We start from the raw sequence: 61,659 nt of genomic DNA on the forward strand, positions 1-61,659 counted from the left end.
AGCGACTTACATTGCAATCAGGCTAACAATTTTTTCCTAACATGTGTCCCCTGGGATACGAACCCCCAACATTGCGCTTGTTAACGCAATGCTCTACCACTTGAGCTACAGGAACACTTAAAATAAAAAATGTTTATCCTAGAACTATACATAGCAAATCAAAACTAATAATAATTAAAATATAAACTAAATATACAATGTCATTAAAATGTCAGTAAATAAATTATTTAAATAAATACTTTCATTAAAGAAGGACACATTAAGTTGATAAAAAGTGACAGTATTTTTTGTAACATATTTTCTACTTCAAATTAATGCTGTTCTTTTGAACTTTCTATTTCATCAAATAAATGTATCACGCTTTACACAAAAATATTAAGCAGCACAACTGTTTTCAACACTGACAATAATCATAAAGGTTTCTTGATCATCATATTAGAATGATTCCGAAGGATCATGTGACACTGAAGACTAGAGTAATGATGCTGAAAATTCAGTTTTTTACATTACATTATTCATTTAGCTGATGCTTTTATCCAAAGCGACTTACAATTGCTATATATGTCAGAGGTCACACGCCTCTGGAGCAAATAGAGGTTAAGTTTCTTGCTCAGGGACACATTGGTGTGTCAGAGTGGATTCGAAGCCGGGTCTCTCACACCAAAGGCATGTGTCTTATCCACTGCGGCATCACCACGCCATCAACACACCAAGCTTTGATCACAGGACTTATATTTTGAAATATATTAAAAATATATTAATACTTGGGTCAAGCAAGTAGTTGTAAGGCATGAAGATGACATCAGCGTGTTGTTTGAGTGACCGTGACAGGTAGTATGGACAAACTCTGTGGGAAGCTATTTCTCGTAGAGTCGTACATTAACAAACTAAAACCATTATAATTGAAAAAATTGTCTCTAATACAATCACAAATCTCTATTGACAGGCCACCAATGTTAGTCTCATAGTCTCATTTGCCCTGTACATGTGGACCTTGAACTAAGACAAAATGCCTTCATTAATTTGGTGTTGAGATACAGCCTCTGGTATTTTAACTGTCTGTCGTCACACATACTCACAGTGAGGTACTGATCAGCATACCTTAAAGTGGTTACTCTCTTGACGCATCACTTCCTGGTCTATGCACAGCTGTTCTCTAGATCCCAAAACACAAATATTTGGCCTATAATAAAGAACAGTACCATCTGTTAATAATATTTTTAAAGAAATTAATACTTTTAATCAGCAAGGATGAATGCTCAAAAATGACAGTCAAGACATTTTTATAATTTATTTTTTCATTTCAAATGAATATGCTGTTCTTTTTTCTATTGATTAAATAATCCTGGAGAAAAAAAAAAAAAGATCACAATTTAGACAAATATTAACATTATGATATTAAAACGAAATGTTTCCTGAGCACCAAACTTTTTTTTAAACCTTTATTTAACCAGGAAGAGACTCTTTTAATTGAGATTGAAAATCTCTTTTTCAAGAGTGTCCTGGCAAATCAGCATATTAGAAGAATTTCTTTGTTTGTGGTCAACTGTTTTTACACACACACACACAAAAAGGACACTTACAAACATAATAATTTATGAATGCAGAGAACATAATAATTATTTATAGAAATCAGTTATAACTTTTATGATAACCAGACAGTTGACAGCACCCATTGACTTTCCTCTACTATGGAAGTCGATAGATGTTGTCAACTGTTTGGTTACCAACATTCTTCAAAATATCTTCATTTGTGCTCAGCAGAGGAAAGAAACTTGAACAGGTTTGGAACAACTTGAGGGTGAGTAAATACTTACAGAATTTTCATCTTTCTGTGAACTATCCCTTTAAATATGTGATGTTAACTCAGATAGCTGACCTGTAGGATGTGTTCTTGAGCTCATTTATGACCTGTGCTAGCTGGGAATGGGTCCTGGAAGCATATATGATCTTAGGGATGTCCGTGTCATAAGCTAAAGTAAAAAATCAAAGACAAGACAAAACTCATGATATTGAAACTTGGTTCTTAAAATATAATTCATATGGTTGTCCGTAATGTCAACTGTCACTATGATTTGGTTTATAATTTCGACAACAATGTAAAACACAAGCAATGTTTAGAAATGTTAATGAAAATAAATCGTATCAATTTTGAATCAATAAATGAAGGACAGTACTTGGAGTGTCTTTGTTGGTGACTGCTGTTCCCCTCGATGACATTGGTTTGTCAGGGAACAGCTCCACACCGTCCATTCTCTCGGCTATCTTGCGGTCAGAGATTTTGTCTTTTAAGTTCTCTCTCCAGCCCAGCGCTGAACACAGCAGACAGATCGTTTTACCAGTGCCAGTGGGACTTTCAAGAACACCATTGACTTTCTGGTAGAGTACAAGTGCATGTCATTCTTATTAATAGAAAAATAATAGAACATGTGTGACCTTACAGGAAGACTTTCAAATATTTATTGCATTAGATTAAAGCACTACAGCCTTCATATTATACACCAAACAAAGGGCAAGTAAAACAAAATGTAATTCTACCTTCAATAGAATGTCATTCTGCCATTACATTTTATCTCTGATGGAAAAAGTGATTTAACTTTTTGGAAACAACAAAAAGTGGCAGACTTTTGTCTTTTTTGGCTATAACCTTAGTAGTAAATGTAGTTTTTTTTTTTTTTTTGAGGGTGAATCTTTTAAAGTTTTTGAGGGTATTTATTTTCAATTAAATTAAATTCAAATGTATTTGCATAGTGCTTTTCACAATACATATCGTTTTAAAGGAGCTCTGCAGAAAATGCATGCAATTCAGTTATCAGTTATGCATTTCAGAAATGTACATATACACATTTACAGTTACCTAATAATGTATTAATTTAAGGCAGAACATTTAACAGGCATTGAGTATTTCAAAGACTATCAATAAATGTTGCTTGCAGTGCAGTGCATGCAGGGTTGCACACAGTGTGGTGACTGAGATTCTTACATTCTGCAGGCACTCGATTACTTTTCTCATGTACTCCTCCTGGCACGAGTATGGAGTGAAGGGAAAGTCCACGTTGACTCCTCTGAGCTTAATAAGAGTCATTATCAACCAAAACACACTGATCACTCACATGTAAACAGCAGCACCAAAACACTCTTAAAGGTGCTCTAATTGACGTCACTTCTTGTTTACGTTCGAAGTATTGTGTAAAAAAAAAAAAAAAAACAGAGAGGCTAGCTAGCCCTTGTGCATCCTTGAGGACATTTTTGGCTTTTTCAGTTTTGTTTTTTTGATAACTTTGCCTGTGTTAATGCTAACTGCATAAAATTTGCCACAGGTGTGTATTTTTATTGGAATTTTAATATTTCACCTTCATTTCCAAAAATCTATTTTCTACTAGGTACACAAAATACTTCCCCTCAGGACCTTTTGGACAAAAATGTCCCCATTGAAACCCATTAAAATGGCAATTTTTAATCCCGGTGACATTCAACTATAAAATGATGCAATCTTTGTCAACAGGCTTTCATTCTGTTGGCAGGGCTTCAAAATTTACATTTTTACTATATTTTACCAGATGGTGCCATTTTTTCAGTTTTGGCATATAAAGCAAATTATCGCTTTATTGTTGTTTTCTGCTGTTTTCGGATTATGCATATTATAGAGCCAATTAGATATATTATGAAGCTATAATTGTGTGTGCCTGTTGGTTATGGATGTCAGAGTGTGGTTTGTGTGTACTGAAAATCTTATGTGTGTGTGTGAACAGTTTGAATGAAAAAAATATATATTGTACTGGAAATCACAAATCCCACCCCATGTAAATTAGTCATACAGAGTTACAGACCCTGTCATGTGGAAACTGAATAAGGTGAAAAAGTTACTGAGCTTTGAAGATTTTTTTCAGTCAAACACATTTCTTATTACTTGTTTGCACTTTTTCATTTGTTATTGTTTTTGTTCAAAGAAAAAATGTGAGCTTGATTTTGATGTAGTAGTTCAGAAGCCCCTCAAAACCTTGTTTTTGTTTTCACCTCGAGAAAATGGCGATTGTTTTGTCTGGTAGATTTTAGTTGAGACAGGTGCTTTCACAGCCAAACCTATAAATATCAGTGGCTTGAGTGCCTTGTCATTTCATAGTTTGCAAGATGAAGAGAGGTTTCACAGCAAGGGAAGCTCTGGATCTAGTTGTGGCCACCAACAGTGAGCACCCAGCTACATGTGTAAGTGAGGATGAATAATTGACTTCAGAGGATGAAGTCGAGTTTGCATTAGAGTCTGACTCTGATATCTCTTGTTCCTCTGATGACAGCACTGAGAGTGAGGACACAGAAGAGACTGCAGATCTTCAGTGGAATTCAAAAAATGGGCAGATTCTCTGGTCTTCCACTCACACTTAGACGCTGCGCTACAATCCTGCCAAGGGTATGACCCCGGGTCCCACACACTATGCAACTGCCCGCATCACAACTTTGCAGTCCTGCTTCGACCTCTTCATCATCGAAGAAATCATTCAGCTTCTTCTGGAGAACACTAATTTACACGGGATGCGTTTTGTGATGGATTGGATTGATTTCGATTCCACTGACATTCAGGCATACATCGGGCTGCTGATTCTGGCCGGCGTGTACAAGTTCCGAAATGAATCAACAAGAAGCCTGTGGGATGTGGAAAACGGCCGTTCCATTTTGCGAGACACCATGTCCCACTATAAATTCAAGCTCTTGAGCTCCACCCTGAGGTTCGATTTCAAAGGCTGATGCAGATTTCGCCAGTACATGCTCAGCAAGCCTGCCAAGTATGGCATAAAAATTTGGGTCACCTGTGATGTCACCACATCCTATGCATGGAAGTTGCAAATTTACACAGGGAAGTCTCCTGGAAGTCCTGCGGAGGTGAACCAAGGAAAAAGGGTCATTCTGGAAATGACGGAGGGGCTCCAGGGGAACACTGTGACCTGTGACGATTTTTTCACCTCCTATGGACTGGCGGAGGAGCTTCTAAAGAGGAAGATCGCCCTAGTTGGCACAATTCGCAGGAACAAGCCAGAGCTTCCCCCAAAGCTGCTGCAAATAAAGCATAGAGCACTTCTGTCCTCCCTCTTTTGCTTTTACTAAGACGCACACAGCTGTGTCTTACATACCCACGTTTTTGTCCTTTTGGACCTGAGTGGTAGTTTTTATTTTAAATCTGATACTGCATAAAAATATGAAAGCATAAAAATGAATGTCGTAGTTAACCATTTACATATCCAAGGATGTAATATTTAAAGAAAAAAAAAACTGCTTAAAATTTAGTATATGGAAATGTTTTATTATTATTATATTTTTTATAAAAATCAACAGTGGCATTATGTAAAGAAACCGACGTTTAAGGTGTTAAATTTCTGAAAATTAATGAACGTTTGGTTATTATGATTAGAACTGATGCTGGAAAAAAAATCTAAGTCAGTGAAAATGGAAAAAAATATTAATCTATAATATTTTTATGACACTTTTTTGAAAAGGACATTTTTGTCCTTTATGGGCCTGAGTGGTAGTTTTATTTTTAAGCTGACACTGCAAAAATAATATAAATGCATCCAAATTAATATTGTTGTTAATAATTAACACATCAAAGACTGTAATAGTCAAAGAAAAAAAAATCTGCTTAGAATTCACTATATGGAAAATAATAATAATAATTATTATTTTTATTTAAAACAAAAGTGGCATTATGTAGAGAAACCAGCATTTAAAGGGTTAAAATTCTGAAAATTAATGAATGTTTGGTAATTATGAATAGAACTGGCACTAGTAAAAAATCTAAGTCAATGAAAGTGGAGACAAATATTAATCTATAATATTTTTATGACACTTTTTTGACATGGACATTTTTGTCCTTTATGGACCTGAGAGGTACTTTTATTTTTTATCTGATACTGCATAAAAAATATGAATGCATAAAAATGTATGTTGTTGTTAATCATTGACATATCCAAGGCTGTAATAATCAAAGAAAAAATAATCTGTTTAGAATTGAGTAAATTTAAAATAATTAAAATTTGTATTTTTTTCATAAAAAAACAACAGTGGCATTGTGTAAACAAACCAGCATTTAAAGGGTTAAAATCCTGAAAATTAATGAATGTTTGGCTATTATGATTAGAGCTTATTCTGGTTAAAAAAATGGCATCAGTGAAAGTGGAAAAAAATATTAATCTATAATATTTTTATGACACTTTTTGGACATGGACATTTTTGTCCCCTATGAACCTATGTGTAACTTTTTTTAATTGATGCACAAGGGCTAGACCCTCCCTCCTCCTCTTCCGCACACTAACCACACCCCCAAATCCTTCTTGTGGTTATTGGCTGTAACAATTTGTTATGTTTCAAACTGCCTGTTAGCCCAGTTTGTTTTTTGGGCCGACAGAGACTGCGTCTTTTAACAGTGTGTTCCGGGGAAAGGTAAGTTAGCTAGTGGACAGTGAGGAGCTGCATGTGACAATAAATGTTTTAAAAAACGCTTTGAGCAACTTTAAGCAAAACAAAAATAAATGTATACTTTAAAAATAAACCTTAATGAACTAGAAATTGTTATCAGAAACGAATGTAAACAAAATAATCTGGCCTTGGTGTGCGACATGAAAACAAGAATAAGAGTCAAATGATGATACAAACTTTCACAAATAATGCGTAAAGCCTTTACATCTGAAAACATTAACTTACCTGTGACAAATATGGCGCTGTCCAACCGAATAGGCAGGTAAAACTATCTTCGTCCCGGGAGGAAACAATTCAAAAAGTAAACAAAAATCTCCACCATTCCGAGCAGCACTGAACTCGTTCGAACCGTAGAGATGAACACTCTCCCCGCTGTATATTCCAGACGTTTTCGTTGATTTTTCGCAGAGAAGTGAGCCAAAATCCACCAGCCGCTATTAGAAAAGATGGCCGCCATTGACTCGCTCAAAGTAAATGAGTGCGGCCATGTTTGTTTGTTTATAGAGGTTTTCACGACACGTCATCGGCCATTTTGGAGGCACTGAACGGACTCGCAAATTTGGCTGATTGTTGCTTCTGAAAAACATTTCTAGTTCTATAGACTGCCGAAATTAAAGAGAAGAGTGCAAAAAACTGATGAAAGATGGCGTTTGGGGTTGAGAGAGGCACAGCATCAGCCACATGTGTAAATGAAGCGTTAACTGTGACGTTAAGCTAGTGATCCAGGGGCTGCAGAAGTTGAACCAGGAGGCAATAGTTACCTATTCTATGTAGTGTCTGTTCAGACGTGTATTTTTAGTTCAATGATATATTTTCAATAAGAGAATGTATTGTTTGTGTTTAATAGTATTATTGTGGTCTCTCATCCTCCTAGCATAGAGTCCAATGAGTGTAATGCTCCATTTATTCTAAAGATGAGATGTACATCCCTCATGTTCGTGGCAAAGAACGTTTCAAAATGTAAGGCCGGTGACATGTGAGGCCAAAATTTGTGTACAAAATGACATAAAAACACATTTTCCTATTATATTTTGCCTGGAAACGCTTCCAACATGCGCGCGCGTGTCGCGGTAAAAATAGGCGTCGGTTCTATTTCTAGCATGCATGCGTTTTCCGCGCGGCTCGAGCCGCGCCTGAGACGCGCGTCTCACGCAGGCGGTCTGTAAGCTCTAACCTGTTAACATGGGAGCCGAATTAAAAACCGACACGCCACGCATCCAGTGTGTCGCCGGCCTAACCCAATTATTTCTATGGTCCTGACTGAAGCTATTAGGGGGACACATAAAGGGGAGTGAGTTTCATACTTATTCAGTCATGTCCTTTTGTAGTTCCCCTGTATTTTCCAGGTACAGGTGTAACATTGTCGGTAGGGTGTGGCCGTATGATGGAGAATAGACAACACTCCTGCCTGCCTGATGAATACAGCGACGTGAACCACAGATGAAACAAGTTGACGAAAGCGTTTATGGCAAGTATTCCAGACCCACATGGCACTGAAATGTCTCCTGCTATGCCACATCAATAGATAATCAGTTCAAAGGCTGACCCATCATTCGAGGTTGTGGCATGTCACGATGCACATCTATGGTCTGGCCTGTGGTAGCAAAGAGTATAGAAGTAACAAGAGGCGAAACTCAATAGAACGTTCCATAGCAACAAACGCACCCATGCGCAGAGCTGCAGCTCCGCCATCTTTGACTGAACACAACACAGCTGTCATAGAATTGAATGATACCGGTCCCATTTCAAAAGCGGTTGAGGGAATTAAATAGTAGTTTATTGTTTTTAATATCTCTATAGTAGACATCCCATGTCTCTAAAATGTGAAACACAACTTGTTCAGATTTTTTGCTTTCATTTTCTTGCAGTTATAGAGTAAAATATATTTTGTAATATATATATATATATATATATATATATATATATATATATATATATATATATATATATATATATATATATATATATATATATATATATATATTATATAGAATATAAATAATTATATTTTTTTAATTTGTACATTTTAATAAACTTAAACTTATATAACTTCATAATTTATTTCACTTCAAGAATAACCTAGCAAATGTCTTCTTTAAAACTAGACCAACCATACAGTAAGTCTATATTCCAAAGCATTCTTGAATTACAACCATTTAAATCGCATATTTTCAGAGATATATGAACACCTGACCTGGCAAATGACCGCTTTATTAATTCATTGTTATCACTAAATTAACCCTTTAACTGTCACCCTTTTTTCGCATAAACATGAAAATCACTATCCAAACTTAAAGACCATTTCGAGTCTTGACCCAATTTTGACCAAATGCATAACGTTAGCAAACTGTTACTGCGGTCATGGGATAGCTTACATTAACGTTACAGCACCTGTAGTTACTATGCTGCCCGCAGTTGCAATCAGGTTCCAGAAGAGATCAGATGTGTTAAAACACTATAGTCACATTTAAATCTAGACCCAAAACTCATCTGTTTAGCTGTGCATTTATTGAATGAGCACTGTGCAATGTCCGAATTGATTGCACTATATTTTCACAGTTTATTTTTTTTTATTTTTTATGTAAAATCATTTTCTAACTGTTTTTAAATGTTTTAATCATTTTAAAAGTTTTAAAATTGCTTGTTTTATTTTTGTTATTATTTTTCTTCATGATTATTTTACTTTCTTTTATGTAAAGCACTTTGAATTACCATTGTGTACGAAATGTGCTATATAAATAAACTTGCCTTGCCTTACAGACATAATTGTTAATGCTGCAGTGTATAGACCCTTTTACAGTTGGTAAACAAGGTGAAGTATTTGTGTGGGCGGGGCTTAGCTGGAGGCAGAAAGATTCCCTTCAACACAGTGGCCTGACATCTACACTTACCTGATAGAGAAACCGAGCGTGTATAGTAAAGAGAAACTGAGGGCGTATAAATCCTTAGATTAAATAAAGAGTGACATTACAGTAAAATTATTATTAAGATGTAAATAGTTTCTAGAAATAAAAATTCTGAAGACTGCAAATTAATTATAAACTTTCTGTATTTATTCTTTCTTACCATGTTCTTAAATTCCGGTCACAATTAATCACAACAATGTATATAAAATGTTCTCCGTCAATTCTGGCAACCAACAACACAACAAGACGACATTTTAAGCTCCTTGAGTAGCCGACCCTGTGTTGGTTTGTATTAGCCGCCTCCAGTTTTCCGTTTGTTTTGCCTCCAGCTAGCGCCGTGACGTACCTGTGACGTCCGCGCAAAAGGGGTCTATACGGTAGTTCTGCCAACGGTAAAGCCGTTGGTTCAGTCCAAAATGGCGCCAGCGCGATAGCAGCGCCATCTAGCGATTGTTGTCAAAACTGCAATGGAGTTTCACCTCTTGTTACTTCTATACTCTTTGGTGGTAGTTTCTGGGATGGAGGGAGTTTACAGGAATAACATCGATGATGTTGAGAGATATCTCAATTCTACATGCACAAGCAGAAGCGACTGGTGCAGGCACTGACGAACACAGCGACGTGAAGCCCGTGAGCCAGTGGCTGAACCGGGTCGAACCAGGCGTTTAAGGCAAGTACGAAAACCCCCATGTGTTTGGTGGATAAAGTTTTTGTATTTGCTGATTTCTCAGTGCAGTCGTGATATTCAGGTCAGAGCCACAGCCCAGAGAGAAGTGCATATATGATCTGAAGCTTGTGAAGATGCTATGACGTTGCGGCCCACGGGGGAATTCCTCTTCACTGGAGCGAGCCGTGGCTAGGATGTGCTCCGCTTTATAAAGACTTCATCAGACAGTACTGCTCGGCTCTGGACGCAGGAAGATGATGTCACAGCCAGGTATGATCACACACTGTATGCCTGTCATCATACCTAATATTGTATATATTTGTAAAAAAGTTTTTGTACAGGCATTTTAGTAAATTTATGTTCATGCATGTCTCCACGCACCATCCAGTCCAAAGTTCTGATCCTGACGTCAGTGTAACATCGACCATCTGTGCTCCATGCTTTGTTCAGTGGTAACGGACCATCAGTGTGTTTTTTAATTCAGCTATGCTGCCAGATCCTGAAGGCAGACTACAGAAAAGCCAGTTGGCCAGGTAAAGCAGGTACGACTTATTATTTTAGTTATTTTTAAACTCACTGGCTCATTATGATGAGATCTACTTTGTACATCTCAAAGAAACAAGGCCAGTTTGACCACCTCTCTTTTACTGCATAAAAAAGATACAGATAAATCTGTAGTAGCTAAATTACAAATACTTACCTTGAATATGAATCAAAAGAAAAAGAAAGCTTGAGATTTGACTGAAAGCAAAGTGGCTTTAAGTTACATTCAAAAGCTAATTTTATCACTTTAAAATTAAGGTTTTTATTTCATTGCATTCACTGTGTAGTTTTTAATTTTAACTCTTATTATGCAAAAACGTTTAAGATGAAGATATATATGTCGTTCAGGTGAAGGGTAAGGAAAGGTATGAAATGTTGAAGAAAATAAACGACAGTTTGGAACTTAGCGACGTTATGCCTCCATGTGACTTGGACAAATGCAGACAGAAACTGAGTCTATCGGCTCAAACAAGTCTGTATTTTCACCTCCCAGTCCAATCAGAACCTGTGGAGGTGTGCGTACAACAGCCAGGCAACTTAAAACTAAGAAACAACAGGAATGGTAAAAGATGGATGTGTCTGCTTTTACTTCCATGTCACAAAGTCTAAAAGACCATGCAGGTTCTGGAGCTTTCTGAGGGACCTTTTTGGGCTAATGAAGCAGATGATGGTGAGATGGATAGCGGCGTGGATTTAAGTCTTGATGAAAATGGCATTTTATGGCTAGAGCCACTCTCAAATGTCAGTCATATAACTGCATTCACAGGACTTTCAGAGGAACACAGTGACGGCGTGCCCTCGGAGACCGTCTAAGCCTAACGCACCGGGTGTAGGACAGACGTTCTGTCTGGCCACACAACCAGGTATGAATATAGTTCTATTGTTTCCAAGGCATCAAATTCTTGAATGGTCACTGCTTACAGGAAATAAGTGATTGGACATGCAAAAATATGCCAATTTTAACCTCAATATAAGGACAAGTCCTGGCCCACGGACCTCAGCCAAACTGCAATGCTTTAGGTAATTATAATTTTATTCATTTGGACTCACAGTTCTGATGATGAAATCTACATTCTGCATGTAAGTGGCAAAGAGCGTTTTAGATTTCTTTCTCTGTGGGTCTCTGTGCATCAGCTCAGCCAGCCACACAGCAGAAAGAGGAGGCGCACCAGCCCATGTGCTTAAAGCACTACTGGTCTCAGGACATAGCAGAGCTTCCTCGACCAATCCAGCATCCAGGTGAGTCTTTAGAAATGAAACAATTCATTCTAACACAATGTCTGGTTCCCTCCCGAGAACGGTCTCTCGACATGGCGTTAACGCCTTGGGGACTCCCTTCCTTCCTAACCTACCTGAAATCCTATTGCACAACGCCAGTGAAGTTGCAACTCTCACTGGCCAATGCCAGTCAAGACGATATATTGTGCCGTGTTGGCGGCATAACCTCAGAATCTTCCTCTTTCAATTATCCTACGAGACAGCTGTTGAGAAGACGCAAGAAGACGGATTTCCCTCTTGGCGTTCCAGCATGTCGAAAGTTTGCACGCTGTGTTCGGGGCCTATCGAGGCCCCGGACACCCAAGAGTTCTGCATCCGTTGCCTGGGTCTCGCCCATGCGGAGGCAGCACTCAACGGGTCAGGCTGCCCACACTGCGAAGAATTCTCAGTGCGGGTGCCTAGTGGTCTAGGCTTAGAGTGGGAATCCCCCGACGAACCAGCTAAGAGCAAGCTGGATTCTTGGTTCTTTTACTCAGGCCGCCGAGCTGCTGCTCCGAGGAAACGAGCCCCATTCCTCCCAGACCTGCATGACGAGGTCGCTAAGGCGTGGGCTGCGCCCCAATCGGCTCGCACTCACGCGGGTGGGTCAGAAATTTTCACCAAAGCCGATGGAGCGGAAACCGTACTTTGTCGTTCCCAAGAAAGGTGGTGGTCTCCGTCCAATATTAGACCTGAGACCCATCAACCGTGCGTTGTACAAATGCGCTTTCAAAATGACAACGCTAAAGCAGATACTGGCACAGATTCGACCCGGAGATTGGTTTGTTTCGGTGGACCTGAAAGACGCATATTTTCATATTCAGATCGCCCCTCGTCACAGGCGCTTTCTGAGATTTGCGTTCGAAGGCATAGCATATCAGTTCATGGTGATGCCGTTCGGGCTAGGGCTTGCGCCTCGTACGTTTACGAAATGTGTGGATGCAGCATTTTCCCCTCTGAGAGCGAGCGGAATGCGCATACTGAACTATTTGGACGATTGGCTGATCTTGGCACATTCAGAGGATGTGCTCAACAGCCACAAACACACTCTGTTACGTCACCTGGAGAGTTTGGGTCTCTGTGTGAATGTACAAAAAAGCGTGTTACGCCCCAGCCAAACAATCATGTATCTAGGGGTGCAATTGGACTCGATAACAATGAGAGCGCGTCTGAGTCAGGAGGGCATACAAGATTTAGTGTCCGCTCTGAACGCATTCAGACTGGGCCGTCCCATAGCACTGAAGGAATTTCAGAGGCTCTTGGGGCGGATGGCGGCGGCCGCGACGGTCTGTCACCTTGGTCTACTCTATATGCGCCCACTCCAGTTATGGCTGAAAACACAAGTACCGAGAAGGGCGTGGAAATTGGGCCGTGCCCGCATTGTGGTCACTCGCAGGTGCTTAAGCGCACTGAAACCATGGCAGAACCCCGACTTGTACCAGCGCGGCGTCCAGATGGGTCTGGTCACGCGGCGGAAAGTGGTCACGACAGACGCGTCGACGACGGGCTGGGGAGCTCACTGCGATGGCTTACCGGCTTCGGGCCACTGGACCGAGTCGGAGAGAACGTGGCACATAAATCGCCTCGAGCTGAGAGCGGTTTCTTTAGCCCTTCAGAGTTTTATGACGCAAATCAGGGGGCACCACGTGTTGATTCGCACAGACAACATGACGGTGGTATCGTACATAAACCGCCAGGGCGGAGTACACTCGAAAGCCCTGTACAGTCAGGCAGCACGCCTTTTGCTGTGGGCCGATCATTATCTGCCCTCCATTCGAGCAGCGCACGTTCCGGGATGCCTGAACAGTGGCGCGGATATGCTGTCAAGGAACGGGATTCCTCACGGAGAATGGAGACTGAACCCTGGGACAGTGAGGCTGATCTGGGAACAGTTTGGGAAAGCGGAGGTGGACCTGTTCGCGACAGAGGAGAACACGCATTGCCCTCTGTTCTTCTCGCTGTAGCGCTCTCCCCTGGGCGGGGATGCACTCACAATGCCGTGGCCGAATGCCCGTCTGTATGCATTCCCCCCGCTAAAGATTTTGTCACAAGTGCTGCACAAAATCAGAGAGGAGAAAGCGTCAGTGTTATTAGTTGCTCCGTACTGGCCGAACAGGCCTTGGTTTCCCGATCTTCTAGAAATACTAACAGCTCCCCCGTGGCCAATCCCGCTGAGACAAAATCTCTTGTCTCAGGCAGACGGCTCGATATGGCACCCCAACCCAGAATGGTGGAAACTTCATGTGTGGATGGTGTGCGGGAACCGGTAAACCCGGGTTCGTTGTCTCACCGCGTGATGTACACGATTGCGGAGGCGTGAGCCCCTTCTACGAGATGCCTGTATGCTTGTAAATGGGCAGTCTTTGAGAGGTGGTGTGAATCGAATGGTCGGGACCCGGAAAGCTGCCCCGTCATTCTGGATTTTCTGCAACAACTAATGGACGGCGGCAGTATGCCCTCTACGCTTAAGGTTTACGTTGCAGCTATCTCAGCTTTTCACGCTGCTATTGACGGGCGCTCAGTTGGGAAACACGATCTAGTGATCAGATTTTTGATAGGCGCGAGAAGACTAAAACCCTCCCGCCCCCCTACAATGCCATCATGGGATCTGGCTATGGTGCTGGGAGCGCTAGCCCTCCCACCATTCGAGCCACTTCAGTCTGTCGGCTTGAAGGAGCTCACGCTTAAAACCGCGCTGCTGCTCGCCCTTGCTTCGTGCAAGCACGTGGGGGATTTGCAAGCGCTCTCTGTGAATGTGGACTGTATGCAGTTTGGACCAGGTGATTGTAACGTCACGCTCAAGCCAAAGTTTGGCTATGTGCCCAAATCGCTCTCAACACCATTTAGAGCGCAAGTGGTGGCTCTTTCTGCCTTCTCTCCGGAATCGGAGACTTCATTGGACAGCACCCCGAGTCAGGTGTTGTGTCCGGTAAGAGGTTTACGACTTTATGTCAACCGCACGGCTGCGTTTCGGCAATCCGAGCAGCTGTTTGTTTGCTTCGGAGGCAGCCCCAGAGGACAGCCTGTCTCTAAACAACGGCTGTCACATTGGGTGGTCGACGCTATTGCTTTGGCATATTCTAGCCGTGGTATGGAATGTCCTATTGGTGTTCGAGCCCATTCGACGAGGGCTGTCTCCTCCTTGTGGGCGTGGACTAAGGGAATTTCTATCAAAGATATTTGTATGGCGGCTGGATGGTCTTCGCAGAATACCTTCGTCAGATTCTACAACTTGGACGTGCAGTCATTAGCCTCACAGGTTCTATCGGTGAGTACAACCTGTGGTTCTTCCTGCAACCACTAGCCGCTCGACGGCGCTGGTGGTTTCGACCAGGTCCTGTAGGGAGAGGTTCAGACTGTAACGCCTCATACGGTCATTCCCTATGTGTGCCCAACATTTCATTCTAATGGTTGTTGCACTGTTTTGCTATACGCTTGTATGTGGGTTCACAGGACTGTGTCATATTTGTATAGCTATAGGGCTGCGTCTCTTTCAGACATGATTTTTAAATAACCTGATTGGTCCCCCTCACGGGAATCTATATCCAATCCCGTCGAGGCATGTCGCAGGGTCGTATCTGATTGGCTGGGGATTAACTTTATCTTTAATGTATACAAGAATTATTTATGATTGCTCCGCCGAGGCTGAGCCTTTTTAATCGCTGTTCCCACGGCGTTGTTTTATACAGTCCCCAAGGCATTAACGCCATGTCGAGAGACCGTTCTCGAGAGGGAACGTCTCCGGTTACTGTCGTAACCTCTGTTCCCTGAGAGACGGGAACGAGACATGGCGTAGGCCGCCGTGTTCACTGCTCGGATCTGCTGTACTGTCAATTCAGTCGGAAAATTCTGAGGTTATGCCACCAACACGGCACAATATATAGTGGCGAGGCCCCGCCCATATTTGCCATCTTGACTGGCATTGGCCAGTGAGAGTTGCAACTTCACTGGCGTTGTGCAATAGGATTTCAGGTAGGTTTAGGAAGGAAGGGAGTCCCCAAGGCGTTAACGCCATGTCTCGTTCCCGTCTATCAGGGAACCGAGGTTACGACAGTAACCGGAGACGTTTTCAGTGAGTCGGAGAAGAGAGTGACTGACAAGAAGCAAACGGGAAAGGTGTCCCCTCCGACACGAAGTCCCACTCCAAAGCACCGCCCTCATCAGTGCAACACAACACAATGGCCAGACACCTGGGTGTGGACACTTCCATGCTCCGTAGAGCCATCTGGAACTATATTCAGGGCAAGTTTGGGATTCGGTAAGTCTCTTCACTGCTGACAGTTTCAGAAATATGTAGCAACATTGAGTACGTTTATTCATTCTACAAGGAACCTTTTAAAATGCTGAAGATGTCTCAGAGACTTCCCCGGAGCCTTCACATAAGCACAAGCGGGAGATCATTTGTTTATGCATCTCAACAGGTCCAAGGCCAGGTGAATCATTAAGAAAAGAAACACACTTCCACTTGTATGTACGGAATAAGATATGATGACTACGGCTACAGTGGGGAATAATAATCGATACAGATACAGATCGTAAAATAATTTCTTGCAACTCTATAAGAAGCAGAGCTCACAGACTTGTTTTTGTTTTCCATTGGTTTAACGTACGCTTCTGGCATGTGTGCGCTGAGATGCTGGACCAGAGGAGGACAGACATGCTGTACGGACGCGTAACCAGGTATGATCGCACACCTAATGAGAACTTATGCTTGCATCAATGGAATCAGATATGATGATTAAAGGCCTGTTCACACCAAGAACGATAACTAACTATAAAGATAACGACATTAGCGTCCACAACAGCGAACAATATTGTTTGTGTATTCTAAGCAGACACGCGTCTGCTGCTTTAAATTCTCGAGCTCATTACAGCAGGATTGATTCTGATTGGTTGGCAATGTTTTTATCGTTCATCAGAAAAAAAAAATCGTTCTGAAAGTGATTCCAACAATATCGTTTCTCTGTGCCTTTATCGTTATAGTTATGGTGTGGACTCCGCTGTTCTTTAATATTGAGAACGATTTTTATAACTTTATCGTTATCTTTATAGTTATAATTTTTGACTTGTGTTCTTTGTAAATAGAGCTGAAACAATTAATCTATTTAATCAATTAAAATCGATTATTAAAATAGTTGTCAACTAATTTAGTCATCGATTAGTTGCTAAATAACTTTTATTTGCCATAAGCGGCTCATTTCGTGCATATTTCAAATCTGCGGTGACCAAAGTGTGGCAGTAATGAGCCACCGGGGGTTTTACTCAACCAGTACAGCAGGAGAAGTAGCGAATAGCCAATAGCTGGCCTCGTTTTATGTCACGTGCTTCCCGAACAGCGTCTCTGCAGCATTCAACGGTTGTGGGAATACTTTACTTTGAGCCTTCAAAAAAAGAAGAGTAACCTTTATTTCAACAACATTACAACCAAACAAGGTACACGAACATATTTTCAAAAAATAACCACAATTATTCAGACTTGGTTGAGCCTAACAAAGCGTATACCGACAAACACATAAAAAATAAATAAATAAATAATACAAATTCATAAATAAATAAAAAGTAAAAAAATTTTAACCTTAAAAATTCTTTGGTAGGGTAAATCTCATTTATAATCTCATTATAACAAAACTCTCTATGTAATAACAAATTCCCATTATCATCCAAAAAATGGACAACAGCCCAAATCCCTTTGGATTTCCATACCTCAAAAAAAACCTGATTTTCTACCAAATTTTATATATCTATTATTCCAAACTGGAGTGTTATGAGGCGTAAAATTATGCTTAAACAACAATTTCCAATAAAGCAGCACTTGCTGATGGAAGTCAGAAAGTTTTACTGGTAAAGAGTAAAATCAAAATCACACCGTAAAAGGAAATTAATTCCACCCAATTTTTTTAAAATTGCACTTGGGACAATATACCAAAAGGATTGATGATGCATATGAAGGATTTTAACCATTTTAATTTCAATACACCATTCATAACATCAAAATCAATCGAATTTACTCCACCATCTTCATACTTTTTAATCATGTCATCCTTTCTTATGTACTGACATTTATTCCTCCAAATAAATTTAAAATTCAACTTATTTATTGCTTTAATCATTTTTGTTGAAATGGGCATGGAAAAGGCTGGGTAGATGAGTCTAGACAAACTGTCCATTTTGGACAAAAGAACTCTTCCAAAGATTGTAAGATCCCTTTGCAGCCAACTATTCAATATCAATTTACACTTCTCTATGTTATTCCATACATTTTTATTCTCCATTGTTACTCTCTCTCTAGAGATAACAATCCCTAAATAACTCAAGTAAAGTTAACATTACACATTTCTATAAATTCGGATACAGGCCAGAAGCCTTAGAAAGAATATTAACCGAATGTAAAGCTAAAGGAATTTGTTGTTAATTTTTTTTAAAACAATGTTGTGTCGTCTGCAAATTGACTTATTATTATTTGTCTATCCAACACTGATAACCCTTCAATACCATTATTTTGAATCAATATCGATAGCAACTTTGCTACTATAATAAACAATAATGGGGAACTACTACAGCCTTGACGAATTCCCCTTTTAATAGGGACTTTTTTAAGTGTGCAAGTTCTATGCCTTAGAGCTACCGAACTATTAATATCATTATATAACATTTAAATTTATAAATCTTCTTCCAAAACCAAAGTGCTTCAAAGTTTTCAAAATAAATGGATGCTCTACCGCATCAAATGCTTTAAAGAAATCTAAAAAAATAAATCCACTTCTTTGAACAGCCTCACTATAGTCCAGTAAGTCTAAAACCAATCTTACATTGTTATGAATTGACCTTCCTTCTAAAAAGCCTGACTGTGTCTCACTAATTATAGTAGAAATACCTTTTTTCAGTCTAGCAGCAATAGCCCCAGACAAAATCTTATAATCCGTATTGAGTAAAGTAATAGGCCTCAAATTATCTAAAACTCTTTTATCTTTGCCAGCTTTAGGAATAAGTGTCATTAATCCTTGCTTCATACTTTCTATCAACTCTTTCTTTTCAATAGCTTCTGCTAGGGCATTAAATAATAAAATCCTTAAATCCTTCCAAAAAACTGTAAAAAAAAATATTGGTGAGCCCATCAGTCCCTGGAGATTTATTTAAAGGCAACTTCATAACAACTGAATCCAATTCTTCAACTCTAAGATCCGAATCACATACATTTTTAAAAGAGTTATCAATGTGTGGAATATTGTTTCGAATTTTGGCAAAAAAGAGATCCGAGTCATCTGAAGAAAAATCTGAAGAATATAAATTAGAATAAAACAGAAACACTTCTTTTTAAATTTTTCTTAAATCTTTGCATTCTTCATTTTGGATCATTAAACTATCAATGGAGTTTCTTTGTTGCCTATTTTTTTCCAAATTACTAAAATATGAAGAGTTCTTTTCTCCATCCTCAATCCACCTGTCATGTGACCTTAAAAAGGCCCCTTGTGCCCTCTACAAATAAAGATGATCTAATTTATTTTGCAGCTCCATCAGCCTGTTTTTTTCCTCATTATTTAACACAGGATTAGTACAGCACAAACTTATTTCACGAATTAGGTGATTTTCAAAAATCTTTTTTTCTTTATATATTTTCTTAGAAAATTGTATGAAGAATTCTCTCATTTTTAATTTGTAAAAATCCCATTTGCTTACATTTACAGTCAAAAGAATCATTTATCTCTATATTTCTAATCAATTCCTTAATTTTATGACAAAATTCTTCATTTTGTAAAAGATGGGCATTGAACTTCCAATAAGCTTTTTTTTTAAATTGCTTACCCACAGGTTCTAGCACAAGATCAATAAAGCAGTGATCAGTTAACGGAGCTTTAAAAATGTAAGATTGAGAAACAAATTTTATAATATTGTTACTTACCATCCAATAATCAATTCTGGATTTGCTCTCCCCATTAGGTTTAAACCAGGAAAAACATTCAGCGTCAGGATATAAATCTCTCCAAATGTCATACAAATTATTTTCGGATTTCAAAAATTCAATGGAAACATTCAGCCGCTGTTTGTTAAGTCTGGGAGGCCATCTGTCCTTCCACTCATCTGGAACCATATTCCAATCCCCTCCTACTATAATATTATCTGTTGGGTATTTTACTTTAGTTTCTGTAATCACCTCAGAGACATCTTCTATTAATTTCTGATTTTGAGCTGCATTGTTAAAGCCATAAATATTAAATAAAATGAAAAAAAAAATCATACATTTTAAGTACCACCATTAGGCAATAACCATTACCATCAACTTAATAACTAATGACTTCCCCAGGACATTTGTTGAAACATATTGCCACACCTCCAGAACGGTTAGAACCATGGCTGAAAAAAATCGTATCACCCCATTGATTAGCCCAAAAAGAGGCATCCGAGTCTGTTGAATGAGTCTCTTGTAAAAACAGGCAATGAACTTTTTGCCCTTTACAAAACAAAAAAACTGCCTTTCTCTTTACAATGTCTTTCAAGCCCCTAACATTTGAGAGAACCCGGCTTTGTACAAATAGCATGATGACGTTCCTGCTTCAACTGTCCATCTTTCTTCCCAGCCGATTAACAACATCAACAGCTTCTTCCAGCTTTGGCTCCAAATCGGGTGCAATCTTACCAAGGGTTTGGATAACCACTGATCTGATGTCTTCGTATTTTTTCTCTTCTATGCCTTTGATACGGAGGCACCATCTCATTCTGTTTCTTTCCTGTTCTCTAACCCTTCCAGGCGCGTCCGCACCACATAGAGTTTAAAAACAATTCAACTTTTCAGAATGCCGCAAGCGCACCGCGGGTCATGTGACAAGAACTAATCAACCAGCTTCATCCTTTCCCGTAACAACGTTGAAAGCTCAGCCAAGATGAAGGAACAGCTGATCATAATTGTATATTCGGGCTGTAACGATATGCGATATGAAATCGAAATCACCATACGCAGGTCCACGAACCTGTATTGCAATGTGAGAAGGCAGAATCGCGACACACCCCTCCTAGAGTTATCCTTCCTGTCCAGATCCAATGCTACCACATTTTTAAATTACTATAAGTATTATTTGAAGTTAACATTATAAAATACGTTTGAACTAGTCGATTAACGCGGATACGCGTTATGAGTCATTTTCTCCTGATAACCCTGAAAAGAACTTAAATTACACTTTCAGTTTTAATCGTACAGATAAGAGCAATACATCAATCAAATCTGTAAAGGGTCTACTTTTTTTGGATACAGACATAATAATAACAAAACTTTGTGCACTTATAAAATAAAGATAACAAACAAGGTGTGCTGTCTGCAGCCTTTGTCTGCGCTGATCTTCATTTACAAACATGTAATTAAAATGAACTGTAACTCAGTGAATACTCAACGAAGAGACATGAGAGATATATCTATAGAACGTTTGACATGTCTACTTTAAAATTTAAAAAAGTGCTGCCGAAAACAAATATTCTGTGATAAAGTAATCCATATGAAAACAAGGCGATGTCTGTTTTTCATGTCTCCCTTCATTATATCTAATGTGACCACGCCCCCGCGCTGAACGCGCTATTCAGATTCAAACTGATCTTCAATGACTGTTCTTCAAGTTTTTTTTATTTTACTGTTTGCTTCGCGATTAGAGGAATAAGACATAATTCACCCCAAAAAGATATGATGTGGTTGAGGATTTGAGAAATGGATTTCCTCAGAAAAAAAAGAATGAAGTCCTCTATTCAGCAGAGATCATAAACATGAGTTTTACTAGTTAGAATTTCCAAACTATAATTCCTGACTAAATGTATAATTGAGTGAAATATTATGAAGTTTCAATAACAATATGCAATACTACATCATTCAAAAGCTTGATGTAAATAACATAAATGTAACAAATAAATGTAACCGTAACAAATGTAACAAAAAATGGTGTTCTTTTAATTTATCCCCCCTAAAAAAACTGAAAAATATTCACATATCGCGCTTTTAGGCGCAATATGTGAACGGCACCTAAGACTTTTATTTGTGCAGATTCTCCAGTACAATGTTGTTTGCAAATGTTAAGTCGTAAAAGCTGATAACATTGCTCTTTAACAGTTAACATTTAAAGCTTTACAAACATGTTCTATGATCAGTTGGTCATTTACCAGTTCATAATTCAGTCTTGCAGCCTAATCATGACTGAATGAGAGAGGTAAATGTTTAAATATATTTTAAATGCACTTTTTTTTTTCTAAGTATTCACTGCTCTTTTTCACACAGCAGGTTTTTTATGTGTCCATTTTTTTTTTCTGGACAACCTTCTGATGGATTTTACTTTAAAATGTGAGTTCCATTCAGGTTCCATGCCATTGGCACTTTTTTCGAATGATTGTTTACAATTTCACAGCATAAGCTATAAAGCTGTTTCCCAGTAAATAAAAAAATGCAATGTACTGAAATTTTTATTCTGTTTTATCCTTATTCTTCGTGAAAATATGTTCTGAAAGATTCCTTAATAAGCTTTGTTCGGGATGTTAAACTACTTTAGGAGCTCTAAGGACTGCCATGGTGAAAACATTATTTGAAATCTCCTTGTGAAATTTGCTAGAGTATGGGTCAGTGTTTTGATTGCAGAAGAGTTCGACAAAGGATTACTAACACATAATAAAACAACTCCAGGTATATTTTTGATGAGGATATGACAATGCAAAATGGTTAAAATCTCTTAAAAATATATGCTGAATGATAAAGACCCTTTATTAATAATTTACTTGGGGGAAAATGGGCAAACCTAAATATAAGTACATAAACCGATTAATCGTAAAAATAATCGACAGATTAATCGATTATCAAAATAATCGTTAGTTGCAACCCTACTGTTTTCTCTCTCTCTGGTTATGTGAGGTCAGTGGAGGCCTGTGTCTTGAGTCTAAAAGCAGCAGCAGTGTTGTGGGAAAGGCCACGCAGAGGTCTGACCCCTTCCAGCTGACGGCTGGCTCAATAAACAAACACACACACTGTCTGTAGGGACCATCCTGGGCCCGGTTCCCCGATAACGCTCACTCTTAGTGAAGAAGAAGACCTCAAAAGATATATCTTACCAAAGTTGTTTATGTTCCTAAGTGTGTTCCCCGAAGTGTCCCTTAGGAAGCTTCTTAGCACGCTGCCTCTTACGTCCGACGTTACAAAGGCACTGTCCCAAAGTGAAGGTGCTGAATTAGTTGGCATCGATTGCTCAGGAATCGATTTTCCATTTCACGCGAAGGTGCATTACAACACGTTCTATGCAAATGAAACATTCCTCAAATTATTACAGTAACATTTATTTTAACATTTTAAGTTATCAGTAGAATATAGACTATAAATTAAATTATCAAATGGTCATTAATATGTTCACACGATATGTTGTGACGGTTAGACGAACCGGGTAGCCTATCCCTTGCTAATCATCCACCCTCCTTATCCCGTTGTGCCACTTGTGCCGCTTCTTGACATGGGTTTAATGACTTCTAAAAATTATATAATACACTTTTATATTAATGGTAAGGTACTTTACAATCAGAATTTATTGGCAAGCAGCTGCAGTTACTTCTGTTTAATGCGGTATTGATTGCAATTGATTTATGTTTTCAATAAAAAGCAACCCATCTACAATGAACACAGAGAGAGAGAGAGAGTTAGATACAAAACGTTTGCCTGGCAAGTGCAGGTCTGAGAAGGTCCAGCAGCTCCATAATGAGCTGTCTTGGGAGGCGATTTTTTTTAAATATAGCCACGACAGGCAATGTCAAAAGGGCTTAAGTTTTGCGGAATAAAAAAATTGACATGGACTAAACGGCTCCGCTTCCGGCTCCGTTTTTGATTCAATACAAGGACACGTTGGATCGCTGCCATAGTTGGTCGCTTACTGGACACCCCCATGCTTACCCATTTATAGATCTTAGCCGTTTAGAGCCAAATTGTTTGCCAGATTTTAATTATCAAAAGTGATTGTCAATTTGCTTTAATTACATTACGAAAAAGCCTAGGCTAATTACCACCACATTAATTCTGATACCATATAAAGTCATCTTCATAATAGGACATGTATCCATTGCGAACATAATTTATTATGAGTCTTAAAATGTGCATAACATAAAATCATTGTTGTGCCACAACATTGTCAACATACCATAGTTTGACTTGTATTTTGTTTAAAGCACTATATAAAATAAAGGTGATTGACTTGTACTGCGCTCAGTGCGCTGCGCTGATTTCTAAAGACTGTTGTACAGTACCATCTTGAGCTCAAAAAACGCTAAGAGAGAGCTTACGAATGGTCCAGACCAACCTTACGAAAGTGTGACTTACAGAAGATATACTTAGCGTACGAACGTGTCGGGAATCGTGCCATAAGGTTCAGAAAGAGGTTAAGGAATAGGTTAAGAACTACTTTGCGATAAGAACGTTTTGGGGAACCGGGCCCTGAGCTGTGGCTTCGGCTAGCATACATGTTTTACTCACTATTATGTCATATGTCATACCAGGAGCTTTATTACTCCGCCTGCATGAGTGTTTCCTGCAACGTTTGTTGTAATGGCAAATCATTCACTCTTTCTCTTTTCTCTGTCTCTCTCTCTCTCAGATACCAAAGATATCCTGATGTTGCTGAGTTATATGGACATCAATGTCATAGCAGGGACACTGAAATTGTACTTCAGGGAGCTACCAGAACCTCTTCTCACAGACCGACTGTACCCGGCCTTCATGGAGGGCATTGGTATGGCTTTTCATCTGTAATCTTTCACACTTAAAACCACACCACTGCGTGATTAGTAGCAAATAGGAGTCATGTTTAGATGTGTAATAACACTCCACTTTATCAAACTCCTCTTCATCATAGCTCTATCAGATCCTGCGGCAAAAGAAAACTGCATGATGCATCTGTTGCGGTCACTACCAGACCCAAATCTCATCACATTCCTCACTCTACTGGAACACCTGAAGAGGTAAGAGCATTTCACGCACTCGTGTTTAACTTGCATTTTTACATTTTCAAAAAACATAATTTAGTAGGGTTTATTTATCATTCTTAATGGGTACCAACAAATTTGTCATTATTCTAGTTTTAAAGGGGGGGTGAAATGCTATTTCATGCATACTGAGTTTTTTACACTGTTAAAGAGTTGGTTTCCCATGCTAAACATGGACAAAGTTTCAAAAATTAAGTTGTATGTTTGAAGGAGTATTTCTGTTCCAAAAATACTACTTCCGGTTTGTCACAAGTTTCGGAAAGTTTTTTTCGAGTATGGCTCTGTGTGACGTTAGATGGAGCGGAATTTCCTTATATGTGTCCTGAGGCACTTCTGCCGGAAGAGCGCGCGCTCCCGTATAGCAGAGCACTGAGAGCACAACAGACTTCACTGATCAGAGCGAGAGCGTCGCCAAATGTCACAAAAGAAGTGTGTTTTTGGTTGCGAGGACAAGACAACCCTGCACAGATTACCAGAAGAGAGACAGCATTAAGGGACCAGTGGATGGAGTTTATTTTTACAGAGCATCAACGGAGTTGTGCAAGTGTTTGTGTTTGTTCCCTGCATTTCGAAGATGCTTGTTTTACAAACAAGGCCCAGTTTGACCCATGGATTTGCACATCGCTTATTTCTTAAGGATAATGCAGTCCCAACGAAAAAGGGTCACGATCGTGTGTTGGAACCGCAGGCGGTGAGTAAAACTGCTTCAAATATCTCTGTGTTGTTAACTTAGCTATCGGCGCGTAAGCACATCAAGTAAACAACATGCGATGTTGTCATCAAACTGCACTTTCCACATCTACAGCTTAAAAGGAAAAAAAAAAAGACGACAAAGAAAGTGGAACTTAGTCATTTTCCAAAACCGCTAAGCAAATATATACAGTTTCAGTACATACCACATAGAGACTGATTGCTGATGCTGCTCTTGTTCAATTTCAGCCTCTGGATCTGATTCTGGATCATAAATATACGCTGAATCTGACTGTTAGCCGTGGTTTGTTTTGGTTGGTTTTGTCCTCACAGTGTCACAGCTTCCAGACGTGCTCAACACAAAAGCCTACTCGCGCTCGTGATTCTTTAGCTCCGCCCACACGTCACGCCTCCAGGCACTCGTGTTTTTCCGGGAAAAATCGGTACAGACTATCTTTCTCTTTCTGAATATAATAAAACTAAAGACTTTTTGGAGTTATGAAGGATGCAGTACTACTCTATAGGTACTCAAGATTAACAGGATATTGAGTGAAAACGAGCATTTCACCCCTTTAAGTTTCACATGATCTTTCACAAATCAGTCTAATATGCTGATTTATTGTCAATTATATGGTACTCCCTTAGGTTTCTTGAAAACAGTTTTTTATTTTTTATTTTACTGCATTAAAGGTTTTTAAACCTTTTTAAAGGTTTCCAAAAAATATAAAGCAGTGAAAACAGCTTCTTGAAAACTGCTGTTTTCTACATTGAAATGTTTCTTGAGCACCAAAACATCATATAAGAATTATTTCTGAAGAATCGTGGCACTAAAGACGGCTGCTGATTGATTCCAGATTTTAAAATATACTTTAACAAGGGAAGACGATACCTGAAGCGGAGTAATGTTGTTGACAATGACTCTTTAAAGCCAGTAGCTTCATACAAACATCAGTTCAGTCACCATCATAAATGCCCAGGGTTCTGGCAATTAGCTAGCAAAGCCTTAGGTTTATAAAAACTGTCACAAATAATCTCTCTGGAGGCAATATTGCCAAGTCTAACCACTGGCCATTAAAATATCACAGACACAAACTGCACGTGCTGGATTCAGTTAACAACACTGCTCACTGTGGACAGCTGCTGGACAGCTCTATACATCACACTTGAGCTAAAGTACATGTGCCGAGTCATTAGAAACTCTGTTCAACTTAATAATTGTTTAATAAGATGTGATTCAGTTTTGTGTTTTTTTTGTTTTCTCTCATTTTAGGGTGGCAGAGAAGGAGCCGGTAAATAAGATGTCTCTGCATAATTTGGGCACAGTGTTTGGCCCCACTCTGCTGAGACCGTCAGATTTGGAGATCAGTAAACCCAACGTCACACTGGCTTCTGGTCATGGCACAGGTCAGTCCTGGCTTACATTCTCACCGCTCACTCAGTGCTTTACACTGTCTTTCCCAGCATGGATATATCATATATCAGTTAATGCATTGTGGTTTGGTGTGTTTGACAGTTTGTAGATCTACATCAGCACTTACATTATTACAGTAATACTGATTATTGCAGTAACACTGCCCTTATGCTGAGAGCAGAGTCCTGGGCTTCTTTAGCTCACTCGTGCATTTATGCGCTCATGTGTTGCTCATCTAAAGCAGCATGTTTACTGTGTGAGGGGATCTGAAGAGACTCTTTGACTGTTGATGTTTGCTGTTATGGATTGTACATGATATATCAGAAACTGAACAAGCGGCCTGAGCCAAAAGTCATAACCAGCTTTGACGTGATAATGTTCCTTGGTTAACCAATTTCCAGCGAAATGCTCCAAGACACAACATAAGAAAATCTAATTCATACACCCACCCTAGTCCCCCCGCTAACAGTAACAAAAGATACACACACACAGCTATTTTTTTGACAAAATTCCCAAGTGTGTATAACTTTGGAGCTAATATTTTGTCTTTTTTTTTAATATATAAAATAATATATATTAATAATTGGAAATTGATACTCTTAACAACAACACTAATACTACTACTATTATTAGTTTGTTGCTTTCTTGATCTCTTGAGGAATGATGATGATGACGATGATGATTATTATTATTATTATTATTAATAGTTTGAAGCTCATATACTCTAAAGGCCCGTTCACACCAAGGACAATAACTATAAAGATAACGATAAAGATATAGTTATAAAAATCTTTCTCAGTATTAAAGAATAGCAGAGTCCACACCACAACTATATTCTCCGCCAGAGAAACGGTATCGTTGGAATCATTTTCAGAACGATTTTCCAGCTGATGAAAGATAAAAACATTGACAGCCAATCAGAATCCATCCTGCTGGATTGAGCTCGAGAATTTAAAGTGGCAAACGAGCGTATGCTTAGAATAAACAGACGATATCGTTCACTGGCGTGGACACTAATATCGTTATCTTTATAGTTATCGTTCTTGGTGTGAACAGGGCATTAGTCTTAATACTACAACTACTACTAATAATAATCATCAGTACCAATTCTGAACTTATTCTGATATGGCTTGTTCCGTGTTAAAAAGTAGTAGTATCCGGTTTCTTCATCAGACTAAACTCACAGTTGCAGCACCATCTAGTGATGTGGATGAATAATGCTGATCGTTTGACACATGATTGAGAATGTAAGTGTCATGAATCCCTCTCTCTCTTCACAGGTTCAGGTATTGCTGTACTACCTGCAGCATCCACCCATATCCTTCGCTAAGCTGAAGAAGAACACACTCTATTTCTCAACTGACGTCTAACTCCGACAACAGAGACTCCCTTCTTCTCAAACATTTGTTTTTTTTTGTGTACAAAGCCAACGGTCCAACGGGGAGACAGAGCAAGCCTGTGGCCGCTCTCCCCTGCGTTTTTTGTCTCCAGTCATGTTCATGTGTAAAGGGAGCTTAAGCTTGGCTCCAGTGTGGAGAAGAACTGCAGCGAGAGGAGGACCAGGATTCAGCATCACCTTGAGCGAGCCCAGGATTCAGCATCACCTTATACAAATGTTGCACTTATCACACATGTGTCCTGCCAAACACAAACACACATACTACCACTTCAAACACATCATGTACCGTCCCATCTGAAGGTTGTGTCTCAGGAGGTTGGTTCGTCTGAGTTGCAGATGCATGCTGGGATGTCTGCATCCGTTGTGGCATCTCCTCTGAAGCCCAGTTCAGTGATCCCGCTGGTGGAAGTGAACTCGGCATTTACGTGTTTATAAATATTATTTGTTTGTTTAGTTTAGTTTCATAAGCTTTTGTGCATGTGATATGAGGACACTGAGATGTGTATGTGTTTATGTGAGAGAGAGAAGGAGCAAATGCATTTGTTCAAAATAAAATCTCATGCTGCGAGCATTTCCTTCTGGGCAAAAACATTGAAATCCCAGACCTTCCTTGTCCAAGTACATCCAGGCCAAAAATTGCCCTATTTATTATGAATATATACTGTTAATTGTGCCTTTACATTTCAGTACAATTTGAGACTCCAATTTTTTTTGTATGCAATTGTTTGGTCTATTTGTTTTTTATTCATTTTAACTTCCTGTCAGTATAGACTTGATTATACAGTAGAAGAGCGAAACTAACAGTTAAATCGGCCAGCTTTTGGGACCAGTCATGGTATGCAATGTAGTGAGATTATACTTGGAAAAATGAAAATGATCTTGATTTGGAGAAAAATCATCTCCTGACACCTTTGCAAAGTTGAAGTGTTTGGTGATACTTCAGTTTACTCTGTAGAAAGATCTGTGTAATTGCCTTTTTTTCTTTCTTTTTTTTTTTACACGCATGTTCAGCTTGTCAAATGAAAAGTGGGCAGGATAACAAAGGTTCATGTATTTTGATTTTATTTAATTATTATTATTATTATTATTTTTACTCTGCTGAAGACCACTGGCAGAGCGGAGGGAAAAATGAAACTTTTCTGCTATAAAGCCAGTGACGTACTTCATAAGCACTGTTAGATTGCAGACTATTTGATATTTTAATATAAAAGGAAATTAAAAACTGTTGTATTTTACTTCTGTTGGAAAGATATTGAGTATAATGTATTAACAAGGGTAAATGTTGATGTGACCTTTTTTCTCCATTTTTAGTCAAATAAATGTACATTGAGCACAGCAAGTTTTTGTTTTATTAAAAGGTCTACTTGAAGTCAAATATGCTTATGTGGGGTGACTTTACTGTGGTGTGAATTGTTGCATAGTAAATTACAGAAAAAATAACTGATAAATATTGGACAGCATGAAATATAAATATAAAAAGCATATACAAAGCCATTGAATTAAATTGCAGGTATTAAATGGCCACATGCTACATTTCTTACACCACGTTATCTAAAATATATCAACGTTTTTCAGTATCATTTTGCCATTGTGTGAGCTCCGTATAGAAACGATTTACTGTCTCCAGTGTGGAACAAAATAACTTGTCTGCACAAAGCTGGGACCTGAACCCCACTCAACACTTTGGGATGAATAAAAGGAGAGAGTTGGATCCAATGTCTCATGAAATGCTCAATGACCACATTTGGTGTTGGTTTCTGGGAGACAACATAGCCATGATTTCATTTGTTTAAATAATTATAAACTAGGTACCATTTAAATGTTTGCTCTAAACACAGGGACGTCCATGGCTAGTTGCAACATGGGGAAGTTATCACAAATAAGGTTTTAAAACAAAAGTTGAGTTACACAAATGCATGATTCCTCTAGCAGTGGTTTTGAATGTTGGTTTCACACAGGCAGATCTAAACCCTCTTAAATTAGAATCATGTTTGTCATTCATTTAGTCTGTTAAACTAAAATGACAATATTATCATATTTTGAACACAATAAAATCACACTCACATAGGCCACTATATAATGAAGATAAGGATATACAGCATATATTTAGTTATGCATATATCGGTTTGGGGAAAGGTGTCCCGTATTTATTGTGATATAATCTGTCTATGATTTTGCTGTTTCATTACTGCCTTTACAAAAAATATGTATTCTTGAAGTTCATTTTTAATAAGTAAACTTTGTTCAACTATATTTTCCAAGTATGTACTGTACTAGTTTCAATGTACAAGTAGTATACAGTACTTGTAATTGTACTATTTCAATACTTGGGAAATTTAGGGCCTTATAAGAAGGCAGCAGTACTTTGTTATAGATACTGAACTTAATAGGTAGCCAGTTTATAGATGATAAAACCGGGTTTTTATGATGTGGAGTATGATTTTCAAAAGATAAAGTGAGCCAACTTGAAAGCCAATATAAAACTTTAAAATATGGTCACAATTAAAGTTTATTTAATCAGACTATAGAAAACAGACAGAAAAGAAAGTTTTTCAGTTTTTTTAGTTAGCCTAGTTGTTGCATATGTTACAATAACATTTTTAATGTTGTAGACTTTCATTTTCTGTTAAATGTCAGCACAAAATGTACGAGTTGTTTTGAATTTTACGAATTATGAATTGAACTCCTAGCCTAAGCTTTGTTTTATATGTGGTTGAATATGGTTGTTTAATAATGTGTTAATATATTAATATGTTAAATATGTTAAGACACACACACACACACACACACAAATTAAGGTTTTATAATTTCTAATTAAGATACAAGATCATCTTTTTTGATAAATCAAAGATGGCCCAGCCTGGAGTGCATGCTCTCAGAATGTTTATTGGTATAAATATTCCAAATAACACATTACATTAACTCAAAAAAAAAAAAAAAAAAAAAAAAGTTAACAAAGGCAGAAAAAAACTTTTTACACTTTTTTAAGTTTTTAAATTAAGTGTAGTTAATATTTTTTTTTTTTTTACGGGTTTTAGAATTGTTTGTTTGTAAGGCTGTTTACTGCTAGGTTCTGCCAACTTATTTTTAATAGTACAAGCTGGCATGTAGGCCTAGTTGAAAAAGTTACAATGTCAACAACAGCAGTAATTTACACGATCACAACCAATAGGAGCACGTGCCTCCGCTGAGGACGGGACACCCGCGGAGGGTCCGCTGAGAGCCGGCTCCACCAGCAGCGCCTCCAGCACCTCCTCCTCCTCCAGCCATGACCTGGGCACCCCGCGAGACACCTGCGGATTCTGCAGACAAAACGGAGAGACGGCGCTGGTTTACACGAGTCACAGGCTGAAGGCACGAGACGGACGGATCCTCTGCCCGTGTGCCCGTTCTGCTCCGCCACCGGGGACTGGGCGCACACGCGAAACTACTGTCCGCGGAGAAACACACCAGGGACCAGCAACATGTGAATCAATGCACTCGCGCACTTCTATTCACCTGAAGACTGTAAGCCTGTGTTCGAAGTAGCCTATGTTGTGAAAATATGTTCAGAAAAAGTTGTTTGCATGGTAAAGTTTGAAACGCGTTTTTATGGTTCCTTTCAAAATAAAAATATTTTTGTAGTGCACCAAAAGCAGCTTTTTACTTGTGTCATTTAAATTGCATTTACATGCGTTCCTTGCTGTTATTGGTTGACATTTACTTGACAGTCATCTAATAATAATTTATCCAAATCAGTAGCTATTTCGGATAATCAATCTAATCGCATTTAACGTGTGAAAAAAAAAACTACAAAATAAACACCTGCTGAATGTAAAAGACATTTTACTATTATATGTTTACAATTGATACAAATTGAACAGGTTTGGGTTTAACATGATGCAAATAAGCAGGTTGTTTAATAAAATAATTGTCTCTTGATTTCATCGTCAATTTAATAAAATGTGCACCTAAATGAGCATGGCATAATGTGTGGAACTCCAGCTAAACAGTCATGTCTTGACACTTAACGTTACTTTGCATCGCCTGCCACAAGCTCTTTGTCTGCAACACGACAAGAGGCCATAACGGATAAATTAATTTCGTTCAATTGTAAGGACATGAGACCGATCAGTATCGCGGATGGGGCAGGCTTCGGGGAGTTCTCACTGGCGGTTTTAGGGGGGGTGGCCAGTGCCCCCGTGTCACCAAGCTTGGCCCCCCCTCTGGCCCCCCTAAATTTGGAATCGTAAAATCACACCAAACAACTGCGCATTTGATCAGTCGCGGCGCCTTCGATAGGCTACAATGCAGCACAATGTATCACAATAATTCGACCTGATGTGACAGGCGGAACAATCGACCTGATGTGACAGGCGGAACAAATGCGTGTCGCACTTGGTTCCAGTCGGCCAGCCCATTCAAAGCGCGGCTGGCTTGACCGCAGTGGCCAGCCCCCTTGGAGCAGACGGTTACCGTTTCGTTTCTTTCGTCTCAATTGAGTTCCAATGGGGTCGCTGTGTCCATTTCTTTTACTGTCTATGTTTCTGTTTCTGTTGGACGTGTCGGATTAGAGAACCGAGGAGCAGATGATACTGCGCATGGTATCTGATTCTTTTGATGATTTATTCTGAACTGATTCTGTGCTAGTGTTATGAGCGCTGGTAAACCGAAGACTTGAATGAAGGGCAGTAATCGCGAATGACATTACATCGAGCGCAAAAGAACCGGTGAACCGTTTTTTTTTCCAACTGGTTTCATTTGATCGAATTGTCCGAAACAACCGGTTCACTTGAGCACCTGCTCCTTTGCCCCTTAAGTGACCCTTTGTCAAAGCAAAATTTCCTCGAATTTTTTTTGTGTGATAACATTTCCTTTTGTGAATGCCTGCCCACGCCCAATCATAATATTAGTACAATTTATTAATAATAATTTAGCCGTAAATAAAATGACCAACATGATGATCTCATGACCCCATCAGACTGGGAGTATTCCTCACGAGCATTTTTTAATTGCTAAAGGACATTTTCAACACTGTGGCAGCTGGTAAGGTGTTTCATTCTTAGCGAAGTGATTCTGATGTTTATTTACTTATTATTATTTTACAAGAACGATGTGATGTGAGAACATGCAGATATGTTGTTTATATTGCTGTGTGTAGCCTGTAGTGTAGAAGTAACACTAGCGTGCTGTTTGAGGGAGAAAAGTTTCACAGGCATCGAAGGGTCTGGTCTTTTTTATGTTATTTGACTAAATTATTATTATATTACAGTACTTATTTATTTTTTAACACATAGAGTGCCTAAAAAATAATTATCACAACACTGGTAAGGATTATTCAGATTTTCTCATTCTCTGAATTATCATTATAAAAATAAAAACAATTCAGAAATGAATTAAAATATAATTATATTTTAAATGTGACGCAAATATATATTTTTTCTACAATAGCAACAGTGTTTACCACAGCAAGTCCACTTTAGCCTGTAAACTTAATAATATCTCACTGGAAATAAATGTAAAAATATCAATGTAAAAAAAAATAATATACCTGACATCAAAGTGCACTGTGTAGGATATGAATAACAAATGTAGCCCGTCATTTGTTTACATTGCAAAGGTGTTCGATTTTAGACAACAACTACAACAGTAATAAAAATATGAATCACTATATTCCAGTGTATCATTTTTTTAATGTTTTGAATCAATATTTAAAGTGGACTTATTAATTAGGTGCAAGAGCAGTAGTGATGGTTAAAATAATAGATTAATGCTGAAATAGTCAATTGAGCCTTGTTCCTAGATGGACAGAGAGTGGAAAGTAATAGATCAAATGAGGAGATGGAGACAGAGGAAGAAAAAGAGGGAAATGTAGAGGCACAAGTGACAGAAAGAGAGCAGGGAAAGGCAAGCCAGGAGACAGAGGCTGGTGAGAAAGAGGAAAATGTAGAGGCACAAGTGTTTTCTATAGTTTTACTATAACAGCTGTTCTTAATTATTCTGTAGAACAGAGAAGAAAAAGCCATCAGGTAGGGACAATTTAATACATTTCAGTTTCTAATCCCAGAGCTATTATTATTTTAAACTTAAAATTGTCTTCTCTATTGTTTCTTTTTCAGAACTGCATCAAAGCATTTGTAAAATATATTGCTGTATTGATATTTTGAGCAGCGCCATTTAAAGCCTTGTTCCATGTGCCCCTTTTATACTTTGACCACCTGCCCCTCCAAAGGTCTCTGCATGGCCCTGTTCAGAGGGACTGTCAGCCACGTTAAAAAAGTTAACCGCTTAAGTCATTTGTGGATTAATGCGTATTGGTGACACGAACAATTTAAAGCGCCAACCCTTTAAAGTTTGAGCATATTGTTTGCAAACTGCAATTGATTAATTAAAAACAAAGTAGTTGATATGCTGTGTTGTTTTTGTTGTTTAGTAGCAGTAATATACAGTTATTAACCGTGTCCACTGTATTTTTTGTTGGTTTTCATGAGACCCCCCTTGAAATGACCAGGACCCCCCATTGCCCCCCCAATCAAAATTGTCTGGAGCCGCCACTGGGAGTTCTGTCAAGCAATGGATCCGAGGTTTGATTATTTATTGTTTATGTCAAGGAAAAGTTCCAGGGGCGTCGCACCCGTGGGGGATACACCCACACTTTTCACGGTGAGAGGGTTCAACACCCGCACGTTTTCTGCAGTTTTTCCGCAGTATTGCACAAACGCCTTACTACAGTCGCTCCTCCGTTTCTCTGGCCACTCTGTGTGTACACTCGCTGCGGCTGCCTCCTCTCTGCCTCCCTCTCAAACATGACACCGGCTTTGAGTGTGACCAGCTGATGATTGGCTGTTCTGCCTTAAGTCCCGCCTCTCTTGGGGTGTTATCGGTCAGCTCATGCTGAGGAGGCGGGAACTTATGGTTATGGTTATTTACATCTCCCTTTTCAAGGTACTTTGAATGAGTGTTTGTGCTTTCGAGGTTTTTAAATAAGCTTGATATGTGTTTGGGAAGATGTTTTGTTGACATGTCGAGTGTTTTCGGTATTATATTTATTATTTTTTAGACTTATGCTAATTGCTATTATTGGGATATTGTTCAGCAGCTAGCTAAATTTGGTTATGTAACGTTAAGTGGCATGCAATGTATAACATAACTGTGATGAAGAAGGCAGGGAATTGAAAAGGAGGGGGGACAAACTGCCATTGTTAAGCAGTGTATTCATGGGTTCATTGCCAGTGCAACTGATTTTGATATTTTGAGCATTGTTTGTTGATTAGCTGAAAACTTTTGTGGATACTTACCTGTTGTGTTTGATTGTAACGTTACCTGTTGAGGAGAAAAAAGTGAGAAATGCTGACATTGTTTCCATACCTGTTGAAGAACTATGAAAGAAAAGTCTATATTATTTTAATGTTTAAAAACAGTAAATTGTTACATTATTTATACCACTAGAGAAAAAGCTTTTTGTGGGCGTTTTTTTTCTCCCCTTTTCAGGGCGCAAGTAAGCAAAATTTAGCAGTCACAGTCCTGTCAGACCCATGTCACTATCAAGCTTACCACTGTCTTTTTGTCACGCAGTATCATTAAAATGCAAAAAAGAAAGTGGCAGGAGAAAAGATTGACACCTTTTTCAAGAGAAATCATGTAAGTGAAGTTGAAAGCTGAAAGTTGAAAAATTTTGACATTAAACAACAGTAGCCTATTCCCATTAGATATTGTTTGTGTTTATTTCATGATATTACTTTTCAATATTCACTTAGGTTTTTTTCAAACACAGCTGGAACTGTTTGTCCCTATTCCTTTACCACTGCCCATTATTACCACTTTAGGAGAGGAAGTTGCTGGAGGCATCAGTTTCAGAGAGAGCACAGGAAGGTTCACAGGTGAGCAATGAAATGAATGTTTACCCCTCATTTACACTGAACACGTGTGCAGAGCATTACGGCTGCGACAAGGTTTTATTCCGTCCTCCACGCGGTGCCAACTCACACCGGGAGCATATCAAAAGCGGAGCGACTGGATGCGTGAGACCACGTGATTTGCCTGTCCGATGTGTTTTTCTGATTCCAGAATGAATCTCTCGTCATCCATTTCTTGTCTCCAATAAGGATATATTGCCAATATACATGCAATACGTTTGGGAGTCTGCACAGGGTGTTTATTTTGAAATTGACAGGGATTTTTGACTTTTATGTTGTATTTCCGGTGCGACTTGGACACGCGTCCGTCAAAAATAGACTAGGCGCCTATATTTAGCGAAGCGGCGCGGAGAGCCGCTTCTGGGAAGCTTCTGAAACGTGCCGCGTCGCGGCCGGTGTAAACACAAGCATTGACTAGAATGGGCACGATCAGCTCCAGTTGCCGTGTCGCAGCCGTAATGCGCCGCACACGTGTTCAGTGTAAATGAGGGGTTACAGTTTTTGAAAGAGGTCTATTGGGGCTTTCACACAGGATGCGGTATGCGCGGCGCTTGCCGCTTGCCCTTCAACAACAACGCGATTTGCGCTGCGCTGTGCTATGGCGTAGGCGGAGTTTTAAAAACTTTTAGCAGGTGCTCTTTCATAGTCTGTGGTTCCTCCTTTCGGTCAGCAGCAAACATGTATCTGTCCCGTTGTAAGAAGCGAGCGATAGCGCTAGTCCTGCTGATAAGAATTAAGAGAGAAGCAAGGAAGAAGAGGCTGTGGGTACGACCTCAAACTTGTATCGTACAGCTCAGAAAAAACTGACACACAGTACTCGCCGTTCATCCATTTTTATTTCCGTGCTTGTTTGGATCCCCCGATTCTATTGGTCGCGCTGGTAATCGTCACAGAGCGCAGCGGCAAAAGTTGAACTATTTTGAACTTTGACCGCGGCGTGCGCACCGTTTCGCTTGCGCTTTGGTCGACGCAGCAACAAAACGTCCTTGCGCATACCGCGTCCTGTGTGAAAGGCCCATATGTAGGAAGAGAGGCCATGCGTGTGTGTGTGTGTGTTGTGTCATGGGTGGAGCTTATTTCCATCCCAGGTGCACACGTGTGTCTGGTGTGTTTTCATTTAAAATGTTTTGATTAGGGTGTATGTGAGGATGTGGCCATGATTTTTATTTTTTTAAATGTAGGATTATTTTTTTTCCCAGCCAAACGCTGCAAGCCAGAAATCCGGCACGGTGCCGGAGAACTTTAAGCCCTGCATTTTGTACCCCTCTGTCACTGTATTCATCGTTTTTATTGTTTATAAACAAACCACATCCATCCCCCACACTTTTGAAAAGCTTGCTACGCCCCTGGCCATTAGTTGATATCCTTGTTTTTGTGTAGGTAATATTGTTACTCCCCTCGAGTTGAATTAAAGGCTCAGTTCGTTCTTGGTTTTAACAGACATTTATTTGGACACGAGTCTTCAACATGTCTTGTACATGCTAGTCTTTTAGCCTTTTTTATGTCCCAACAATGCCGTCAGAACTATGAAAGAAAATACACAAACTTAAATTAACCATCTAAAAGAGATGTTTTACACATAATAAACAAAAAAATACATACAAACGAATAAATAAAGTGCACATTTCCACCAGCAAGTAAATACACTTAATTGGCTAATTATACATTAACACACGATCACATAACAAACGTTCACATATGGAAGCCAGTTAAGATGATAAAACACATACCTCATTGGCCTCTCTGACTCAAGAGGAATAAACTTGGAGGGTTACAGCTTCCTTTAAACAAAAACTCTTCTTAGCACCACTTATGGCTTATCTCTTACAGACATGGGTTACTAGTGCGGCACCTCGTGCAGCTCTTCTTACAGGTAGTGCACCGGAAACTATTCTGATAGCAACATTTAAATAATTCCCAAGCGGAACAAAATAAAAAATAAATAGATTCCCCCTTTTCTAAGGTTTTAGCTGAATAATATGAAATTAATTGACATGTATTAACAAAAAATATAATACTTATCTATTCTATATTAATTGACCTTTTAAATGTAAAGTGCATATAATGAATGAAATATATGAAGTTGCATCTGACGGCAGCTACAAATATGTTGTCATATATGTTTAAACTTAAATAGACTATCTATACAAGTAGTTATGTCTCTTTGTATTATTTTGTCCTGTTATTGACGTAATGCGCGTCATTGACAACAAAAAAGTACAACAGTTATTGTTTTCCAATGTTTTTTATTTATTTATTTAATTTATTTTTTTGGATTTACATTTTTAAAAAAATGGCCTACTGCAATCATTCTAAACAGCTTGAATAAAACCCGTTAATATTTATTATAGACCACTGTAACTGTCTATAATCTAACAAACAAGTTTATTAAGAAAATAAAAGTGTGTACACCAGATAAATTGGATGATAAAGAAATTGCTAACAATAGTATAATATAGCATATTTTATGTTTTTAGTGGTCGTAGCTGATGACTGTGAATTAGAAAGTTGTCCGTCTTGATAAGAACAATTTATGTACCGAGTTTGGTGTCTGTAGCTAAAACTAACCCCCCCACTTTTGACAAAAGGTGGCGCTATAGAGTGCCTCTTCCACGCCCTTTAATAAGCTTTTGCCAGTGTCTAGCTGTCACTAATACTGATGTGTGTTCTGAGATTTTCGTGAAATTCTAAGTATGTTATATGCCTCAAAATCACCTGAAAAGTATTCCAGTTTGACATGTTGCCACGGCAACAATACTTTTAGATATCAATATCCCCCCAGCAGATTTATATCGGCTGTGTTTTAACATTATTCTGATGAAGTTTGAAGCAAATCGAGTAAAAATAAGATGCTGAATTCAAAGTATTTTGAAAATGACACACTTCCTGCTGCCGTTTGGTGGCGCTATAACTTTGACTCCTTATAGTCACATATATGTGATCGACATCATACAACGAATAATCTGATGAAGTTTGATTAAAATCAGAAAATGTATGTGGATGGTATTAGACACTTCCTCTCATTTCTTGCCATAATTTTCAACGCCTCGCCATGAGCAAACCGTTCGAGATATCAAAAATCCCCTGGCAATTTTTCAGCCGCAATGTCTTGAGATCATGTTTTTTTTTTTTTTTTTTATTTAAAGTTTTAAAGTTGCATTAACAAACACAGAAACATAAATAAACAACCAACAGTAGACAACAAGGATATACACACAAAAAAAAACATCTGGATTGCCTCAGTCAGCAAATATATATACATAATAATTATTAAGAGTAGGCATAACTTACAATATTCACAGTTGTGTTGTAAATCAGTAATATCACCATTGGAGGAGTAAATAAAACTGGTACGAATTAAAAAAAAATAAGAATAAATAAAATAAAAGGATATGATTACAGAGTATATTATTTTTGAACTTCCAAAAGACTCAAGAGAGGTCCCCAAGTGGCTTCAAATCTTTTCAGTGCGCCAAGCTCACCAAAACATAGCTGTTCCATTTGAATGATATGAAGCATCTCATTTGACCATCTCTGAAAACAAGGAGCTTGTGAGGTTTTCCAATTGAAGAGTATAATCTTTTTGGCTGCGATTAAGCCTACCATTAGCGCGTGCTGATGAGTACGAGGGATAGTATCCATAACATTAGAATAGCCCAAAATGGCCAGATTGTGGTCGGGCTGAATGTTAACTCCATATGCTTGAAAACAATTTAAAAATGTTAGACCAAAAATCATAAAGAATAGGGCAAAACCAAAATAAATGTGCCAATGTCCCATCTGCCATCTTGCACCTATCACATTGAGAAGAAATTGAGGGAAATATTTTGTTCAATCTAGTTTTGGAGTAATGAATACGATGCATAACTTTTTAACTGGATTAGTTTATATCTTGAATTTACAAAACAACTCTTTATTCTCGACAGACCTTCTTCCCAGATCTCATCAGACACGTCGTTGCTTAATTCAGTAGACCAGGCTATTTTAAGGTGCTTGGTGCTTATAGGTGTTGTAAAAGCTTGAACAAAACGAGATACCAAATGTCTAGTTTCAGGATTAGAGGAGAAAAGCGTGTGAATAACATTGCTTTCAGGTTTATTTATAAATTGTGGAATATTTTTCTTTACATAATTTCTAATATGGGAAGTCATGGCCTAATGGTTAGAGGGTTGGACTCCCAATTGAAGGGTTGTGAGTTCTAGTCTCGGGCCGGACGGAATTGTGGGTGGGGGTAGTGCATGAACAGCTCTCTCTCCACCTTCAATACCACGACTTAGGTGCCCTTGAGCAAGGCATCGAACCCCCAACTGCTCCCCATAAATGGCTGCCCACTGCTCCGGGTGTGTGCTCACAGTGTGTGTGTGTGTGTGTGTGTGTGTGTGTGTTCACTGCTCTGTGTGTGTGCATTTTGGATGGGTTAAATGCAGAGCACAAATTCTGAGTATGGGTCACCATACTTGGCTGAATGTCACTTCACTTCACTCACTCACTCACACTAATTTGCAGATAACGGAAGAAGTGAGACTGCGGGAGTACAAATGTATTTTTAAGCTGCAAAAAGGATGCAAATTGATCTGCTATATAAAGATCTCCTATACAGCATAAACCTTTTTTTCTCCATCCTGAAAAAGCTCCATCAATCCGAGAAGGCTCAAATGAAGGTTTGCATGATATTGGTGTATTGACTGAGACTTTTGGTAGTTTATAGATTTTTTTGATCTGATTCAAAATCTTGAGGGAATTTCTTAATACAAAATGATTGCTAGCTAATTTATGTATAGATTTACACTCTGTAAAAAGTAAAGCTGGGAGAGAAGACTCTGGCACTGACATCGCCTCTGCACGTACCCATAAAGGAGAAGTCTCAGGTTACATATCATCCAGAATACCCCTTTGCCAGAAAGTGAGAGCCCTGGCATTTGCTGCCCAATAATAATGCTTAAAGTTGGGAAGGCCAAGGCCTCCACAATCAGAAGGTTTTTGCAAGTGGGCTTTTGCTATGCGAGGTGTTTTACCATTCCATACAAATGAAATAATTATTTAATCAAGTTGCTTAAAAAAAGTTGCCGGCAAAAAAATTGGGAGATTTTGAAAAAGATATAGAAACTTAGGAAGAGTAATCATCTTTATCACATTCACACGGCCAATTAGCGATAAAGGGAGCAGTTTCCAGCTTTCAATGCTTCGTTTAAGTTTATTAATCATGTCTAAAAAATTTAAATTAAACAGCCGCTTAGGGTTCTTTGAAATTTTCAGTCCGAGATATGTAAAGTGATCATCCACTATTTTAAATGGTATACTGCTCAAAAAAGTATCACTTAATTTATTTGTTAGGGGCAAAAATTCACTTTTACTCCAATTTATGGTGTATCCTGAAAGTTTACTAAAAGTGTCAATGTAATCTAAGATTTTCGGGACAGAAACCACAGGATCTGTGATATACAGTAAGAGATCATCTGCATATAAGCTTATCATACTTTCAGCATTGCCCAAAGAGATTCCATGGATATGTGGATGAGTTCTAATTCCTACCGCTAATGGCTCGAGCGCAATGTTAAAAAGTAGAGGTGAAAGACGATCACCTTGTTGTACACCCCGGTTCAGTTCAAAAGAGCTGGATCTAATACCATTGGTCAATACAGATGAGGACGGATGGAAGTAAACAATTTTGATCCAGTTGATAAATTTGTCGCCAAATCCGAACTGTTTCAAAGTCTCAAACATATATGGCCACTCAATCTGATCGAAGGCTTTTTGGAATTCTAGTGAAATAACGACTGCAGAATTGTCGGCTAACTGATGATCAGAATATAAAATATTAAGTAGTAGGCGGACATTAAAGAATGAAAACCTTCCTGGAATAAATCCAGTTTGGTCAGGATGAATAATTGTTGAGATATGTTGTGCTAATCTGGAAGCCAATATTTTAGTCAAAACTTTTTGATCAAACTTTAAAAGAGCAATGAGTAAAGAGTAAAGATTTTGTGGAAAAAGTCAGAGTCATCAAAATTGGGGCCATATATATTAAGCAAAGTTATTGGGAAAGCATTAATATGCCCATATACCATTATATATCTACCTTGGGGATCAGTAACCATGGATGAAAGTCGAAAAGGAACATTCTTACGAAAAAGAATAGCTACACCTCTTGCTTTGGCATTGAATGAGGCCTGGTAGACTTGTGATATCCAATTGGTCCTGAGTCTGCATTGATGAGTTATACTGAGGTGGGTTTCCTGGAGAAATATTATACCAGCCTTGAGTGATTTCAAATGTGCAAACACTCTACTTCTTTTAATTACATGGCCAAGCCCTCTTACATTCCAGGAAGCCAATGTTAAGGCTTCTCCCGTAATGTTAGACATCAAATTCTACAAAAACAAAAATTGAGACCTTGAAATGAGGCAGTCCAGAGAGAAAAGAAAAAAAAAACTGGAGAAGAAAAAAAAAAACCAGCACATAAGACAGGAACATGTAAACTTTTAGAACTTAGAACAAAGTCGACCCATCCCCTCCCACCCCTGGCTTCCCCGAAATGAAGCACATTGTCCCTAATTCGACCCGAGAACACTACTCGCATGTAAGTAGTATGAAAAACCATCACCAGTCACTACGATCGCGGAAAACCCGCTCTACTCCACTTCCAAGTTACAAACATTTTAATCTATAACTATTAACAATGATGCCGTCTATAAAGATGCTGTTTTGGAAACACTCTTGATGAAAACAAAAAAATGATAACGTATCAACAGGCAGTATGAAGCATTTTAAGAGTAATACCAGTGTTGCGCATATGTCTCTACCCCGGTCTTAGCTTAGTCTCCACAAATTTCGCAGCCTCTACAGGGTAAGTGAAGGTCTGGAACTGTCCACTGTGCTGAACACGGAGACGCGCAGGAAAGCGGAGACTGTGTGTTGTCTTTAGCTCTCTCAAGTCGCGCATCACGTCGCTGAATGCCTTTCGCTGTTCCATAACTTCTGCGGTGCAGTCCGGAAAAATTTAAACCCTGTGACCATTGTATTCCAGGGTGCGATCCCGGCGAAGTCGAAGAATTAATTCCTTTTCCTTCGAGCAATAATGAGGCGAGGCCTCTCCTCACCTGATGGCCTTGGCTTGAGCGTGCAGTGAGCACGGTCAATGAAAAGCGGTCATTGAAAGTGAGTCTATCCCAGTAGTTTTGGAATTAGCGCCGCGACAAACTCGGTCGGTCTCCCTTTCTCCTCTCCCTCCGGGATACCAATTATTTTTATATTGTTGCGCCGAGATCGCCCTTCTAAGTCGTTGACCTTCGCTTTAAGAGCTTTATTGGTCTTTTGCAAATCAGTCAAAGTCGCTTCGAGAGAGCACAGGCGGTCCTCGTGGTCTCGTGTTTGACCCTCAACAGTCTCCACTCTCTCCGCGAAATCCCGTACCGATGTCTGTAGAGACCTAAAGTCTTCCTCAAACTTGTCAAATCTTTCATTTATTGTCGCAAGAATCCTGTTTGATATCTTTTCCCACATCGACGGTGTTGGGGAAGTCGTGGCCTAATGGTTAGAGAGTCGGACTCCCAATCAAAGGGTTGTGGGTTCTAGTCTCGGGCCAGACGGAATTCGGAATTGTGGGTGGGGATAGTGCATGTACAGTTCTCTCTCCACCTTCAATACCACGACTTAGGTGCCCTTGAGCAAGGCATCGAACCCCTAACTGCTCCCCGGGCGCCGCAGCATAAATGGCTGCCCACTGCTCCGGGTGTGTGTTCACAGTGTGTGTGTGTGTGTTCACTGCTCTGTGTGTGTGCATTTCGGATGGGTTAAATGCAGAGCACAAATTCTGAGTATGGGTCACCATACTTGGCTGAATGACACTTCACTTTCACTTCACTGTATTGTCGTCGGCAGAGGCTTGGCTAGCGGCAGGATTAGCTTCGTCACAACTAGCCGATGGCTGAGGGCTGGAACTTTTTGAGGCTTTTGCCGATTTTAAAGGCATTTTGCACATCCAGGTGTTTACTAATTGAAATAAAAATGAAGGCGGCATTTAGTTTCACTCGTTGAAGAAACTTGGTGTGGAGGAGCTCGATAAAACACGTCTACTCCATGCACACCTCAGCAGCGCCCCCCCCCCCCCCCCCTTGAGATCATGTTGACCGAGTTTTGTGGCAATTGGGTAAAAAACCTATGACAAGTATATCAAGTTCCAGAGCATGCACTTTTTACATAACTCTAAATAGCTGACTTCCTGTTGGGCGGAGCCTATGACATGCAATACTTGGATTGATGAGATCTATATGTGTACCGAGTTTCATACGTCTACGAGCAAGTATGTATGATATATAGCCCTCCATATTCCAGGGGGCGCTGTAGAGCCCCTGTGCCACGCCCGTGTATCAGTCTCTGCCCGGCCCTAATGGCCGCAGGTTCCAATGTGTGTGCCAATTTTCAAGACTTTTTAATCATGTTAAGGGCCCCAAAAGCCCCCGAGACGTTGGAAAATAATAATAATAATAATAATAATAATAATAAATAATCCTAAGGAAAACAATAGGCCTCTCGCCCTTTGGGCTTGAGCCTTAATAATAATAATAATAAGAATAAAAAATAATCCTAAGGAAAACAATAGGCCTCTCGCCCTTTAAAACCGCTCATCCATGAACATGATTTCTACCCGAGTCCTGTCGGATTGCATTAGCTGTGGGGATGAAGACGACCACTCCCATAATTCCACACTCAGTCTCTGTTGTCATCAAACTAAACCTTTGTTTGTTTGTTTTTTTGTTTTGAATACGTGCCTTCTAGCGGTAAAAAATTACATATTGTACCTTTAAGGTACATCATTCGTCACATCACTTGCTCTTTTTCTGTAAGTCGAAAATGGTCCACTGGAAGCTGGATATTTTACGTTAAAAAGTTTTAAATATGAATATTTTTCTTAAAACCGTTGAGTCAATTCAGAAGGCCTTTAACAAACTCATATTGAAAGGCCTGAGTGTCAGTACATTTTATTTTTGGGTGAAGTATTCCTTTTATATACAAATGTAGCCAACTTTTTTCAAGTCTTCAAAATAATAAACGTAATTTATAATGCATACTTTAAAAAGTGTATGCATGAAGCATCTACATTTACATAAAATCAAATGCATACATGTCAATATAAAGTTGGATTAGGGTTAGTGATTAGTTTTTTTTTGTTGTTGTTTTTTTTTTTTTACAAACTTGGTGCGTATTCTGATGAGCATGCATTGATGATAAACCTTTGATTCCTGATCACAATACTATATTTATACCTGTTTTTTCACTAGGTGTCTGATCATCACAACACTATCCTTGATGTGCCAGTGGGGATCTTATTCGGGGACACAGCCCCCCAACAGATCTTCAGCCCCCCAACTCCTTGCACTTGACTTCTTCTATTGGAATAATTCTTGAAGGCCAAGTGGTGATGGAAAAATGTGGGACCTCCCACAGGCCATCTGTCATCTCTTCGGTTTGATTTATGCACTAGACCTGAATTACCCAAAATCACTGACCAACACGTTTGATTTCATCCAGCATGTACTAATGACAATGGGATAGATTGCTCTCAAGCCTAGAGTTCAGTCTCTAGCAAACCAGCTTTTTGCTTAAGAAACGTCTCTCTGTGATACTTTAACACCACCCTTTGTATTGGGATTTATCCACCAATCAAATTACTCCATTATCCATTTATGAAAAATAAAAAGTATGTTTAAATATTTAAATGCACAGAGTTCTACAATTGATGTGCAGTATTTAAATTGGGATATTGTTACCATTGTTACACCTCTGTAGTTTGGTTGTGACCTGGTAATATTTTAATTACAGTATAGTTTGTACTGTAATGTTATGACATTTGGGCCAAAGACAAGTTCAGTATGCATTATTTTAGTTTGCCGTGTTTGCACAAAGCTTAAATGGTGAACTGTAGTAAGACTGTAGTTATGTTTAGCTTACATGTTCAGTACATTAACAATTGTGAGGCATAAAAAGTGTAAGTGCAAAGAGTCATACAAATGATGTAAGTGCACTAGTTAATGTTTTACTGTTTACATTTTTACTGTTGTTACCAACTTTACAGTGTGGTTGTGACCCAGTAATATTTCCACTACAGTTTGTACTGTAATACTGTGAAACTTTGGTGAAAGATACTGTTGAGTATGTTTTATTTTAGTTTGCTATGTTTGCACAAAGCTTAAACGGTCAAAACTAATTATGTTTACATTGACATAATTGTGATACATGATTGATGGGTAACACTTTATAATAACTGCACACTATTAATCATTACTTAAGCATTAGTCAACAGAAAATTCATAATTTATAAAGCATTAATAGACAGTAATAAGCAGTTTATAAATACAGATATAAATGCTTTATTCTTGATTTAAAACCATATCTATAATGTGTTTAATAATTGTATTTTCATACTTTATTCATGATCAATTTATCATTTCTCAATGAAGTATAGCATTATTTACAAACCAGTTATTTAGGAGTTGCCAGTGATTCATAAGATCACAAGAAATGTAGTAAATTCAGGTCAGTTAACGGTCAGTTAACTATTTATGTGAGCTCATTTAAAGTGAGGACTAGTCTGTTCCGTATTGCTCTGTGTAACTGGGAAATGTTTTAATATATAGTAGCACAGCACATGTAGAGCAGCTATTGCGTTCCATAAAAGAAGGGAACTCAGATAAAACACAGCTTTATTAGGGGTGTCTGTGTGTGGCTGGCTGGTGTGTGGCTTTTCTTCTCACTGCATCATCTCACACTTCTCTTTTTCTTTATCACAGGTAGACAACGTCTCCAGAATGCTGAGATACATCCAGCCAAGTGGGGATGAAGTCAGTTTAGTCCACTGAGACCAAGGACTACCTCACCCAACTCTGACACGCTGACCAGCCACCATACTGAACTACATCAAGAACATGATCTGGTTTGTTCAGTATCTGAAGACCCACCTCAACTTGGCTGCAGCAGATGCTGACTTCTACAGGAAGAGCCAAGCCTACATCGACCTCCTCGGTTCCCTCAGAAAGCCAGTGGCGAAGTCGAACAGCAAGGTCGCTTGTAAAACCAGGTCAGTTTCCATTTAGTTTTATTTCATGACTTCCTCCATGTTGATAGTACTTATGTGCTGGCTGTAAATCTGGGGTTATGTGATACAGACATATGTGTAATTCTTCGCTGTATTGCTGTCTTGTATGCCATTCTAGGTATGACCGGTTCCTTGAGGGTGAGATGAGGCTTCAGGAGTGCCAGGCAGTCCTCCGGAAGGCCAAGGCTGCTGAAAGGTGACCACGTGGCTTCATACGAAAAGACCATGTTCTGCTACTACTGTGAAGCAATCCTGATCCTCGGTCACTTCCAGAGGGAGGGAATAACAGCAAGTGATAAGACCTCAGTTTTTGTGGGGGCATCAGCCTAAACAGATTATATTAGGAGATTTCTCTGTGTTTTTTTATTTTTTCAGACAACAGAGTGGGATGAAAGAAAAAATTCTGGGGGAAAGGTGTGTGTGGCTGTCAGCGAACACAAGACTGCGACAATGCAGATCACTGTGTTTGCCCTGACAATGGAGGAGGGAGCAGTAAGTAAACTTTGTACAGGCTAAATTGCCTTACCATGAAATACAGTAACACCAGCAATGAACCAACAGATATTAACAGATTTTTTGCCTCTGCAGATCCTGGACACATACTACACCTGGATCCACCCTTACTGCATCCGGCCAGATGTAGGTCATGGAAACAGGTTATTTGTTTCTTCATCGGGCACAAAGATCAGGAGTGCAACCAATGACCTCTCTCGTCTGCACGCACGGTAAGTATTAACAGCAGTCCATAAATCCAAAAATATCTGTTGGATTAGCATTCAACTAATAATGTATTTGTGCATTTATTAAATGAATCAGCCTCTAGAATATATATAATTCAAGTTTTGGAGTTTCATCTGATATTTCTGCCCCATTTCAGCTACAATCTGCACTGTAAAAAATTTCTTGTTGTTTTTACAAAAACTTTTTGGCAGCTGTGGTTGCCAGAATAATTTTGTAAAAATACAGAAAACTGTAAACACATTTACGTCAAAAACTGTTAATTTTACAATATAAAGCTGTAATTTACAAACAAGAAAATGTGAATATAAACCAGTAAATTCAACAACACACAAAATTAAATCTGTTTTGTACCTTGAAAATACTGACAACCACCATAATAATAAAGATGGTACTGTATAAGAGAAAGCCACATGAAGTATCAAAGCTCATCACAAGTAGCTTCACCACAAGCAGAAGTATATATTAACTAGAGCCCGACCGATATATCGGCCGGCCGATATTATCGGCCGATATGAGCTAATTGCATTTAAATCGGCATCGGCGTTTATAACGGCCGATGAAACATGAGAAACAGTCTCATATTCTTCACTCATGTTATGAGTGTTGCATAGTTTGCCCACCAGAGGGCGGTCTGCAGCTCCAGAGTTGCAACAGCGCCAGAAATCCACAAAGAAGAAAGCGATCAGCCAAGCCACCCAGGTGAGTCTGTCGTTCGTCATGTGAAATGATTGTAGATTTAGTTCATACACTGTATATAAAAACGGTGTGGTAGTTCTAGTTAACGGTCCTATCATTATCACTTCTAAATATTCTGTAACATCACTTACAGCCGCTAATGCATTGCTATATTAGATTAGCCACAAAGCTAATACCATGTTTATCAGTGGAAGATCGCGAACGTTAATAAGAGGTCGAACTATAAAGTTAGCGTTTAGTGCTTATTCTATTGCGGTGTGTTTCCCACATAATGACCGCGTAATGGGCCTTTCACACAGGACGCGGTATGCACAGCGCTTGGCCGCTGGGTTTAGCGTTGCCCTTCAGATACAACGCGATTTGCCCTGCTCTGCGCTATGGCGTAGGCGGAGTTTTAAAAACTTTTAGCGGGAGCTCTTTCATAGTCTGTTGTTCCTCTTTTCGGTCAGCAGCAAACATGTATCTGTCCCGTTGTAAGAAGCGAGCGATAGCGCTAGTCCTGCTGATGAGAATTAAGAGAGAAGCAAGGAAGAAGAGGCTACCCTCAGGCCCAGGGAACAATTTGGTGAATTCAGGCTGGTTACGTTACTCTAACGCTAATATAGCTTCCTTTTTAGCAGGCCCCTTAAATGCTTGCTATTAACTTGTTTGAAGGTGGTTCTTCTCAAAATTGACAGCGGTGTGTTCATGGCACTAACGTTAACCATTTTGATTCAGACTGCACAAAGAGAAGAGGAGAAGATATACGGGTCCGTTGTGAATGTGTCTGTGAGAGCAAATGTAGTGTAGTTACAGTAACTACAGTAGGTGCGTCAGAAATGATTAAATCAGAGGGGACATGTAAATAAATGTGAGCTGAACAAGCGCTTTTTTCTTTTCTTTTTTTTTCTTACATATTGTTTCAAAGCAGCTTTACAGACATAACAGGAAAATGTTGAAATAATATTGTTAAATATAAAGAGGTTAATACCTATTGCTTGACAAATAAAAAAATATATATATATTTCTCATTTTTGCCTATGTAGGAGATCCCTGTTTATTATTATTATAATTCTAATGATGACATGAGTAATGATACATGGTGATATTATTAATACACATGCTTATTCTTTCTATGTCTCTCTTTCTGCCCTACAGATGGCTGAAAAAGGTGAATGATGTAGCAGCAAAAGTGTGGGACTACTTCTGCAAATACTTTAACTTTAACTTTAGTATTATAATTTATTTACAGTACACACACAGACTGTTAAAATCAGCTTCAACTGGAAGAAAGTAAAAGTGTTAAATGTTTAAAATCAGACTGTTTTTTGATCGTTAAAAAATATATACTTTTGATGTGCAATTGTTTAGTGATTGAGACCGTAATCTAAGGCTTTTTTTTTACATAAATCCCTTCTGGAAAATGGTTTATACAGCCCACATACATAGAACAGGCAGATATTTTGCCATTGAATGTTATGTAAGTGCAGCTTATAGGAAATGGGTCTAATATCCAGTTTATTTTCAAAATCAAAATATCGGCTTATAAATCGGCTCTTTTCGAGTTAATATCGGCATCGGCCCCCAAAAATCCATATCGGTCGGGCTCTAATATTAACATATAGAAGGTGCACATTTATGGAAACACAAAACACCATCATGGTAACACACGTGATACTTAAATAATGCAAAAAACTTTCATTAAGCAACAGAAGATGTAACATGAAGCTCAAATGTACATAACTGATAACAAGAACTATTTAAAAACATGATTATTTAAACAAAATACTTTCAAACGTGGAGTGTCACGCAGGGAATTCTGGGAATATCAGTTTACAGTTTTAGACTGTAAATTATACATTGATTTGTTCTTTTTTTACTTCTAAAAGCTGTATAATTAACAGAATTTTACTGTAAATTTACATTAAATGCTTTGTTAGATCTTTTACAGTTTTCCCCTGTATATAGTACGGGAACTTACTGTTAACCTATTATCAGTTTTTTTCCGTAGCGTTTTTACAAAATTTTACAGTTAAAATTACACTTATTTTTTACAGTGTGCCCAATATCAAAAGCCAGCAGATACGCAGGACCGTTGAGACAGAAGTGGCTGCAAACTTCACAGAGGAGCAGAAGGCATCGGTCACACACTACATGGCCCATTCGACGGCAGTGGGAAATCAACACTACAGAATGGTCTCCGAAGAGGGCAGATTTGCTGCTGAATCATAGGCCTGGCTCTCTCTTCAACATGATCACATTTACTTCAGTGATAATATATAACCTAGATTCAGGCTTTTCACTGGAGACTAACATTGTTAATTTTGAAACTTGTGGCGCCTCTCAGGGTACTGTTGAGTTAGGCCTAAATTTGTTGTCAAGAACAGACCACAGTTTAGCAAGATCTATGTGCCATTCATAGTTTTTTAACAAATTTTTTATGTAGATATGTTGGAAATTCTATTCTGTAATTTATATGCCCTTACATTTCTGGGTGATCCCAGGATAAAATTCTCCCCTGGAGATTTATTATTAACCTGGTTTTTGGGTGATCCCTAGATAAAATTCTCCCCAGGTGACCTGATCTCACCGAAGAGGGCAGATTTGCTGCTGACTCATAGGCCTGGGTAAAATGTAATTATTTATTTTATGTTTTTATTGCACTTCCTGTGTATGTAAATATATATTTGCTCCATTTCATATGTAGCACATAATTAAAATTGTTGAGCCAGGACTTGTGGGGCAGAGGAAATTTTACTCCGTAATTTATAGTTTTAAAGCACTGGCCTTGCATTTCTGGGTGATCCCAGGATAAAATTTAAATCCCCCGGTGATTTATTGTTAACCTGATTTTACCGAAGAGGGCAGATTTGCTGCTGACTCATAGGCCTGGATAAAATGTATTTATATTTTATGTTGTTATTGCACTACCCGTGTATGTAAATATTAATTTGTTCCTTTTCATATGTAGCACATAATTAGTATCATGTTTGAAAAATTTTCTACAACCTAATTGGTCGATCTGTTGGACAACATCGCTACACAAGTGGAGCTCTCTGACTGAAAAAGATCTGACCAAGCAGATTCTGGAGCTCTCTAAGGAGCTGAACAGAGGGACACTATGTCCGATTGTGACCTTTTTGGGCTAATGAAGCAGATGATGGTGAGATGAATATAGGCATCGAATAAATAAAAAAAACCTGGGGAAATGCTCTGGCCTCCTGAATACAGACAGCCGGGACCTGCGGAGAGAAAAGCAGTGCAACCACGCTGTCATTGCTTAATTTTTGTTCTTGTTTAAGGTTCTGGGGTTGACATATTCTTTTAACTGCTGCTATTTAAATTTCTTTCTTTTTTCAGTCTCTGCCAGTTCATCAGTTTTGTTCTTGTTGTCATTCTATTTATTGTTAATTTTTAAGCTGTGCTTTGTTGTTTATAGTTCCTTCGTGTTGCCAGAATAAAATGTGCTACAGATGTTCTCTCTTTTTTTAATTGACAGCCGAGATTGAGGGGGATGTGATTGTGAGGGATGGATGTTATATTGCGAGAAAATTCTTGGACCCGGAGCAAGATGTGCGAGAACAGAGGGGCAAAAGCTTTTGCCTAAAAGAACGGACGTCATGAAGGCAAAGCAGGGCTTTGGAGGCTGTGATGATGATGGATGGCCTAACCCTTTCATTAATTGCAAAGATTTTTTAATTTAAAAAAAAAAACATGAAAATATAGTTAGTACAAGAGATTAGTTCAATAGGGTCATAGTAACCGTAAACGATGCCGACCCGCGATCCTGCAGCGTTATTCCCATGACCCGCCGGGCAGCGTGCGGGAAACCATGAGTCTTTGGGTTTGGGGGAGTATGGTTGCAAAGCTGAAACTTAAAGGAATTGACGGAAGGGCACCACCAGGAGTGGACCCTGCGGCTTAATTTGACTCAACACGGGAAACCTCACCCGGCCCGGACACGGAAAGGATTGACAGATTGATAGCTCTTTCTCGATTCTGTGGGTGGTGGTGCATGGCTGTTCTTAGTTGGTGGAGCGATTTGTCTGGTTCTTTCCGATAACGAACGAGACTCCGGCTTGTTAAATAGTCACGCGGCCCCATGCGGTCAGCGTTAAACTTCTTAGAGGGACAAGTGGCGTTCAGCCACGCGAGATGGAGCAATAACAGGTCTGTGATGCCCTTAGATGTCCGGGGCTGCACGTGCGCCACAATGGGGGGATCAGCGTGTGTCTACTCTGCGCCGAGAGGCTCGGGTAACCTGCTGAACCCTGCTTGTGATCGGGACTGGGGATTGAAACTATTTCCCATCAACGAGGAATTCCCAGTAAGCGCAGGTCATAAGCTCCCGTTAAATAAGTCCCTGCCCTTTGTACACACCGCCCGTCGCTACTACTGATTGGATGGTAGGTCAATTTGTAGCCCTGAATTCCCCCTTTCCATCAAACCCAAACACATTAATTTAGTCCAAAAGGAAAGTTAATAATAATCATTACAATAAACCCAATTCAGCCAGTATTTTCGGCGTTTAGCTTAGAATGACCTCGAGAGAAGGCCTACTTGACCCCTGTTGTCTTAAACTGCACAACACGAGCTTTCCAGTGATATGAGACACATTCTGATTGGATTTTGTTTTAATGAACAGTAAATAAATCCGTACAGGCATCTCAATTAAACAGCTGCCGCTGTGCAAAGGCCCTGATACAGACTCAACTGTAAATCTCCTCTTCCACTTTCTGAACAAGACACAGTAAATGTTAAGCTTTAATTTGAACAAAATATGTGAAGATAGCTTAAGATTTGTCTCATAGACAAATATTTTGGTGAGAATAGGTCCACAACAAAGCTCTGAATGACCTCAACAAGGCCTACTTTACCCCTGATCTCTCGAACTGCGAACAACACACAACACTGAGGTTGGACTCATTTGAAACTGCACAACACGACTTTTCCAGTGATATGAGACACATTCTGATTGGATTTTTTTTTTTAACGAACAGTAAATAAATCCATACAACCATCTGAATCAAACAGCTGCCATTTTTCTCTACAAGTTTTTTTTTATTTGAATCTCCAGTAACATTATTTATTATAGCTCTAATTTTTTGACAAAAAGTTTCACTGTTTAGAAGACTTGAGTTAAATTTCCAGTACCCTTTTGGCCTTTGATCTGTGTTAGCAGGTTTAAGAATAAGTTTAACCATACAGTGGTCAGTTAAAGGTGCAGAAGAAACTGTAGAGCTTGGCTCCAGACAAGATCTAAATTCAGAGACCAGCCAGAAATCTAATCTAGATTTCACTGAACCATCAATCAAATGAAGGCTTGGACACAAGGGTTTTTAGTCCACCATACATCTATTAAATTAAACACACTACAAAAGTTAAGCAATATGGCATTGTAATGATGTCTTGTATATTTTGAGGGAGATCTATCAAGCCAATTATCTATTACCATATTAAAGTCACCTCCGAAAATAAAGTTTTCAGTTGGATACCTTTTACCTAAATCCTTTACAACTCTTATAACATCATCAATCAATATTTTTGTAATGATAAAACCTTTGTAATCATCGGGAAGAAGGAGGCGGGAACCGGCGCACAATCAAAACATCATTTTAATATTGAAAATAAACACAAAACAGCGCACCAGCCCCTCACGGCCGACTTGTGCGCACAAAATAAAAAGCAAAACATAAAATATGGCCCAGGCCTGGTCCTCTCTCGTCCTTCACGGTCGTCGCTCCAGTTTTATATACTTCCATCTCCTACGTGGGACTCGAGACAGGTGGTGGGTTGCAGGTGTAGCTCATCTCCAATCACTACACCTGGCCTCACTCCTTGTACCCACGTTTCTCGGCCCCGCCCCACTCGTCACATACCCCCATCGCCCCTCGCAGGCCGGGGGGGTACCCTCGAGACTGCGCTCTACTCCCCCCCCCCCCCTTCCCTCCGGTGGGGGACCGCTTACAGGGACCTGCAGGAACCTGGGGGTAGGACAGACGAGGCGAGAGAAAAGGAGATGGAAGGAGGAGCGACAGGGACGAGAGAGGGGAGAGAGGAAAAAAAAAAAATTCCGGTTCCCAGACGCACTGCTGCTTTTCCCACGTCTCTCGGCCCCGCCCCACTCGTCACAATTTTGTTTTGGTTTTGATTATTATATCCATATATATTTCCCAGAATCAAAAAACGATCCTCTATTTCAAAAACGCATATTATCCAATGACCACAACTGTCCCTGGCAGTGGTTTTCCAAGGAAATTGTTTAAAAGTATAGCAATACCTGCTGACCTATTAGAACCATGAAAAAAAAGTATTTTATCTCCACCCTGGTTTGACCAGAATTTTTCATCGATTTCAACAGAATGAGTTTCTTGGAGAAGCATTGTGCCTTTTCCTTTTTTACAAAAAAGGAATACTGATTTCCTTTTAACAAAATCTCTTAGACCCCTAGTGTTAAGTGAAAGCGGTTCCTGCTCATTAAAGAAAATGTCTGGGGAAAGGGAACATTGGGTAGATGATGTCAGGCAGTGGCCAAAACTTACTGATAAAAGCAATTTATTGACGTAATAATGTAAAAATATGTAAGGTAATGCAATTAAGAAGTGCATTAATTGATGACAACAATAAAACCTAATGCTGTCATTACTAGCTGTGTTGCTATATGTTCACAACCTTCAAATAACTATTAGGCCATCCTTAAAAATATTCTTGTTTGCCAATAACCCGACCGACCCAATTCATTATTTTTTCCCCTTTTAGTCCGACCGACTTGCCAATTGTAATTGCGTTAAGACCCACAGATTTTTTGTTTACTCTTCAAACAACTAATACAAATGCAATAAAATGTGAGACACACGCAATTGATGATTTTCAGACGCTCTCACGCCACACATCCATTTTCTCATGCACAGAAAAATCACAGAGCAAAGAGGACACAGAGACTGACAGACAAGACCGAGCAGGATACTTATGATAGAAAAAAAAATCTAATCTCTCAGATTCTGTCAATTTTATTACGAAATTCAAACAATAAATGCTTCTCCGCTCGACCAGGAAATCTGTGTATTCCGTATGGCCGTAAACATGGGCGGTCAATGTGCAACAAAGGTTCGTGAATTTCACAAACTGTTTTATTCCAGGCCTGTAGTTTTGTGCTGTTGTTAAAACAGCCAACCACATAACACGCTCTTCCCGGCATCAATGGACAAAATAACTTTTCGTACAGCTAACATCTGCTACAGCCGCCTACGGGACCAACACGCTAATTCTGCTACTTCCTTAGCAGCAAGGCACGCAGTAATGGCGGCTCTGCTTTACTTCCGTGTTTCGCCGGATTACTGTATAAAGTCTGAGGTATAAATCTCAATCTGTTACTTGAGAGGAAAATGACATGCTTTTGTCCAAAGCTCTGTCTTATCCAGAGTAACCCTGTTACCGTTGATGTAGCCCACATGTCCTCTGTAGTACACATTCTGGCCTGCCGCCCTGGCCTACTCCATCTTCGGCCATGCAGCTGCACGAGCCTCCCTGTCAGCTTTGCAAAAGTCTTGCTTGAAATGAATCCCCAGATCTTTGCAAACCTTAGAGTTTTTGGATAGTTTCCAGATGGCGTCACGGTGAAATCTCATGGTGAACTGGATAATAACCTGACGGTCTCTCCCCTCTTATTTTCTCCCGATGCAGTGCACAGTATCAACTACCAAATCCATCGATGTGTCCCACTGCGGCCCTAATCTAGAAGTTATACTCTTGACAATGTCTCTGGTGTTTTCATTGAATTTTTCTTTCAAACCATGTATTTTAAGGTTCCATCGTCTCTTGTAACGCTCCATCTCCGTGTCTTTATCTTTCAGCTCCTCGTTGTCCTTTACAAGATGGGGCATTTCTTTTTCTATCGCTTGAATCTTGAGCTTGCACTCTTTAATCTCAGTGACATTCAGCTCCACTAGTCTGGTAGCATTAGCCACCATGACAGAGTTTTCTCTCAGCTGGTCGCCGAAGCAGGGGCGGATCTACCGGGGTGGCATAGGGTGGCAAATGCCACCCTAAATGAAAGCCTTGCCACCCCTGCTGCCATCCCAGTTGGCAGCAACGAATTAAAAATTATGGCCAATTTGAAAATTTACGAGCGCGAACTTCCAATGTCCGACTGCAGTGAACGCAGCAGCACGAGAGCACGCCAGAGTCGCAAGAGACAATAGAGTCAGACAGTATGCAAGAGACTGGTTTGTTTGGAAAACTTTCTCAGTGCGCGCGAAGCGAGGGAACCATGAGACACAGGAGGAAAGAGGTAAATATGGATTATCTATCTATCAAGAAATTAAGCTTTAATAAAAGCACAGACTTTGAGATGATAAATTACTAACGCTACAGTAGTCTACTAGGCTACGTGATACGTTAACAACTTTTAAAAAGCGTGAGGATGAGTAACAACTTCGTTTTGTGTCAGAACTTTGACACTTTCATTCATAAATTCACCCCGTCTGTGTTTGCAAAGCGACAGGGATTGAATCGCGGAATTCAGTCACAAATGGAAATTGCTGAACATCACGGAATTCAGCCATTTTTTTATGAATAGGGCTTGGGCGCCGCGTTGCATTCTGGGACGTCGTGGTCCTGCTGGCAGCCTCTCGAATGTAAACATACATCAAGATGAATGAGCAGAAGCAGAGTTAGGAGAAAGAGAAAAGATAGTAAAATCGTGAAAAGATTATGGGATTTATAGGGATACGCTAAATATGGATGCCAGGGACCAGTATGTGGACAAAATCGTTACTATTAACGGTTTGGATCCATATGAAATTCCCAACAAATAGTGGAGTACCGACGGAGACTTGCTGTCGCACTTTTGCATAATAGATATCTTCGGCTAACTTGTTTGTTTTGTGAGCGCCTACACTTCAGAATAGTTCTGAAGCTACAAGTCATTGAATTCTCATGTACAGTTCACAAATGGATGGGTATTTTCCTGTAAAATATCCCGTTAGCTCTTCAATCGGACCTGTCAAGTCTCTGTGTTGTTGTCCTGTTGCTACTCCTTGTCCTTCCAGCGAAACAGCTGTTTTCAAAGCATCGTTTTGCTTACTTGAAAGCAACCTTAGCGTGATGTTGGGCTTTTTAAGATAGCGTGGTTTTTGTGAGAGCACGATTTCACGCCAATCTGTAACTAAAGTCATGTTAGACCTAGCTTCACAAATCGCTTAAAGTTAGTTAATGCAGCAGTTTTGTAGTTCGAATTTTTTTATGTCAGCAGAGGGATAGGAACCAAAAGATGAATGTTGAAATTTCCCGTATTTTGGATGAGTAACCCAAGAAATTTCCATTATGTTCAATGTTGACTTAAGCTATATAAATGAATATTCAGATGTTATGGTCTCCGTCGCGCCTCCAAGCAGGAAAGCGGTGTAAAGTTAATCCATTTTCATTTTATTTTCCCCATGGCGATTATATGTTGCGCTATTTACACCCCACAATACAGCAACGCTTTACCATGGTTGAAATAGATTTTTAATTAATCAAATTAAGATACACGGATGAGAGGGAGTACGTCTAAACACTGCGCAGTAGCCCGAGTAGGAGTAAAGGAGGCTGTCAATGTGGTGGCCACGCCAAGTAATGACGTCACGACGCCCAAGCCCTATAAATCCAAAGTAGAGCTGTACAGCTCCATTCTTATTCTTATTAGTTATGCAGGTGTTGTGTCTTCACATTAAAAAGAATCCATTTCAGGGTATCCGTTTACTTGACAAAGAAATAAAATGTTCACAGCTTGCAGATGATACAACTATTTTTTTAAGAAGTAACAGAGAAATAGATGCAGCACTTAGGTGTTTAGATATGTTTTCATCAGTTTCAGGTTTAACTGTAAATATTAATAAATGCGAACTGTTTCCACTGAAAGATATATCTGATGGTGTGGTGGAATTGTGTGGTATACCAGTTAAAACCCAGGTTTCTTATTTGGGAATCAAAATTTGTAAAAATCAGAAGGAAAGAATTGATTTAAATTATCTTCCATTGATTGATAAAATACAAAATAAATTTAATTCTTGGTTAATTAGAGATTTATCTTTGAATGGTAGAATATTACTATCAAAAGCTGAAGGACTGTCAAGATTATCTTATACAGCAATGGTTTTAGATACTCCAAAGTCATGTATTAGTCAGGTAAATAAGAAAATGTATAACTTTATTTGGAAGAATAAACTACATTATTTAAATAGAGACATTCTAGGTAATTTATTTAATCAAGGTGGTTTAAATGCTATTGACTTTGGAGTATCTAATGTTGTCTTTAAAATTAAATGGATTCAAAATTGTATTAAATCTAATAATCAATTATGGTATTACATCCCAAATTTAGTTTTTGACAAAATTGACGGTATTAATTTTCTCCTCAATTGTAACTTTGATATCAATAAAATTCCCCTTAAGCTGTCTAACTTTCATAGACAAGCTCTATTATCTTGGTTGTTGGTGTACAAACACAATTTCTCTCCCCACAGGTGTTTGATTTGGAACAATAAAGATATTAAATATAAGAATAAGACACTTTTTTTCGATTATTGGTTCAGAAATAATATTATATTGGTGACACAGTTGTTTCGTCCTGATGGTGTTTTACTTTCATATGGAGAATTTTTAGATAAGTTTAAACTTCCAATTTCTGCAAAGGATTATGCAGTGGTCTTTGATGCTATACCTTCTGGTCTTCTTCAGTTGATGCGAGCTGCTGATGCTTTTGATTTGAACATAACTAATGACTTAAATGTAAAGTTAGATGGTATAAGTATTCTTGATAAAAAATGCAATAATAATTTTCTTAGACAGATTTGTCGGCCATTTAGAATACCCCCAGCTAAAAGTTTTTGGAATTCTCGCTTTAAGGACATTAATTGGGAGGAGGCTTTTATAATCTCCAGGAGATACTGTGTCATCAATAAGATTCGCGAGGTTTCATTTAAAATTATTCATTGTATTTATCCAGTAAATGAGGTTATTAAAAGATTTAAGAAGGATATTGATTTGAAATGTGTCTTTTGTAATTTGAATGATGAAAGTATATGTCATCTTTTTTTGATTGTATTTGTACTAAATTATTCTGGTATGATTTTAGGATCTTCTTTGAAGAGATTTCAGGAATTGACATTACTTTAGAAGAAAAGAATGTTTTATTTTATTATGATAAGCCTTTAGAGAATACATTCTATTTTGTTATTAATTTGTTTATTATATTAGCGAAATATCACATTCATAAATGTCGATGGTCAAAGAGTACACCTAATTTTTTACAATTTAAATTTGAGTTACGTCAGTATCTTAAAGTGATGGAATGTGTAAGGAACTCCAAAGCAAAAAAGACTATAGATTGTTGTAAAGCCTTGAAACGTTATCCTTTTTAAGGACTTTTGTATACTTATTTTGTAGTTGGAGATATGGATTTGTTTTTAATACCCCTCTGTATATAGTTCTTATTTTTGTTTGTTGATTTATTTAGTATTTACCTTTTCTTTTTTTTTTTCACAATTATTGTCAGGTTGAATATACAGTATTTATATTTTTGCTTTTATTGTTCATTTGTATGTGAATTGTCACTAAATAAAGCATAAAAAAAAAAAATAAAAAAATAAAAAAGTAGAGCTGTACATTTAATCAAGTCTCGATATGGACTAGTGTCTGTGAATATTAAAGGTGTTCAGTACAGTCGCTCCCTACCAAGGGGCAAGGAACTCGACCGGAAGTTGAAGTCGGGTGGGGGCTGCCATCTTTTAGCAGAACTTCACTTGCGTTAGCATTCCCATTGACTCCCATTCATTTTGGCGTCACTTTGACAGCGAATAACTTTAAATCTGAGGCGTTTAAAGACTCTGTTTGTCCATTATTTATTTCTAAAGATACACGACAATGTATAAAGGGCTCCATTACCTTCTATGTTACATTATGGCCCCGTATAAACAGTTTTTGTAAAAAATAGGCTAACGATTGCGTCATAACCACTCGGCTCTCTGTCGCATTACCGTACAGACAGGAGGAGAAGCTCGCAGGCAATTAACTTAATATGGCGTACTGGCGTTACATTTTAAAATACTATACAAAATAATTAATCAGAATACTTACTCCTGCTCACTCACGACAAAGAACTCCCCGCTCAAGCTCGCCGTCTCTGCAAGATTAACGATGGCAGTTTGCACACACAGCTACTAGAAGATTTACATCTGGCAGACAGGTTGCTGACGTCATCAAGCTTCGTTTGAGTCTGCGCGTCAGAAACGGAAGTGCTAAAAAACGCTAAAACTGGGCTTCATTTGTCTCAATTGAATTCCAATGGGGTCGCTGTGTCCATTTCTTTTACTGTCTATGCTCCCTACACGCACCATCCCAGTTGCTCAAAAAAAAAAAAAAAAAAAAAACCTTCTGCCATTCTCCATCCGCGCTCGCGACCGCTCGCCCTTCATGTTTGCGGCTGAATATTCAGAATTGATGGATGAACATCTATGCCCGGATGACATCCGTAATCCGTGTCAGAGAAAAGAAAACTAAAGAAAGTAAGAAAAAAAAAAAAAAAAAACAGGCATAAAATTGGCATGGACGTTCGAGTCTCAAATTTAGGGACCGTCTCTAAAGTTACATGCGTTATTATCATAGACTGTAAAAAAATATTATTATACACTTTTCTAACGTCAGTAGCATTTGAGGAGAATGACTTACAGTCATAAAAACAACTGTAATTGTTCATTTAGGTGTCAGCTATAATGCACAATTGAATTGAATGTTTGATATTTATTAAAATAAACTGTAAATCATGTAAATCATGCTACTTTTTCACATGGGCTCAAACGCAAATTTGAAGCTCAAAAGCATTTGAGGAGAAAGACTTGCAGTCATAAAACAATTGTAATGTGTTCATTTAGGTGCCAGCTACAATGCA

General features: G+C 38.9%; 1 protein-coding gene, 1 long non-coding RNA gene and 1 pseudogene across 3 annotated transcripts; 2 read left to right on the forward strand and 1 right to left on the reverse strand.

Moving 5' to 3' along the window:
* The window catches only part of LOC113094182 (regulator of telomere elongation helicase 1-like), a 10,570-nt pseudogene extending 7,485 nt beyond the window's left edge, over positions 1 to 3,085 (reverse strand).
* An 8,245-nt stretch (positions 3,086 to 11,330) lies between these two features.
* Positions 11,331 to 29,700, forward strand: LOC113094181 (active breakpoint cluster region-related protein-like). Its single transcript, XM_026259885.1, has 8 exons — positions 11,331 to 11,447; positions 11,560 to 11,604; positions 11,719 to 11,823; positions 15,877 to 16,521; positions 24,438 to 24,572; positions 24,696 to 24,801; positions 26,786 to 26,919; positions 28,207 to 29,700. Exons 5-8 carry the CDS (start codon positions 24,455 to 24,457, stop codon positions 28,254 to 28,256), a joined length of 408 nt encoding a protein of 135 aa, XP_026115670.1. The 5' UTR covers positions 11,331 to 11,447; positions 11,560 to 11,604; positions 11,719 to 11,823; positions 15,877 to 16,521; positions 24,438 to 24,454; the 3' UTR covers positions 28,257 to 29,700.
* A 5,126-nt stretch (positions 29,701 to 34,826) lies between these two features.
* LOC113094192 (uncharacterized) lies at positions 34,827 to 52,367 on the forward strand. 2 transcript variants are annotated; one of them, XR_003288016.1, is made up of 9 exons: positions 34,827 to 35,249; positions 35,880 to 35,945; positions 36,062 to 36,184; positions 45,502 to 45,686; positions 47,011 to 47,297; positions 47,434 to 47,511; positions 47,691 to 47,807; positions 47,904 to 48,040; positions 50,789 to 52,367. It is a non-coding gene; the product is annotated as an uncharacterized LOC113094192 (long non-coding RNA). The 2 variants fall into 2 exon arrangements; XR_003288015.1 differs by lacking the exon at positions 34,827 to 35,249 and having other exon boundaries at positions 35,674 to 35,945.
* The last annotated feature ends 9,292 nt before the right edge of the window (positions 52,368 to 61,659 follow it).

Source organism: Carassius auratus, unplaced genomic scaffold, assembly GCF_003368295.1.
Source record: "Carassius auratus strain Wakin unplaced genomic scaffold, ASM336829v1 scaf_tig00215270, whole genome shotgun sequence".
Classification (NCBI taxonomy): Eukaryota; Metazoa; Chordata; class Actinopteri; order Cypriniformes; family Cyprinidae; genus Carassius; species Carassius auratus.

Coding starts and splice junctions, on each gene's coding strand:
- LOC113094181 (XM_026259885.1), top strand. CDS start 24,455: ATGTTGCTGAGTTATATGGACATCAATGTCATAGCAGGGACACTGAAA. Junction 24,573..24,695: donor GGCCTTCATGGAGGGCATTG/GTATGGCTTTTC, acceptor TCTTCATCATAG/CTCTATCAGATCCTGCGGCA. Junction 26,920..28,206: donor GGCTTCTGGTCATGGCACAG/GTCAGTCCTGGC, acceptor CTCTCTTCACAG/GTTCAGGTATTGCTGTACTA.